Raw genomic sequence first — 72089 nt, forward strand, 5'->3', positions numbered from 1 at the left:
CCAGAGCCTACACACGTCCAAACACATACCCTCCCCCTCCCCACAGCCTTGATGACCTCACATGCAGGAGAGCCTAAACATACAGTCGTCAGTGCCCAATCAGCATAACTGTCAGACCAGTATGGAGGGACCAGCACACCGACAGTCCTACCGGTTAAACTGGAGTCAGGAGTCTTTCTGTCTGACACTGGTCTGGTGGATTACATTCCTTTTCCTCACTTGAGTAGCCAGGCATGATAATTAGGATTCATCCATCTTCTCTGTGTCACTGTTAACACATTTCGGTTCACCCAAGCTCACTCTCCCTTTCTTTCTTTCTCCTCCAACTCTTTTCTCTATCTATACTGAACAAAAATATAAACACAACATGTAAAGTGTTGGTCCCATGTTTCATGAGCTGAAATAAAAGATCCCAGAAATGTTCCATACGCACAAAAAGCGTATTTCTCTCAAATGTGCGCAAATTTGTTTACATCCCTGTTAGTGAGCATTTCTTGGCAAGATAATCCATCCACCTGACAGGTGTGGCATTTCAAGAAGCTGATGAAACACCATGATCATTACACAGGTGCACCTGGTGCTGGGGACAATAAAAGGCCACTCTAAAATGTACAGTTTTGTCACACAACACAATGCCACAGATGTCTCAAGTTTTGAGAGAGCGTGCAATTGGCATGCTGACTGCAGGAATGTCTACCAGAGTTGTTGCCAGAGAATTGAATGTTAATTTCTCTACCATAAGCAGCCTCCAATGTCATTTTAGAGAATTTGGCAGTATGTCCAACCGGACTAAATACCGCAGACCACGTGTAACCACGCCAGCCCAGGACCTCCACATCCGGCTTCTTCACCTGTGGGATCGTCTGAGACCAGCCACCCGGACAGCTGATGAAACTGAGGAGTATTTATGTATGTAATAAAGCCCTCTTTGTGGGGAAAAACTCATTCTGATTGGCTGGGCCTGACTCCCCAGTGGGTGGGCCTGGCTTCCAAGTGTGTGGGCATATGCCCTCCCAGGCCCACCCACGGCTGTGCCACTGCCCAGTCATGTGAAATCCATAGATTAGGGCCTAATGAATTTATTTAAATTGACTGATTTCCTTATATGAACTGTAACTCAGTAAAATCTTGAAATTGTTGCGATTATATTTTTGTTCAGTATATATGGATTTCTCTCTACCCCTCTATTCTCTACTTCTATCTCCATCTCTCTTTCACCCACCAGCTAACGGCTAGACTAAATTCAGTCACAACTAAAGAGACACACATCATACCTTGAAGGTCAACATACAATATTTATTTAGGAACACAAAAAATGATAAGTTAATTATCAGGTAGTCCACAAATATTGTGGAAATGGTATATCAATACAGTCATACAGGGGGAAACATACATGAGAAACCATTCAGGGACAGGCCATCCCGAGACGCCTGGATTCAAACAAAATGGTGGAAAAGGGATGAACTGAAACATTATTTTAGTCAAATTAATGATGGTTTACTCATTATCATTATTATCATTATATTGTCAAAGAAAGATAAACTAACATTCAAAAATATTTCTAGCTAGGTTTTATTTTATATTCTTTATTCAATTTAAATAACCCAACGACAACAAAACTGAATGGGGCCGACCTTGCATGTGAATATTGCCTTGAATCAATGCCTTTCATTGCCTACTATAGGCAGCATCACAGTACACGTGATAATAACCAGTTGTATAATGCTGCTATTCAAATTATATATCAGAGGGGACGGATAAAACCATGTAGTATCCCCTGTCCCCACAGCCAGAAACACGTCTCGGTTTCATGTATGTTTGCTACAAAAGACAGTATACATTATGAGCACATCATGCAGTGGCAAGTTCTGCTTTACAAATAGTATAGTAGTCTGGTTTTTCTGTAGATAAATGTTTTTGCCTCACCAATCGGCTCTTCCCAAACACAACCTAAACAAATCCCGCCCACTCTCAAATCCTCCCAAACCCTGCCCCCTCCCTACCACCAAGAAAAAAACATATTAAACAATAATATATCAAACCAATATATCAAACCATTTTTATATAATACCCAAATCTGCAGAAACCTTGCAGTGGACAGTTCTATCTTCCAGACCAGGTTAATAGTAAAGCATCACCCCTCGTTGGAAAGAAAAGCTATAGCAATGAACAATATCATCGTCATCATGAGCAAATACCAGAGCTGAAAAATCACAATCGGTTTAAAAAAATGTCCTGCGTTGTCAAACAGTTGAGAATCCCTGATAGGCTGAAAGAAGTCAGGTGACGACTAGGTGAGGTAAGAGTCCCACCTTGCGATGGGTAATGAAAACTAGGTCGCTGTTTCTTCTGCTCTGCTGTGCGTGTGTGATGGTTACACACTGCACACAAACACATTTGTGATGAGTAGAGTATAAACACTGCACTGCCAGATCCTCTCTCTCCATGCAGCACACACACACTCTTTATAACAGGTTCCCAGTGGAGGAAAAACACTTGATGGACAGATGAAAAGAAACAGTTGCTGCCTTTAAGTCCTTGTCTCAGAAAACATCATAAGTATAATCCTTAGACTTGAATATTTTTTGTTCCATACATTTCTCTTATCTATGCATTTACTGAGAGAGAATATTTTTTAATAAACAAAGATTTCAGTTGGACTCTTCCTTATTACTAAGTGTGTGCACTTAAAAAAAAAGAAGAAGTTTACTTTTGATTTCTTATTTGCATTGTTTCCACTTCTTAAATTGTCCACGTTTAGTACTTGCTTGGTTTGTCTTGGTTTGTGTAGCTGTCTCTATCTCCACCCTCTCATCCTCAATTGGAAGGAGACACACCTTCACCTTTCCTTTCCTTTCCTTTCCTCTCCTCCTCACTCATCCCTCTCCCCTCCCTCCCCCCAGGGCCATCCAGTCCTGGCCCCTCATCTCTCGGCCTCCATGGCCACACTCGCCTTCTGTTCGGTGGCTGGGTGTTGGTGGGCGTGGGGGTTAACGGTGACCCCCGTGGGCCAGGCTGCGGGGTTGGAGGAGGGCTGCCCCTGAGTCCAGAGTCCCTGACCCTGTGGGCCGCTCATGGGCATGGGGGGCGGGGGCACGCCCCAGCAACCGTGTGGAGGAGGGGGTGAGGTGGCCATGGAGGCCATGGGGCTGCTGGTGGTGAAGCTCTCTGAGGCCTTGAGCCGGGAGAACATGGTGAGGGCATCAGGGAAGTTGGGCGGGGTGGCTGGTGTGTTGGCTGGGGTGCACATCTGGAGGAGAGAGACAGAGAGAGAGATGTTAGGGGAAGAGAAGCGGTATGGAGGAGCACATCCATATACATTTTTTTTTTTTTTTTTTTTTATACACAATGTGTATAAAAAAATTTTTTTTTACACACAATGTGATATCATAACTATCATTATCACACTTATCACTATACGTTTCACACGATCACTGCAGTGCATCCAGTTTGTTTCACACCATCACTACATCCAGGATGAGGATGTCTGTATACCTAAGCCTGTATAAGGTCAGTCCAAAACAGAGAGGGGAATGTAGGGTGATCCCGTCCTCTCGCTCCCTGATGACATTTCTCCCCTCCTCTCTGTTCCTCCTCTCTGTTCTGTTCCTAACAATGTTTTTTTTTGTTGTACAAATTACAAATATCAGGCACAAATATTCATTATACAAATTATCAGCAATCAACAACTTACATCACTAAATAAACACGTCTAACACAAAACAAAACACACAGGTAAAAACAAGAGACTTTAAAAACATACAAGAAATAAAGAAAACAAGTGCAATTGTATTCACTCAGCCAAAACCTCATTACAATGATTCAAGAAGATATCATTATTTTTGTTGTTAAGTAGGGATAATGTCTTAACTAGATTATTTAAATTCTATCAGAAATATTTGTAATTTGGTATAGAATTCTGGAATGTTTGATTGTGTATAAAGTATTTGGCAACAAGAATAAAATAAAAAAATTACAATAATTTCAATGGTCTTGTCATCATTGCAATAGCAGCATAGTATAACCTTCAACTGAGAAACATGGGTTGTTTTCAAAAAGCTTCATTTTCCCCAGAAATCTATCACAGACATACATTCATAGAACCTAGTGTCAGATTTTCACGTTCTTTTTAGCAGAAAACACATTTGGACAACATGGAATTACATGGATATATCTTATGTAGAATCTTAAAAGTGCACTTCCTTAAGTTTGTTTGGTATACAGTATTTGTAAGGCATCAACCAACATGTTCCAAATTTTTTTTTTTTATACCTCTAGGCATAAATTGGTTCCTTGAATGGAAATGTGTCTTTATGTGTTTGTTACAACAAGATTTCTCAAGTAAGCACACGCCTTCCAAGCCGAGTTCTGGATAAGCTCTTTGATCATCATCAAAGCTAAGATTATTTTTCATTAGTGTTGTTAGACCACTGGGAATGGCTTTGATCACGGAAATCAACTCTCTGAAAGGTATTGGAAACTCATTCAGTGTTATATGTTCCTATTAACAAGGTGTGTTTGGGTTCAGACTTTCCACGACCTCACATCCTGTAAGCAGATCACCTGATTGTCACGGTCCAATCTCTGGTAGTAGCTCCTTCAGTGACGATGGTGGTGGTGTGGGTGAGGACAACAATGTCATAAAGAACTCCCCCATATACAGTACAACCCCCTATCCAGCCAAAAACAACATCGACCAGCCAACCAGCACCTCCCTGCAGGTCAGAAGCCAGGGCAGGCAGACGTAAACACTCTTTTCAGAACACACACCTCAGAGTGTTGTAGCAAAAACACAAAGCATCTCACTCCCAGAGGCCTGGTTGGTCCAGGGCCAGTTTCCTTTACTCCACATAGATAGGCCTATTATTATAGACCTACTGTCTATTGCTGACCTCAACAACAAGACGTTACACAGGCAGCCCCATAGACCTACTGTCTATTTCTGAAGGAGGGCTCAAAACTGCAACCAAAACACTTGCATTTGCAACCCTTTGACTTTTTTTTATTGGTCGTTAGGGTGCAAGAGAAAACATTTTTGGTTCACAATTTCTTTTTTGATGATCCAGATTTATTCAAACAGAAATGGGTACGCAACAATGGGCATGCTGACCAGGTATTCAAAAAGTTTGGTCCAAAGTCTTTGCGATGCTCAATTCAGTCATCATGCACTGTTTGAATGAAAATGTCTAAAATACTTTCCCAATTACAGTAAATATTGACCACAAAGTAGGCCTATCTACCTGGCAGACTGATATCATGATGATTTGTATCAATCACGGGGCATTTGTTTTGCTAACTCTGCCATTACATGTAGCCTATATTGTACAGTACAAAAACACTGCTAGCCAGACACAAGGTCTCTTGCTAAGCGCACAATTGAATTAAAGTGCAACTACACACTCCACATTTTTTGGGTAATGTTTCCAGACCTCAAAAGTGGTCTCCTGATGTGGTTTAAACATTATTGTGATTTTGAGACTGGAAACCTGGAAAAATGCAACCCGGAAAAACGTAATTTATGAAAAGATCAAACATATTTTTATAGGGCCCTACAACTGTAGAGTGACTGTTCAAAAACGCTAACAATAACACCCTTTTTGAGATTGTGCAATCAATGTCAATATGATATTGTCAAGTTAAAATGTAATTATTTGTGTATGGAGGGTAGGACATTATAGGCTATAGGCTACTTGCTCAGCACTCAGATTAAAGATACAATTTAAATTATCCGCGCATCATCCGCTTTCCCGGGCAAGTATTATTTTCATTTGGTCCAGTAGCTTTCAGATGGAACTGGCCCGGTGTGCCACTAGCAAATTTACCTGAATGTCAAGCCCTGCAAGGGCATGCTAATTTAAAAGATGGCTAGTCATTATTAGCCTGGTTCTGTATGGAATGCAGGTACATTATGAGACACAGTTATTATCGGCGAGCAGCGGTGAAAAATTGGTGCGACCAAATCATGTGCTGGTGCCATCAACTGAAAAAGTTTGTCTAAAGAACTGGAACTACAACAAGCCATTATTACACAGCCTTCAACTCCCATCGGCAGGTAAACAAGGTCTGAAGAACAAAACGAGTGTAAGAAAAGCCCAACTCGTGACGATGAATGCTAATTTTGAGAATGGGTCAATCATGAGTACTGCTTCTACACAATACCATTAGCCTATAACAGAATATGTGTCACATATGCACTTGGACATTCAGATTTAGCCCTGCTGAGCGGCATGATGTGAAGGGTGAGCATGTCTCTGTTGCCCTCTAACAGGAAGTGCTGTGTCATGTCTCTGGCCTATTTCCTGTCCTGTGTGTAAAGAGACACCCTGCAGCGAGAGGAAACTTCCTGTCCTTCATGGTTACCCCCTCTACTTCCTCCCTATTTACTCTACTCAGGTATGTAACACCGCCATCGCTAAACAGACCACCCCAGATTGTCTTACTGCTGAGCTCACATATGCCCTTTTCACTCACTCACATACACTCACCAACCTCATACACACACAAACGCTAGAGATGGGACGATGAACCGAAAAATTATCAACACTGACCATACCGATGACTTATCACAGGCATTTTGCTGATATCGTTCATTACAATAAGTAGCCTATACTAAAGAAATGTGAAGTTTGAAATAAAATATGTTTGTTAATGATTGTTAATGGGACAATTGATGGCTACAACAATCAAATTAGTAGAACAAAAACTGTGGTGCACATTAATGTTATAATTTATTGTTCTATATGTCGTTATCGCATCAATTCAGACAATTTATCGCGATATGGATTTATGTCCATATCACCCAGCTCTAAAGCTCACACACACACAGCAGGGCAGACAGTGATTATGTATTGCTCCATAGGGAAAAGGATCTGTTCTCAGTGTAGAGACAGCACACTCCTTGTCTGTAGAGGTCTAGTCTCTGTGTCCTCAACCTAGCAGTCATAGTCTAGGTGCTGCTGCTGTTTATCCGAAGAAAAAAGAAGCAAGCCTAGAAGTTTTCGGTGCAGTCCTTAACAATGCCAATAGAGCCTAAGAGGAGGAACATGCTCAGAGAAATACTATATGTACAGTTTATTCCCACATATCAGTCGTAGCCAGGCAGCACACACAGGCTAGGGCTGTGCAGACTGCAGCATTAGGGCCTGTGTAAAGCCATAGTAGCTTGATCAGGCTGGCAGCAGATTAAAATTAGGAGCTGTCTGTCTGTGAAGGTCACAGCCAGGTAATACTGAAAAGGCTGCTGGGACAGTGCGTGCGGGCAAAGCATCAAATCCGATTGGCTGAGGCGACTGGGGGCATATGCATTTGAAATGAAAAAGGCGCATACATGCATGCATGCAAATAAGGGGAAGGGAAAGGGAATACCTAGTCAGCTGCATAACTGAATGCATTCAATGGAAATGTCTCTTCTACTTTTAACCCAACCCCTCAGAAGCCTGTTTTTTCAGTAAGGGGAATCGGGGAAATGGATGTTACCTAAACTAAGAGAAATGCATGTTACCAACCACAGCATCCATTATTTAGAGAACTGGTGAATATTTGTTCTAGAAGGAGTGTGTTCTAAACACGGCAAACACTGAGGCGTTGCCATGGGGACGGTCCGTTGTTATGAGGAAGACAGACCTGGTGGTGATGGATAGGACTAGAGCAAGCTTAGACACATCTGTCATTAACTTTCTACAGATCTGTTTACTGACTGCAGTTTACTGTGGACTCCAATCTGAAGTTTCACCCTGCACCGCTCTTGACCAACCAGCCCTCCACTGCGGTGAAGCTTAAGCCCCAGTCGCTCACTCCTCACTGCTCTCTCTGTGTTTCTCCATGCAAGACTGATGAGCAGTCATTTCCAGTCTGACCGACGACATTCCTAAGTAAAACCCTGTTTACAGGGAGCAATTGTGTTGAATTTGTAAGGAGAAGCAGATATTCCTCCCTATAACTATCCAGCCTGCATTCACAGACTGGAGAGGTTCAAACGTTACCCCACTGCCTTGAAACGTGACATGAATGCTGTAGCCCTGCATATTATTCAACCACATGTTACAAAGGTCTCGGTCTCTCCTTCTGGTGGCTGTTTCATGTCACCACTTGCACCACTTGCAGACAGACCCATTAGAGTTTAACTCGATAACCACGAAGCTCTGGGTAGAAGTTGCCCTTAGGCACAGACCTAGGATCAGCTTACCCTCCCCGAATCCTAACGCTAATCATAGGGGGGAAAACATCAAACTGACCTTAGATCAGTGTCTAGGGGTAACTTCCTCTTTCACCATCATTATCTTTCCCTCCACCCACATTCCCTCTAATGCCGCGTTCACGTGCTAGTCAGAACTAGGAAACTATGACATTTCCAACTTGCTAACTGGTTGTAGTTATACACGTGCCACGTTCAGTCAGTTATCAAGTCGGACATTTCAGAGTTTCCTAGTTCCAAATAGCACTGGAACACGGCATGAATCCTTGTCCAATGACGTCCCTCGCTCAATAAACAAGTAAACAAATATTTACATTTTTTGCGAGAGCCTTGTAATAAGCGCTCCTGTCTTTACCGGTGGAATGTACAGCAGCACAATGGAGAATGGTGCAGGATTGTTTTCAAATTCCATTCTGTCTAATAAGGAGTTCTGTTCCAAAGTCATTGCCCTGTGTTGTGACAGAGAGATTGACTGAAGCAGGATGGTCTGTTTGAGTGGGTGATGCATCTTCTCAATAGACTAGCTTCTGCTCCTTGTCTCCTCTCCTTCATCAGCACTGATTCCACCTGTCCAGTCCTTTCAGGTCAGTGCAAATACAGGAAAGGAGATAAGCAATATAATTAACTTTAAGACCCATATTGGGATGCTTCCTCTGACTATCAGGGACCCTTAGGGCTAGGTGACTAGGATGTCCTGTAGTTCATATAATATTATGGTAGTTAATATAATTATATGGTAGATAATGGAATAACTGATGATTCTCTATGTTCCACTGTAAAATGACAGACAACCTGATAAGACACATGATGATGCACAGACTGGCAACGGTGTCTGAACAGACGGAAAGAGAGAGAGAGAGAGAGAGAGAGAGAGGGGACAGACAGAAAGACATGAGATAGAGAACGGTATAGAGAGGAGGGGGCAGGCTGTGCGCATACAGTGCATTCGGAATGTATTCAGACCCCTTGGCTTTTCCCACATTTTGTTACGTTACAACCTTATGCTAAAATGGATTAAAAAATAATAATAATCCTCATCAATCTACACACAATACCCCATAATGAAAAAGCAAAAACAGGTTTTTAGAAATGTTAGCAAATATCACATTTACATAAGTATTCAGACCCTTTACTCAGTACTTTGTTGAAGCACCTTCGGCAGCGATTACAGCCTCTGGTCTTCTTGGGTATGACGCTACAGGCTTGGCACACCTGTATTTGGGGAGTTTCTTCCATTCTTCTCTGCAGATCCTCTGAAGCTCTATCAGGTTGGCTGGGGAGCGTCGCTGTACAGCTATTTTCAGGTCTCTCCAGAGATGTTCGATCGGGTTCAAGTCCGGGCTCTGGCTGGGCCACTCAAGGACATTCAGAGACTTGTCCCAAAGCCACTCCTGCGTTGTCTTGGCTGTATGCTTAGGGTCGTTGTCCTGTTGAAAGGTGAACCTTCGCCGCAGTCTGAGGTCCTGAGCGCTCTGGAGCAGGTTTTCATCAAGGATCTCTCTATACTTTGCTCCGTTCATCTTTCCCTCTATCCTGACTAGTCTCCCAGTCCCTGCCGCTGAAAAACATCCCCAAAGCATGATGCTGCCACCACCATGCTTCACAGTAGGGATGGTGCCAGGTTTCCTCCAGACGTGACACTTGGCATTCAGGCCAAAGAGTTCCATCTTGGTTTCAACAGACCAGAGAATCTTGCTTGGCAAACTCCAAGTGGCCTGTCATGTGCCTTTTACTGAGGAGTGGCGTCCGTCTGTCCACTCTATCATAAAGGCCAGATTGGTTGAGTGCTGCAGAGATGGTTGTCCTTCTGGAAGGTTCTCCCATCTTCACAGAGGAACTCTGGAGCTCTGTCAGAGTGACCATCGGGTTCTTGGTCACCTCCCTGACCAAGGCCCTTCTCCCCTGATTACTCAGTTAGGCCGGGCAGCCAGCTCTAGGAAGAGTCTTGGTGGTTCTAAACTTCTTCCACTTAAGAATGATGGAGGCCACTGTGTTCTTGGGGACCTTCAATGCTGCAGATATTTTTTAGTACCCTTCCCCAGATCTGTGCCTCGACACAATCCTGTCTCGGAGATCTATGGACAATTCCTTTTTGCTCTGACATGCACTGTCAACTGTGGGACCTTATATAGACTGGTGTGTGCCTTTCCAAATCATGTCCAATCAATTTGAATTTGCCACAGGTGGACTCCAATCAAGTTGTAGAAACCTCTCAAGGATGATCAATGGAAACAGGATGCACCTGAGCTCAATTTCAAGTCTCATAGCAAAGGGTCTGAACACTTATGTAAATAAGATATGTTTATTTGTAATCAATTTGCAAACATTTCTAAAAACTGGTTTTTCTTTTGTCATTATGGGGTATTGTGTGTAGATTAATGAGGGAAACAATTATTTAATCAATTTTAGAATAAGGCTGTAACATAACAAAATGTGGAAAAACGGAAGAGGTCCGAATGCACTGTATGTCTTGGTAATCTGTATCTCGCAATGTCTTGCCTTGTATGCCTCACAAATTCACCAAAGTAGCCTACAGTTTGCCTCATACTCTGTTTTTTATTTTATTTTAATTACACAACATTCCTCAGGCCTTTATAGCCTATCGTCTAGTTAGGCTATAATACAGCAAAGAAGATGTTTTGTGATAAATGCATTGTGATTTTAATTTTGTTGGGGGGAAAAACAAAAAAAACTGTATTTTTCGGTTAGGGATTTTTTCTTAATGTTAATGGTCCCAATATCGTTTAAATGGTTTAACGTTTAAACCAGTGTTTCCCAAACTCGGTCCTCAGGACCCCAAGGGGTGCACGTTTAGGTTTTTGTCCTAGCACTACACAGCTGATTCAAATAATCAACTAATCATCAAGCTTTTTTGAACCAGCTGTGTAGTGTTTGGGAAAAAACAAAACGTGCACCCCTTGGGGTTCCGAGGACCTAGTTTGGAAAACGCTGGTTTAAACGTTCACACCCCTAATGAGAACCTGATTCAATGTGAGAAATGGCCTATAGATTCATTGCTAGTTAGCCTAAATCCCCTGGTAAGTCTGTCAGTCAGTCAGGCCTGTAGAACTGATATTCAGCCACACAGTCTGGGATTACCTATGATCCTTCACAGACACAGTCAGCTGACCCAATGGACACTCACACATACGTGCGAGACAACACTCACAGTTACAGGTTGGGAAAAGTAGAGTGTTTGTGTGTGTGTGTGTGTGTGTGTGTGTGTGAAACCAAAGCGAACACCACTGCTCATAACCACATCTGCTCCTCGCACTCCCCCACGTATCCTCACTCGCTGTGTCGCCTGAGCCAGCCAGTGTGTGTGTGTGCCTGTAGGTGTGGTTAGCCAGGCCCCAGTGTTCTCGGAAGCGGTGCTCGTGGAAACACGCAGGGCAGCATGCTGGAACATGTTGAGCTCAGGCCAAGCCTCTTCTGCTGTGGCTGACTTCCTGCCACTGTGACACACACACACACGGCATGGCACAGGGAAATACTATACACACTGCGTGGCCTGAATCACAAGATGGCACTGTGTGTGTGTGTGTTTGTGTGTGTAGGTAATAAAGTTTCTTGCATTATTACCTACAGCCGAAAATAAATTTTGGATATCAGATCGCCGGTCACTCACCAGCATTTCAACCAGAAATGTGACTTTCCACAATTGGATCCTATGATCGTACCCCCCTCCCCCGAGGCATTTCCACTCATCCCAGATGCTACTTCAAGATGCCGCCGACGGAGAAGAGGAATATGGAGTGGGCTTTTAGTCTGACTCAGGAGGCGTGCATACCATCCACAGCTTCCAAAATTATTACTTGTGAATGTTCAGTCCCTGGACGAGCTCAAGGCGAGGATCTCCTTCCAGAGAGACATCAGGGACTGTAACATACTCTGTTTCACGGAATCATGGCTCTCCGGGATATATTGTCCCCGTTCATACAGCCAGCAGGGTTTTCCGTACATCGCACGGACAGGAAGAAAGAACTCTTCGGGAAAAAGAAAGGTGGAGGTGTATGTTTCATGATTAACAACTCATGGTGTGATTGTGGTAACATACAGGAACCCAAGTCCCTTTGTTCTCCCGATCTGGAATACCTCACTATCAAATGCCGACCGCATGACCTCCCGAGAGAATTCTCTTCGGTCATCGTCATGGCTGTGTATATTTCCCCTCAAGCCTACACCGAGATGGCTCTCAAGGAACTACACTGGACTTTGTGAAAACTGGAAACCGCATATCCTGAGGCCGCATTTATTGTAGATGGGGACTTTAATAAAGCAAATCTGAGGAAAATGCTACCAAAGTTTTATCAACACATTGCATGCACTACTCGTTCATCAAGAATTCTTGACCATTGCTACCGTCCCTTCTGGAATGGCTACAAGGCCCTCCTCCGCCCTCCCTTCGGCAAATCAGATCACGCCTCCATTCTGCTCCCTTCCTATAGGCAGAAACTTAAACAAGTACCCGTGGTAAGAACTGTTCAACGTTGGTTTGACCAATCGGAATCTATGCTTCAAGATTGTTATGATCACGCAGACTGGGATATGTTCCGGGTTGCCTCTGAGAATAAAATTTATGTATACACCGACTCGGTGACTGAGTTCATCAGGAAGTGCATAGAGTATGTTGTTCCTACTGTGACGAATAGAACTGATCCAAACCAAAAAACGTGGATAGATGGCAGCATTCACGCAAAACTGAAAGTGCAAACCACTGAAAGGTTACTGGGAACATGGATGAGTACAAACAGTCCAGCTATGCCCTCCGTAAGGCAATCAAACAGGCAAAATGTCAGTACAGAGACAAAGTGGAGTTGGAATTCAACGGCTCAGACACAAGACGTATGTGGCAGGGACTCCAGACAATCACGGATTATAAAGGGAAAACCAGACACGTCGCAGACACCGACGCCTTACTCCCGGATAAGCTAAACACCTTCTTCACCTGCTTTGAGGAAAACATAGTGCCCCAGATGCAGGCCACCGCCACTCACGAGGACTGTGAGCTCTCGTTCTCCGTGGCCGATGTGAGTAACACATTTAAGGGTGTTAACCCCCGCAAGGCTGCCGGCCCAGACGGCATCCCTAGCCGCATCCTCAGAGCATGTGCAGAACAGCTGGCTGGAGTGTTTACGGACATATTCTATCTCCCCATATCCCAGTCTGTTGTCCCTACTTGCTTCAAGATGTCCACCATTGTTCCTGTACCCAAGAACGCGAAGGTAACTGAAATAAATGACTATGGCCCTGTAGCACTCACTTCTGTCATCATGAAGTGCTTTGAGGCTAGTTAAGGATCATATCACCTACACCTTACCAACACCTTAGACCCACTACAATTTGCATACCACAACAACAGATCCACGGATGACGCAATTGCCATCGCACTGCAAACTGCCCTATCCCATCTGGACAAGAGGAATACGTATCTAAGAATGCTGTTCATCGACTACAGCTCAGCCTTCAACACCATAGTGCCCTCCAAGCTCATCACTAAGTTCTGGGCCCTGGGTCTGAACCCTGCCCTGTGCAACTGGGTCCTGGACTTCCTGATGGCCGACCCCAGGTGGTGAAGGTAGGCAACAACACCTCCACTACGTTGATCCTCAACACAGGGGCCGCACATTGGTGTGTGCTCAGCCCCCTCCTGTACTCCCTGTTCACCAATGACTGCGTGGCCACGCACGTCTTCATCATCATTTTTGCAGACAACACAACAGTGGTAGGCCTGATTACCAATAATGACGAGACAGCCTAGAGGGAGGAGGTGAGGGCCCTGGCGGAGTGGTGCCAGGTAAATAACCTCTCCCTCAACGTCAACAAAATGAAGGAGCTGATCGTGGACTTCAGGAGACAGCAGAGGGAGCACGACCCCATCCACATCAACGGGGCAGCTGTGGAGAGGGTGAAAAGCTTCAAAGTTTCTCAGCATGCACATCACTGACAACCTGAAATGGTCCATCCACACAGACAGTGTGGTGAAGAAGGAGCAACAGCGCCTCTTTACCCTCAGGAGGCTGAAGAAATTTGGCTCGGCCCCTAAAGAACTTCTACAGATGCACCATAGAGAGCATCCTGTCGGGCTGAATCACCACCTGGTACAGCAATTGCACCATCTGCAACTGCAGGGGTCTCCAGTGGGTGGTGCAGTCAGCCCAACGCATCACCTGGGGCACACTGCCTGCCCTCCAGGACATCTCCAGCACCCGGTGTCACAGGAAGGCCAAGAAGATCATCAAGGACCTCAGCCAACCGAGTCATGGCCTGTTCACCATCTAGAAGGTGGAGACAGTAGAGGTGCATCAAAACTGGGACAGAGAAAACAGCTTCTATCTCCAGGCCATCAGACTTTTAAACAGTCACCACTGGTCGGCCTCCACCCAGTACCTTGCCCTGAGCTTTTGTTGCTGTTACTAGCCGGCTACCAGCCGGTACTCTACCCTGCACCTTAGAGACTGCTGCCCTATGTACATAGTCATTGAACACTGGTCACTTTAATAATGTTTACATACCGTTTTACCCACTTCATATGTATATTCTGTATTCTAGTTAAGGCTCATCCTATATAGCTAATGTTGTATACACCTTTTCTATTCATATACTGTCCATAGTGTCTATACACACCATAATATACATATACACTGAGTCTATAAATTATTTGGAACACCTTCCTAATATTGAGTTGCACCCCCTTTTGGCCTCAGAACAGCCTCAATCTGTTGGGGCATGGACTACAAGGTGTCAAAAGTGTTCCAGAGGGATGCTGGCACATGTTGACTCCAATACTTCCCAGTGGTTGTGTCAAGATGTATGGATGCCCGTTGGGTGGTGGATCATTCTTGATATGTACAGGAAACAGTTGAGCATGGGGTGGGATTTGCATGTATTGTAAGGTATTACGGCACTGTTGGAGCTAGGAACACCCGCGATAACATCTGAAAAATATGTGTACGCAACCAACAACATTTTATTTGATTTAAACAGATGTAGGCCTAGACTGTAAACTCTGGCTTTGGAACTATGAGCAAGAACACACACAGAGATACACACAGTCATACACGCACACAAACGTACACACACGTGCACATTCTCAATACGTAAAAAATTAATTGGATTTCAGTTAATTCCAATGACAAAGTGTAACTTGTTTCACCAGCCAGACAGACTGTCATAGACACAAAGCTGATCTGTGTTACCAACTGAAAAGAATGATCTCTCTTCTCCAAATAATTCATCATCATTACCCTGTTATTACCCTATTCTACTCTGCTAGAAAACGAAGTGCTCCGACCTTCTCTTCCCACTTTTCTCCCTTCCCACTGTTGCTACCTCACTTCTCTCCTCCCTTCTATCATCCCTTCCATCTCTTGACTTGCTACCTCACTTCTCTCCTCTCTTTTCTCTTCCTTCTTCCCTCCTGCCCTGGTGATAAACTGATCATGGTCCAGGGCCAGGCAGACAGAAAGGGATAGGACAATTTCTCTCTCTGCGGCCATTGCAACAGTACAGTCAGCCATGTTGTGATTGTGCATCTCTTACCATCTGACACACAATCAGTTATTGCGTAATGGAGACTTCAAAATACAGGTATGTGTGTGCAATTTTGTTATTCTATCCTCGTGGGGACCTAAAATCCCCAAAAGTCCCCACAACAGGGTTTCCGTGGCACAGGACATTTGATTGGCAGCATTTTAATTTACCGGACATTTTAGAAATTTACCGGACCCATATGCATTGGGTGTGTAACCTGATTAGGGCGTCCACCCACAGTGCTCAGAATGACAGAAATCACATTTAGATTATAGTAATTCATATTAACAGAACATGCAAGTCGAGGATGCAACGATGTGTGGTCCTTCTTACCTAATTCTGATGCGCAATTTGATGTTAAAATAACTGTCCACATTTACTTTTCCTCAGCCAACAAGACGAGTAACGAACAGCAAAATCACTAGCATATGCCAATCTACTATCCCCCATGTAGAAAAGTGTACCTATTCTATTGGTCAACTTGTCAAGAAAGAAATAGCCTATTCCAAACAGATTTTGGGACAGTTGTGAGACAATAGATCCTAAATACATACAACCAGTAGGCCTAGGCTACATTAAAAAAAACTTTAAAAGCAATGAGTCTGATGCAACAGATCAGAACGTTTAGCTTAAAATGTTGATCAACTATTATTTCTTCACATTATAAGCGCAGCAATACACACAAGGCAGTACGCTACGTGCGACTGTTCGTTCCATAATGCAATTAGCGGGAAAACACTTGTCAAAAGCACATGTGAGCGGTTTCATGTGACAGAGATGAAAATATGAGATCAAATATGCAACAACTAGCATGGGTTGCTAATATGACTAGGATTGTGCTTTTGGCTACTGGACAATGCAAAATAATTGCCTCCACGGATATGGTCTGATTTTGGCTAGGCTACTTTGAAGCAAGGTAAGACATGCCTCATAATATGTAGTAAAACATTCAGGTTTCAAATAATTAAGTATATGTTTTCAAAATGCATACTGCCCCCAGCTCATTGCAAAGTGGTGTGTGACGCGCTGATGAAGGCTGCCTTCCGTTGCCTATGCATTTGCTGTTTGAGATGCTGTAGCAGCAGCGCTCGTGCTGTCTGATAGATTTTCCACTCAAAGGCTCTGTATCTGTACGCTGTACATGTGTGATAAGATACATAACGAATATACTGTACACGCACCAATTTAATACCACTAAATGCGAATAAACCTATAGTCCAATAAGCATGACCAGTCAAATGTATTTACATCGACTATTATTGACATTAATTCATATGCTAAAAAGCATTATTTTGCAATGGGATTTTTTCTTCTTCTCCGGACAATTGGCCGGCGCCAATTTTATTTATCGGCTTCTCAAAAATAAAATATTGGCCAAAAGCCTGCAATTACCGGCTAACGGAAATCCTGCCCCACAAGGATAGTAAAACATGGAACATTTCCCACGTCCCTGCGAGGACAAAGGCTATTTCAAGATTAGGGTTTAGGTTTAGGGTTACATTTGAGGTTAGGGTTAGAATTACGGTTAGGGTATTTTAGTATTTTTTGTATTTTATTAGGGTCTCCGATTAGCCGCTGCCAAGGCAGCTACTACTCTTCCTGGGGTCCAAACAGGAAACAAAACAAAACAAATAAAATACATAATATACAGTGGGGAGAACAAGTATTTCATACACTGCCGATTTTGCAGGTTTTCCTACTTACAAAGCATGTAGAGGTCTGTAATTTTTTATCATAGGTACACTTCAATTGTGAGAGACGGAATCTAAAACAAAAATCCAGAAAATCACATTGTATGATTTTTAAGTAATTCATTTGCATTTTATTGCATGACATAAGTATTTGATCACCTACGAACCAGTAAGAATTCCGTCTCTCACAGACCTGTTAGTTTTTCTTTAAGAAGCCCTCCTGTTCTCCACTCATTACCTGTATTAACTGCACCTGTTTGAACTCGTTACCTGTATAAAAGACACCTGTCCACACACTCAATCAAACAGACTCCAACCTCTCCAAAATGGCCAAGACCAGAGAGCTGTGTAAGGACATCAGGGATAAAATTGTAGACCTGCACAAGGCTGGGATGGGCTACAGGACAATAGGCAAGCAGCTTGGTGAGAAGGCAACAACTGTTGGCGCAATTATTAGAAAATGGAAGAAGTTCAAGATGACGGTCAATCACCCTCGGTCTGGGGCTCCATGCAAGATCTCACCTCGTGGGGCATCAATGATCATGAGGAAGGTGAGGGATCAGCCCAGAACTACACGACAGGACCTGGTCAATGACCTGAAGAGAGCTGGGACCACAGTCTCAAAGAAAACCATTAGTAACACACTACGCCGTCATGGATTAAAATCCTGCAGTGCACGCAAGGTCCCCCTGCTCAAGCCAGCGCATGTCCAGGCCCGTCTGAAGTTTGCCAATGACCATCTGGATGATCCAGAGGAGGAATGGGAGAAGGTCATGTGGTCTGATGAGACAAAAATAGAGCTTTTTGGTCTAAACTCCACTCGCCGTGTTTGGAGGAAGAAGAAGGATGAGTACAACCCCAAGAACACCATCCCAACCGTGAAGCATGGAGGTGGAAACATCATTCTTTGGGGATGCTTTTCTGCAAAGGGGACAGGACGACTGCACCGTATTGAGGGGAGGATGGATTGGGCCATGTATCGCGAGATCTTGGCCAACAACATCTTGGCTGGGTCTTCCAGCATGACAACGACCCGAAACACACAGCCAGGGCAACTAAGGAGTGGCTCCATAAGAAGCATCTCAAGGTTCTGGAGTGGCCTAGCCAGTCTCCAGACCTGAACCCAATAGAAAATCTTTGGAGGGAGCTGAAAGTCTGTATTGCCCAGCGACAGCCCCGAAACCTGAAGGATCTGGAGAAGGTCTGTATGGAGGAGTGGGCCAAAATCCCTGCTGCAGTGTGTGCAAACCTGGTCAAGACCTACAGGAAACGTATGATCTCTGTAATTGCAAACAAAGGTTTCTGTACCAAATATTAAGTTCTGCTTTTCTGATGTATCAAATACTTATGTCATGCAATAAAATGCAAATTAATTACTTAAAAATCATACAATGTGATTTTCTGTATTTGAAGTGTACCTATGATAAAAATTACAGACCTCTACATGCTTTGTAAGTAGGAAAACCTGCAAAATCGGCAGTGTATCAAATACTTGTTCTCCCCACTGTACATAACACTACATAATACAATACATAATACAATGCAAAATATATATATAAAAATGTCTGTGTCTCTTCACAGTCCCTGTTGTGCCGTAAGGCGTTCTTTTATCTGTTTTTTTAATCTGCTTTTATTGCTAGTTTGAGTTACCTGGGGTGGCAGAGAGTTCCATGTACTCATGGTTCTATTTAATACTGTGCGTTTCCCAGCCTCTGTTCTGGAGCTGGGGACTGTGAAGAGACCTCTGGCTGCCTGTCTTGTGTGGTACTGATGAGTGTCCAAACTGTGTGCCAACTGCTTGAACAGACAGTTCGGTACTTTTAACCCATCAACATCTCGCACAAAAAACAATAGTGATGCAGTCAATCTCTCCTCAACTTTGAGCCAGGAGAGATTGACATGCATACCACTTACATTCGCCCTCCGTGTACATCTAAGTGCAATACGTGCTGCTCTGTTCTGGACCAACTGCAAATTTCCTATGTCCTTCTTTGCCGCACATGACCACACAACTGGGCAGTAGTCCAGGTGTGACAAAACTAGCGTCTGTAGGACCTGCCTGGTTGATTTCGATGTCAAGAAAGCAGAGCAACACCTTATCATGGACAGACTTCTTCCCATTTTAGCAACCATTGAGTCTATATGTTTTGACCATGACAGCTTGCTATCTAGGGTTACACCCAGCAGTTTAGTCTCCTCAACTTGCTCAATCGCCAAATTATTCAGTAATAGTCAGTTATTTATTTTACTGTCATTGCTGACGTGTATACGGTTGAGTCGGCAGCGTACATAGACACACAGGCTTTAGTCAAGGTCAGTGGAAGGTCATTAGTAAAAACAGAAAATAATAATGGCTCAAGCCGGCTGCCCTGCGGTACACCACACTCAACCAAATTTGCATTAGAGAGGTTTCCTATAAAGAAAACCCTCTGTGTTCTACTATTCTCAATCCATGATAAGGTAGAGGATGTAAATCCATAACCCCTACATTTTTTTTCAGCAATAGGTTATGATCAATTATATCAAAAGCTGCACTGAAATCTAACAAAACAGCTCCCACAATCTTATTATTATCAATGTCTTTCAGCCAATCATCAGTCATTTGTGTCAGTCCCAAGCATGTTGAGTGCCCTTCCCTATAAGCATGCTGAAAGTCTGTTGTTAATTCGTTTTCTGTAAAATAACATTGTATTTGCTAAGCACCGGTAACAGGCTGATTGGTTGGCTGTTTGAACCATTAAAGGGTGCTTGCTATTCTTGGGCAGAATAATTACCTTTGCCTCCCTCCAGGCCTGAGGGCACACACACCATCTTCTAGGCTTATATTGAAGATGTGGCAAACAGGAGTCGCAATTTATTCTGCTACCAACTTTAGCAATTTACCATCCAGGTTGTTGGTACCAGGCGGCTTGTCCTTATTTATAGATAGCAAAAAAAAATGCACCTCTTCCATACCAACTTTGCGGAACTCAAAACTACAGTGCTTGTCTTTTATTATTTGGTCCATGCATGAATATGAAGGCTCAGCGTTTGTTGTTTGCATGTCATGCCTAAGTGTGCTAATCTTGTGAATAAAATAGTTAAAGTGGTTGCCAATATTAAAGGGTATTGTTATGATAAAGCCATATGCCTCAATGAAGAATGGAGTTGAGTTCGCTTTTTTGCCTAGAATTTCATTTAAGTTACTCCAGAGTTTTGAACTATCATTATTTATATAATTTATCTTTGTTTGGGGTTAGGGTTATGAGTTAAGGTTAGGGTAAGGGTTAGGGAAAATAGGATTTTGAATGGAAATCAATTTTAGGTCCCTACAAAGATAGAAAAACAAGTGTGTGTGTGTTAGTTATTGACTGTCTGCTTTGCTGGAGAGTGGTACTGAAAGCATGTGCCTGATCACTAACCTAGACAACCAGCTACACTAACAACCATGAAATAGAGTTTATAAAGCCTAGACTTATACTAATACAATATAAGCCTGTGGATTTGACTACCCGGGGAAATGACTCAATCAAACACAAATATACAGTGTACAGATATGGATGTCATTGTTCATTCATGTCTGGTGTGATATTGTAGGTCTAGGGCAGGTCTAGATGATCAATGAACAAACCAATAGGCTCCATGTGTCATTTTTAGGTCAAATGAACCACTCTTTACAATGCTGTCATCACAATCGCTGGCTAACTGTCGTCTGGATACAGACGTAGTCAAGAAAGGATTGGACAGCAGAGCATGTTAAGAGTAGTTGAAAGGTTCTTTCCTGGTACTATGAATACTCTGAGGTTGTGAGGGAGGGGGTGGGAGAGAGGGATGGAGGAATAGGGAGTAGTTTCTGGTAACTATATGCATGTGATTTTGTTTCTTGGTGTGGCTAAAAATAGTGTTTGCTCTTACTAGCAGACACACACACATTAACATGCACGCACATACGCACACACACACTTCACTGAGTCAGTGGTTTCACCACCTCCCATTCAGAAAGTCTACCAGCTCAAACCCTCAGAGAGCGGCACTATGGACTCTGTCGAGGCTCTACCAAAACACAGCCAGATAGTTAGCTCTGTGTCCGCAGCCTAACTGGCCCCTGCTGTTCTGAAAGAGTCAATTTTGGGGAAGCCGGAGCCTGGCTTCCTGTTGGAATGTGTTGCGGTGGCACTGTTTGTATGGGCAGAGAGTGTGTGGAGAGGGAAACTGCTGAGGGGAGAGCCGAGGAGACACAACAAAGAGGCAAATCTAAACATGGCCGAGCACAGGCCTGGGTCAAAAGGGGCAGGGAGGGGCGGTGGCAGTGTTAATTTTGGCAGCTATTTTAGATGTAGTTTTAATCTTAAAATACCTTTTTAGTTTTAGTCACATTTGTCATTTCATCCTTCTTTAGTTTTAGCTATTTGACTAAAACTCTGGACAATTTTAGTCTAGTTTTAGTCACAGCCATTTTAGCCACATAATAGTAAGTGCATTTTTTTTCTATTAAATCATGAATATTTAGGCTACCTCTAACTTCTATCATGTGCACATTCAGATAGCCTTGTTCAACTAGGCCTACTATCCCCTCATATACCTAAGCTGGCAACATTGATATTGTGGCAGATTGTAACTAATGCTAGCCATAATTAACCATATAGGCTATAAAGCCTTGGCTACAGGTTAAACGATTTACAGCTCAGATTTTAAAAAAATGCCAGAAGTATTCCTGTTCTGTACTGTAGTGAAGTATTACTGTACTGTACTGAAGTATTGTTGTACTGTACTGTACTGAAGTATTACTGTACTGAAGTATTATTGTACTGTACTGTAGTATTACTGTACTGTACTGTAGTATTACTGTACTGTATTGAAGTATTACTGTATTCCTAATATTCAACAAATAGCATTAGTTTTTCCCATAGGAAAAAAACAACCGCAACTCGCATTTGCGGACAGCGCACATGGGAAAATAGAGCTTCTGATGTGATCAAAGCAAAAATAGCCTACATGAAAGTAAGAGAGAGTAAACATTGTTTCTAGTTGAGGTTAGTTACAGTGGGGGAAGAAAGTATTTAGTCAGCCACCAATTGTGCAAGTTCTCCCACTTAAAAAGATGAGAGAGGCCTGTAATTTTCATCATGGGTACACGTCAACTATGACAGACAAATTGAGAAAGAAAAATCCAGAAAATCACATTGTAGGATTTTTTATGAATTTATTTGCAAATTATGGTGGAAAATAAGTATTTGGTCACCTACAAACAAGCAAGATTTCTGGCTCTCACAGACCTGTAACTTCTTCTTTAAGAGGCTCCTCTGTCCTCCACTTGTTACCTGTATTAATGGCACCTGTTTGAACTTGTTATCAGTATAAAAGACACCTGTCCACAACCTCAAACAGTCACACTCCAAACTCCACTATGGCCAAGACCAAAGAGCTGTCAAAGGACACCAGAAACAAAATTGTAGACCTGCACCAGGCTGGGAAGACTGAATCTGCAATAGGTAAGCAGCTTGGTTTGAAGAAATCAACTGTGGGAGCAATTATTAGGAAATGGAAGACATACAAGACCACTGATAATCTCCCTCGATCTGGGGCTCCACGCAAGATCTCACCCCGTGGGGTCAAAATGATCACAAGAACGGTGAGCAAAAATCCCAGAACCACACGGGGGGACCTAGTGAATGACCTGCAGAGAGCTGTGACCAAAGTAACAAAGCCTACCATCAGTAACACACTATGCCGCCAGGGACTCAAATCCTGCAGTGCCAGACGTGTCCCCCTGCTTAAGCCAGTACATGTCCAGGCCCGTCTGAAGTTTGCTAGAGTGCATTTGGATGATCCAGAAGAGGATTGGGAGAATGTCATATGGTCAGATGAAACCAAAATAGAACTTTTTGGTAAAAACTCAACTCGTCGTGTTTGGAGGACAAAGAATGCTGAGTTGCATCCAAAGAACACCATACCTACTGTGAAGCATGGGGGTGGAAACATCATGCTTTGGGGCTGTTTTTCTGCAAAGGGACCAGGACGACTGATCCGTGTAAAGGAAAGAATGAATGGGGCCATGTATCGTGAGATTTTGAGTGAAAACATCCTTCCATCAGCAAGGGCATTGAAGATGAAACGTGGCTGGGTCTTTCAGCATGACAATGATCCCAAACACACCGCCCGGGCAACGAAGGAGTGGCTTCGTAAGAAGCATTTCAAGGTCTAGTTATTGTTTTTTTTCAGGGCATCTCGTCTCGTTATCGTCATATTTTTAGTCAGGAAAAATAGGTCATTGACGAGTATTTTTCATCATAATTATTGTTGATGAAATTAACACTGGGCCGGGGGGGGAAGAGAGAGCCAAGGTGAGGCAGGGGGGAGCAGGGTGGAGGGTAGGGAGGGCAGCGTGGAGGGCAGCGTGGAGGGTAGGGAGGGCAGCGTGGAGGGCAGCGTGGAGGGTAGGGAGGGCAGCGTGGAGGACAGGGAGGGCAGCGTGAAGGGTAGGGAGGGCAGCGTGGAGGGTAGGGAGGGCAGCGTGGAGGGCAGGGAGGGCAGCGTGGAGGGTAGGGAGGGCAGCGTGGAGGGCAGGGAGGGCAGCGTGGAGGGTAGGGAGGGCAGCGTGGAGGGTAGGGAGGGCAGCGTGTAGGGTAGAGAGGGCAGCGCGGAGGGCAGGGAGGGCAGTGTGGAGGGTAGGGAGGGCAGCGTGGAGGGCAGGGGGGCTACCCAGGCAGACGGCAAGAGTATGGCAAGTTTAGGAGTAAGTTTCCCCTCGCCACTGATCTGGAAGGTCTGTAGTCCTCCTAATGGTTAAGGTTAGGATTTAGGGAGGGAAAGCTAATCCTTGATCTGTACCATAAAGGCTACTTAGGCCCTTTACTCAGGCAAGCTCCTCACTGAGTAGTTGGCTCCTAACTCCACCATGGCTAGGCTAACTCTCACTTTAATAATAGGCACAATCTTGTTCCTAGGCCCTTTACATCAATATGAACAGGCTCAGAGAAGAGAAAGTCCACATTAAAGGGTCTGCTTCACAGCCTTTAGTCTTTGTGTTGTCAATTGAAGATGCTTCATTAGTATTCTACCCATAGCCACATGACTCAAATGAAGCCTGTCATGCTCTCTGAAAAAAGATTGTGTACAAACACAAGCACACATACTCCCATATACCAGCGCTTCCCCTCTCTCACACACACACCTCAAATACGTGTCTGTGCAAAGATTAAAGTTTGTTTATGTTGTGCCTGAGAATGGGCACAGTACTCCTCCGGCTTTGCAGTAGTTTTCTTTTGTGTTTTTTTTTGCTAGGCTAAATCTACCACCTTTCACAACATTATGCAAGAAGAAAGGGGAGGGAGCTACATTCTGCTACTGGAGCTGGTTGATATTTAATTGGTCATCTCTGGCTGAAAAAATTCATAGGTAGAACGTGTTGATGCTAGGGTAAATCATAATACGATTTAACTTAGTAAGGAGAATATTATATAGTATAGTCTGGAACAGTTATCATCTCATCATACTGAGGATTAACATTTTATGGGAATTCATAGCATAGACTAAAGAAATGTATGGCGCTGAGCTTTTCCTGCATCCATCAGGTCTGTCAATCACAATCAACTGTGCCAGTCGGAGGAAATACTGGAGCAAAGTGGATTAAGTTTCTATAGCCAAAATACGCTGATAAGCTCCAGGGAGTTGGCATTGGCAATGGCTACAGCCTGCCATGAAGTAGACTAACACACACACACTGGGATTTTTCTGCCATTGGAATCCTTGGGCAGTGTTTTTTCAGGTCACCTAAATCCAAACAGTGAAATTCATTTTTGGGATGGAAAAATGCGTTCAGTGTAAACTTAAATGACAAAAACCAGATTAAAAGTATGTAGAAATTGACCTATATATATTTTTTATTATATAATCTTTGAGAACTAACAATTGTAAATTCCAAAACAATGAATTTAGTAGTATATCTAGAACACAGCAATTAGCCATGGCTAAATGCAAGGAATTGCAGAAAATTAGCTTTAAAACTGCAACATTTTCTCTCAGCTGTATGGCATAATGTGTACAATTGCAGGAAATTGGCTTAAAAATGCAAAAATGTCTCTACACTGCCAAGATGGGGACCTCTAAAATGTTCTCTAAAATTCAGCCGCACCTGTGGGCCGACCGCGCACCTTGCCATGCCCACCACCTAAGCCCCTTTTCGATCCAGAAAAAACCCTGCACACACAAATCAAATTGTATTTGTCACATGCTTCGTAAACAACAGGTGTAGACTAACAGTGAAATGCTTACTTACGGGTCCTTTTCCAACAATGCAGAGTTAAAGATGAAAAATATACAGTACCAGTCAAAAGTTTGGACACACCTACTCATGCCAGGGTTTTTCTTTACTTATTTTTTACTATTTTCTACATGGTAAAATACTAGTGAAGACATCAAAACTATGAAATAACACATATGGAATCATGTAGTAACCAAGAAAGTGTTCAACAAATCAAAATATATTTTATATTTGAGATTCTTCAAATAGCCACCCTTTGCCTTGATGACAGCTTTGCACACTCTTGGCATTCTCTCAACCAGCTTCACCTAGAATGCTTTTCCAACAGTCTTGAAGGAGTTCCCACATATGCTGAGCACTTAATGGCTGCTTTTCCTTCACTCTGCGGTCCGACTCATCCCAAACCATCTCAATTGGGTTGAGGTCGGGGGATTGTGGAGGCCAGGTCATCTGATGCAGCACTCCATCACTCTCCTTCTTGGTCAAATAGCCCTTACAAAGCCTGGAGGTGTGTTGGGTCATTGTCCTGTTGAAAATCAAAATGATAGTCCCACTAAGCCCAAACCAGATGGGATGGCGTATCGCTGTAGAACGCTGTGGTAGCCATGCTGGTTAAGTGTGCCTTGAATAAAATAAAATAAAAAATCACAGACAGTGTCACCAGCAAAACACCCCCACACCATAACACCTCCTCCTCCATGCTTTACGGTGGGAACTACACATACGGAGAGCATCTGTTCACCCACACCACGTCTCACAAAGACACTGCGGTTGGAATAAAAAATCTCCAATTTGGACTCCAGACCAAAGGACAAAGGTCCATTGCTCGTGTTTCTTGGCCCAAGCCAGTCTCTTCTTCTTATTGGTGTCCTTTAGTAGTGGTTTCTTTGTAGCAATTCGACCATGAAGGCCTGATTCACACTGTCTCCTCTGAACAGTTGATATTGAGATGTGTCTGTGACTTGAACTCTGTGAAGCATTTATTTGGGCTGCAATTTCTGAGGCTGGTAACTCTAATGAACTTATCCTCTGCAGCAGAGGTAACTCTGGGTCTTCCATTCCTGTGGCGGTCCTCATGAGAGCCAGTTTCATCATTCCGCTTGATGGTTTTTGCGACTGCACTTGAATAAACTTTCAAAGTTCTTGAAATGTTTTGTATTGACTGACCATCATGTCTTAAAGTAATAATGGACTGCCATTTCTCTTTGCTTATTTGAGCTGTTCTTGCCATAATATGGACTTGGTGTTTTACCAAATAGGGCTATCTTCTGTATACCCCCCCTACCTTGTCACAACACAACTGATTGGCTCAAACGCATTAAGGAAAGAAATTCCACAAATTAACTTTTAAGAAGGCACACCTGTTAATTGAAATGCATTCCAGGTGACTACCTCATGAAGCTGGTTGAGAGAATGCCAAGAGTGTGCAAAGCTGTCATCAAGGCAAAGGGTAGCTATTTCAAGAATCTCAAATATAAAATATATTTTGATTTGTTTAACACTTTTTTGGTTACTACATGATTCCATATGTGTTATTTCATAGTTTTGATGTCTTCGCTATTATTCTACAATGTAAAAAATAGTACAAATAAAGAAAAACCCTTGAATGAGTAGGTGTGTCCAAACTTTTGACTGGTAGTGTGTGTATATATATATATAAATAGTGACACGAGAATATAATACACAGTGAAAAACGAATAACAATAATGAGTCAAAATAACATGGCTATATAAAGGGAGTATCAGTACCGGGGTATGAGGTAATTGAGGTAGCTATGAACATATAGGTAGGGGTAAAGTGACGACTAGGCAACACGATAGATAATCGACAGAAGCAGCAGCCTGTGAGTGTGTGGCATCAGTATGCATGTGTGTGCATGTTATGTGTGTGTGGGCTAGTGCTGTGCAATAAACCAAAATGTCATTTAAAAAAAATAACATTCCATTTAGTTCAGTTTTTTGTGAGGTCAATGTACCGTTTCTCTAGAGAGAAATCAAATAATTCACAAGAGAAAGTCAAGAACTATGTGGGACGCTGGGCTGAAGGGATTTGTCATTTTTACTAAGCAAATGTTTACTTCTTTTTTAGTCATTTTAGCAGACGCTCTTATCCAGAGCGACTTACAGTTAGTGAGTGCATACATTTTTAATACTGGCCCCCCGTGGGAAACGAACCCACAACCCTGGCGTTGCAAGCGCCATGCTCTACCAACTGAGCTACAGGGGACCTAGTTTAGCGCAGAAACGTGGTACCACAATGACCATAATCCATTGCGCCTGTTCTTTTCGGCTCTGACAGAAATGGATACACTTTTACGCCAACTACATTAGGTTAGATACACACAGACCGCATAGACCACATAAGAGAGGAATGTACACAACACATCATGAGAGAGGAATAGAGACAGTTCGTGAAAGTATGCCTCGTCTACTTTGAAGAACTAGTAAAATGATTTTGTCAGACAGCTCTGCAGCATACTTAGGCAGGTTAGCCTCACATGCTGACCACACCGCTCGCTTCACGTACGCTTCGCCTTGCAAAATAAATGTACACATACATGTTATTCAATCATTGCACCCACACTGCTCGTCAACGAGAGTCTGCGTAGCCAGGCGCTAAAATAGAACCTGCAAGTCCCGCCTCTCCCATCTCCTCATTGGTTTTTAGGAGGATATACCCACGTGGGTGATTGAAAGATTAACTGAGGTCCACACTCCAGTCCAGTTGGTGGTGGTAATGCACCTTAAAGTTGGTTGCCAACCGCCATTTAAAGTCCAAAGAAGAAGCCTGAAGGAGGAGAGATTACTAGAAACGAACTCGGTTTACCCTTTTAACTGTGAATTAATTGTCGGAGTAGAGGACCTTGTGCATTTCAGGTAAAATAACAACCCAATGTTTATATCCCAGGACAAATTGGCTAGCAACAGCAAGCTAGCTAGCTAAATTGACATAAATGTTTAATGCTTTTCGACCTGTCCCCAAATTAATATAGTTGGTTCAGAGTTCGTTTTGATATTTCAACCTGCCTGTCCTGATCGCGTCTGGTGTGGGTGAACAAAATCAACATGCGCGCGATGGCGCACGCGTGCGAGCGGTCTGGTCAGCATGTAAGACTACAGTATGGGGAGCACAGAGATAATGCTGTCTGGCTGGCTGCTACTGCCTTAGCAGAGATGAGATGATGACTTTAAGGAATTAAAAATAATCAAGTAAAAATTAAGTAATATACACAACTGAAATATTGTATTATTTCATAGTTATTTCCTATTTTTCTATTGACGTCTACCCAATGTGGACCTGACAGACACAATATAATATTTTCAATGTTTTGGCAATTGAATGCTCACTATTTTTGACTTCAACATTTCCATAAAAAATCTAAAAAAATCATTTAAAGTCATTATTTTATTATGCATTTAATGTTTAAATAAATATTTGAAACTATGATTATTATTTTTTTATAATCGAACCGAAACCAGACCGACCCCAAAAAGCATGGATCGCTCAGCACTTGTGTATGTGTGTGTTGGGGTGTCAGTGTAAGTATGTGTGAGTGTGTGGGTTGAGTCCAGTGTGTGTGCAGAGTCAGTGCAAGAGAGTTAGTGCAAAAAAAGGGTCAATGCAGGATGTCCGGGTAGCCATTTAATTAGCTATTTAGTAGTCTTGTTTAGCAGTCTTACACAGGCCTACATAGGGAAACAGAGACAGAGAGCAGGCTGTTTTGTATTGAGAAGTTCATTATTCTGTCTCTATGGATATGAAAACCCTCTACTGATATGATACAGGCTACTGTACACAAAGATGTGTGTACAACCCAGGTTCACCCATATCTGAGCCTATGTTGACTTACTAAATTAAAGTAATTTCAGGTGACACACATATAGGCTAAATAAAGGTTGTAGGGTAGACCTATTGTTTCTGGAATCTGGACAGACACAGGAATGGGCTTCCACTCGGCTCCAAACTGATCAACATTTCCCCAAATCCCCATCTATGGTATGTTCCAGAATACAGCTGTTGCCAGATGCTGCCATGCCATGCAGCTCAACACAAAGGTTTATGTGCCACTGAGTAGGCAGTGCAGTGCTTGCAAGTGTTCTATAATATTCAGCCACTGTTGACAGACTGACTGACTGCCAATTTTATGCTTGAGATTTTGTTTACACTATTCCTAAAACATTGCAGCTGCACTAAATTATTTATGAAGCATTTGCTTTATACATGTAATAATACAGTTATAACAACTCATAATGATGTAATAAAAAAGGCAGACAAATGGAATACAGCAGCAGCAGGGACTGGTTATCACAACACCAGCCTTCCTTTAACAGCAAATATACATTTCCCCCAGAAACATAAGGACACGGTGTTTGTGGCACAGAGAATGTGGAATCCGTTCACGTGTATCCACCATATCCACATATAACTGACATCTTCTTCGAATCCATCTTCAAATTCCCTCTTTCCATTCCATAATCACCAACATTCTGATCTAACGCAGGCTGTGCTGGCTGAACAGAACGTGGCTGCTGCTGCTGCTAAACGCATGCCTCATGTGTTTATTTATGGTAACCCCGACTCTGCAACATGGCCGACATGTGCTTTGTTATTGTTGCTACAACATCATAATTATGGGTCTATATGCATCGTTTTCTAAGTAATTAATGAACTAAGAGAAGGCTAATAACACCATCATATTAAAAAATATTAGGGTGAAGAGTTGACTGCATTCAAATAGGGAGCCCATACTCACCATTTGATGATGGTGACCGTATGGAATATTCGTTTCTTGAAAAAAGGCACTGAGGGCAGTCTAAAACAACAACAACAAAAAATATCATTTGATCAATTATATTTAGCCTTTACTACATAGAACACAGAAAATGTATTTTAAAAATAATTATATATAAATACAAGTTGTGTAGAGAATTGTCATAGATGTGTAGCCTACAACAGTTTTTGTGTTTACAAAACATTCAGCACATAAACAATGGAGCTGAATCAAATTTGATGTGAAAAATATATTCCACTGTTATGTGCAGACTAAACAATCACGTGCAGTCAATACAAACGAACGGTTATCTTCATTGCATAATAGCATTTTCTAGCCTCGCCTAGCCGCTGCATGGGAACAGGATTAGCTATAGCTAGTATATTTAATCTCTAGAGTAAATTCTAAAGGGTAAACTTTTCCCAGTCCAGCCTTACTTAATGGATATTTATAACGTACATAAATACAACAGAACAATTCTATAAAATACAAATAAATAGACGCTAGAAGTTTAGTTTAAAAGTGTTGATACTGATCTCTCTTTTCTAATGTTCTTATGCAACATCAAATGTCGACCATGATAATAATGAACATCGCAGCCCAGTCAAAACTAAATGTACTGTCTGTCACATACGCAGTCAGACATAAACATTAGCTAGCCATCTCGCTACTGATCGTAACCCCCTTACCTCAAATTGCCAATGTGCTGCTTGCAAAAGCTGCTTCGCCTGATCTGCCGCACAACCCGCTGTCAAGACGAACTGGTTTATCATTACTTGGTGTTTGAGTTCCTCCATTTTGCGCCGAGGCTTTATTCCTACTCGCGGCTCGTAGTGTTGTGTCTGGACTTCGATATTCGTGGTTTTATTCCTCTCTTTTCGGTCTCAGTCGTCCACCATTACAGCCGATTGGGCAAACACAAATATTTACTGTAGGAGCGCTGATCAGTAGTGTAAGTAGCGCCCCCTTGAGTGACACCAGCCAGCAGCCAATGAAGAGAGAGCAGTGCAAATGGGATATGTATGCCACAAAAGTCCTGCCATAACACCAGCGCCGCTGATGAAATTAGTCCATGCTCTCGAATCACAAGACAAGATGGTCAGTACCGTGCAAAAACAATATGGAAAAGCTTAGAATTTAGACACTTCACATGTTAATGAAAATATAATATAGAATAATTAGGTTAAGTAATGTCAAATATGAGAGGACTACCATGTGCCCCAAAATAAGGACGTCTTCTTTTTGTTTGTTTTGGACTACAAGTCCCGTGAGCCAACGCTTTGTTTGTAAAGTTCTAGCACATACAGTGGTTCTAGGGGACTGAATTTTGTGAATGACGGCCACTCCTGTCCAATTCCCATGCACGCTGTGTCGCTATCTTGCCAAATATGGTAAACAAATCTTCCACCACCAATTACATTTCACGGAGTTAGATTAGCGAAAGTCTACTGGCGGGTGTATTTAAAGTACATTCAGAAGCGTCATGTCTGCGCAGTGAGGTCAATATTGCAGTCAAAACCACGCAGCACAACCTATTTTACCAATATAAATTCACTAAATAATTTATGGCATGTTTATAAACTATGTGTTTAATATCATGCTGTCATTTGAAAATTATCTCTCAGTGTTTTGTGTTATGAATCATTTCTAATATGTTTATAACATGTTTATATGTTTCCACTGGCCTACTGTTTTTCTCTCTCTCTCTGTCCATTCACCATGCAACTCTATGCATTGAGCCTCTAGTTGGCTGACCCCTTTAGCTCTCATAAGAATACCCAGTAACAACAGGCCCCGTTGCCTTTACTTAAAATTGCATTGAAGGGGATGCAGGGTGAAAGGAAAATAGCACTGCAGCCACAGGCAGTAGACTGTGTGTAAAACAAACCCTCAATACCATCAATAAACTGCCAAGGATTGTGGTAAACTGGATACTGTAAACATCCTGTTACTGGCCGAGTGCTTATGGGCAGTCTCTCTGTGAGAACTTTAAAACAGAAGTGTGTGTGCGTGTGCGTGCGTGCGTTAGGCTTTGGAAATGGAGACACCTGCTGGTGAAATGGTCCTTTTGAGCAGTGCATTAGATCAGAGCACAAAATAAAATACATTTCCTATTACTGTATAGCCATCCTCAGAGCACAGCCAAACCCCATATGAATATGGTAAATGATGCCACTTTAGTACTGTAATTCCCTCTTTGTTTGATCTGCTTACCTTTATGAACACCCTTTGAGGACATCATAATTAGACCAAATACCCTGGCCTGATTTCAGTGTCCTCAAAGAAAGTGGGCTAGACGTCATGCAGGACAGGTGCCTAATGATAGAATATAAGACATCCCCTATTACAATAGACCCCTGTCTGTACACTGTACACGTACTGTATGCCATTGGCCTCTCTTGAGAAACACTGCTGCTGCCTCTCACAACAATAAGAACAGCTGGTCAAACATTTACCCTGTTTCACCAGGGCCCTTTGTGATTGAACCGAAACGAACCTGGAAGCATTTTGAAACCATGTGGTGCCTCCTACCTTCCGTGACAGACAGCAGCATGCGACAGTTGGATTGGCTTATCTCAGTTTTTACATGCAGTGATTTGTGCTCCACTCTCCTAAAACGACCCACTTCTCCTTTGTCCCAGTATTCAGAGCTCTATTTTGCCCCAGATCTGTACAGGCAGCTAGGCCTATTGATTGTGAATCCGCTCTACTATCCAGTCTTATACAGTCCTGGATGGCGCATGGACCAAAGGCTCCTTAGTACATGTATGTCCACTACTAATAGTGTAATGATTAAGAGACTGTAGTATTATCCCACCACTGCCACCAGTGTAACAAATGAAGGGGAACAGCCAGCTCGGGGTTCCAACCACCAACCCCTTATTCTGTCATATGGTCCATACTTCTTGGGAGAGGCATTAGTATAGGATTCTAAGGCCAACGTACAGAGATTCAGAGAAACTACAACAGAGGCTAAATTAGGTCTGTGAAAGTGCAAAGATATAATTTTTTATTTAACCTCTACGGGATCGGTGTCCCGTATATGGGACGGTTGAGCTAACGTGCGCTAATGTGATTAGCATGACTTGTTGTAAGTAACAGCAAACTTTCCAGGACATAGACATGTCTTATATGGGCAGAAAGTGTACATTCTTGTTAATCTAACTGCACTGTCCAATTTACAGTAGCTATTACAGTGAAAAAATACCATGCTATTGTTTGAGGAGAGTGCACAACAACAAAAAACTTATCACGGCAACTGGTTTGATACATTCACCTCTGAAGGTAAATAATGTACTTACATTCAGTAATCTTGCTCTGATTTGTCATCCTGAGGGTCCCAGAGATAAAATGTAGCATAGTTTTGTTTGATAAAATCAATTTTTATATTCAAATGTAGGAACTGGGTTGCAGGAAATGTAAAACTTGAAGTGTGTTTGAGGTTTAAAAAGGCTTGAAGTTTGTAATTTCCACTTGTAGGGCTTGATACGAAAAATGTATCAAGCCCTACAAAAATTTCCATTAATTATAATCCACATAATAATTCACATTTCCTGTAGCAAACTGGCTCAAATTAAGATAATCTGTAGGTACAGTCGTATGAAAAAGTTTGGGCACCCCTGACAATTTCCATGATTTCCATTTATAAATAATTGGGTGTTTGGATCAGCAATTTCACTTTGATCTATTAAATAACTGTTGGCACAGTAATATTTCAGTAGTGAAATTAGGTTTATTGGATTAACAGAAAATGTGCAATATGCGTCAAAACAAAACTAGACAGGTGCATACATTTGGGCACCCCAACAGAAAAATCACATCAATATTTTGTAGAGCCTTCTTTTGCTAAAATAACAGCCTCTAGACGCTTCCTATAGCCTCTAATGAGTGTCTGGATTCTGGATGAAGGTATTTTGGACCATTCCTCCTTACAAAACATCTCCAGTTCAGTTAGGTTTGATGGTTGCCGAGCATGGACAGCCCACTTCAAATCATCCCACAGATTCTCAATGATATTCAGGTCTGGGGACTGTGATGGCCATTCCAGAACATTGTACTTGTTCCTCTGCATAAATGCCCGGGTAGATTTTGAGCAGTGTTTTGGGTCGTTGTCTTGTTGAAATATCCAGCCCCGGCGTAACTTCAACTTTGTGACTGATTCTTCAACACTATTCCCAAGAATCTGCTGATATTGAGTGGAATCCATGCAACCCTCAACTTTAACAAGATTCTCAGTACCGGCACTGGCCACACAGTCCCACAGCATGATGGAACCCCCACCAAATTTTATTGTGGGTAGCAAGTGTTTTTCTTGGAACGCTGTGTTCTTTTGCCGCCATGCATAACGCCCCTTGTTATGACCAAAAAACTCAATCTTTGTTTCATCAGTCCACAGCACCTTATTCCAAAATGAAGCTGGCTTGTCCAAATGTGCGTTTGCATACCTCAAGCGGCTCTGTTTGTGGCGTGTGTGCAGAAAAGGCTTCTTCCGCATCACTCTCCCGTACAGCTTCTCCTTGTGCAAAGTGCGCTGAATTGTTGAACAATGCACAGTGACACCATCTGCAGCAAGATGATGTTGTAGGTCTTTGGAGGTGGTCTGTGGGCTTTTTTTGACTGTTCTCACGATCCTTTGCCTTTGCCTCTCCGATATGTTACTTGGCCTGCCACTTCTGGCCTTAACAAGAACTGTGCCTGTGGTCTTCCATTTCCTCACTATGTTCCTCACAGTGGACACTGACAGCTTACATCTCTGCGATAGCATTTTGTAGCCTTCCCCTATACCATAATGTTGAACAATCTTTGTTTTCAGGTCATTTGAGAGTTGTTTTGAGGCCCCCATGTTGCCACTCTTCAGAGGAGAGTCAAAGAGAACAACAACTTGCAATTGGCCACCTTACATACATTTTCTCATGATTGGATGCACTTGTCTATGAAGTTCAAGGCTTAATGAGCTCACTAAACCAATTGTGTGTTCCAATTAATCAGTGCTAAGTAGTTACAGGTATTCAAATCAACAGAATGACAAGGGTGCCCAAATTTTTGCATAGACTATTTTTCACATCTGATTTAATTTCATGCAACTTAATATTGCTACACTAAAAATCTTTGTCTGGACAATACCCCAGTACTCAGCTTTTATTAGAAAATGAATGGCATGCCACAGTGATCCTTTTCTGTGATGACAGAGTCAATTATTATGCAGCCTCAGAGGGGTGGCCAAACTTTTTCATACGACTTGTAGGCCTACTGGAAGTGAGTCTCAGCTGCAGTACACTTTAATTCCACAAAGTGGCAGTGCATCCCTATGAGAGGAGCTGAGATAGTTTTTTTGCTCCGTTTTTTTGTTATTTGTAAATTGTGGATCATAGTGAAGTGAAAAACTGGATGTCCATAGGGATTTTTAAAAATAGTTTTTTTTTTCTTGCCACACAACAGATAGGTGCAGTGAAATGTGTTGTTTTACAGGGCACACCTGGAGCAAATTAGGGTTTTAAGTGCATTTCTCAAGGGTATATCGACAGATCTTTCACCTTGTCAATTATACAAGCTCCCTCAAAATTGCAATAACTTGTTGGAGCACCTTGTTAGGTCATCCCCTTATATTACTTCACTAGATCCTGGACTTCCTGACTGGCCGCCCCCAGGTGGTGAGAATAGGCAACAACACATCCGCCACACTGACCCTCAACACGTGGGTGCATGCTTAGTGTCCTCCTGTACTCCTTGTTCACCCATGACTGCATGACCGTGTACGACTCCAACACTCCAACACCATCATGATCACCGACGATGATAAGACAGCATATAGGGAGGAGGTCAGTAACCTGGCAGTGTGGTGCCAGGACAACAACCTCTCCCTCAATGTCAGCAAGACAAAGGAGCTGATCATGGACTACAGGAAAAGGAGGGCCGAGCATGCCCCCATCCACATCGACAGGGCTGTAGTGTAGCAGGTTGAGAGCTTCAAGTTCCTCGGTGTCCACATCACTAAGGGATTATCATGGTCCACACACACCAACACAGTCGTGAAGAAGGCACGACAACACCTCTTCCCCCTCAGGAGGCTAAAAAGATTTGGCATTGGCCCTCAGATCCTCAAAAAGCTCTACAGCTGCATCATTGACAGCATCTTAGCTGGCTGCATCACCGCTTGGTATGGCAACTGCTTGGCATTCGAGCACAAGGCACTACAGAGGGTAGTGCGTACGGCCCAGTACATCACTGGGGCTGAGCCCTGTGCCATCCAGGACCTCTATACCAGGTGGTGTCAAAGGAAGACCCTAAAAATTGTCAAAAACTCCAGCCACCCAACTCATTGAATGTTCTCTCTGCTACCGCACGGCAAACGGTAACATGCACCAAGACTGGAACCAACAGGACCCTGAACAGCTTCTATCCCTACGCCATAAGACTGCTAAATAGTTAGTTAAATAGTTAACCAAATAGCTACCCTGACTATCTGCATTGACCCTTTTTGCACTAACTATATTGACTCACCACATACACTGCTGCTACTGCTTATTATCTATCCTGTCGCCTATGCACATATCTACCTCAATTACCCAGTACCCCTGCACATGGACTCGGTACTGGTACCCCGTGTATATAGCCAAGTTATCGTTACTCATTGTGTATTTATTCCTCATGTTATTATTGTCCCCCGAGATTAAATCGGGAGGGGACTGTGGATCAGTCTCTGTCTGTCCGTTAGTACATTAGTCACACACGATATCTCAGACAGCACTGGCCCGATTTTGACGGAACTTGGGTAAATGATGCGTCTTGCCATAGAGATTCGGCATTTACAAAATTACACTGATTGGCCCAAGGTGAGAGCTATAGTAAATAACTGAATTTTGTAAGTCACACCAGAGAGGAAGACACGAAGCAAGAGGGATAACTGGGCCCAAAATATGTATTCTCCAGCAGGTGGTGTTGTTTCGTTTTTTCGCTCACAACCAATTTTTTTTTTTTATGAAGGTCAATGAGTGCATAATTTGGTAAACAAATGGAATGGCTTATTTGCTACGTGTGGCTTATTTGATGGAATAGAAGTTTCGTAGTGCTTAGGTTGTATGTGTGTACTGATACTGATAGGTAGCTCACTGGCTAGAATGGTCCCACCTGATCTCGCCTCCTCCTGACTACCTTCTAGTCTGAGTACCAGTTCTTTAGCTAACATTCCACTCCTTGCCCCTCCTTGTCATTGCCAGAGACTGGCCTTTCCGCAATCTCTAGGGTGTTCACCCATAACATTATTAATTAATTCAAGGTTTATACAAATATGTCAATTCAATAGTCCAAACCCCATGTCTCTACCATATATGGTTCAAAAGTTACCGACGATTTACTCTGAGAATTTAGCATGTTTAGAGTGAATGGAATGTCATCACATGATCAAAAAGTGGTCACTGCTCAATAGAACTCTGTGGCGCTGCTCCACGGCAGAACGGTGCTAACTTCGAACGTCAACTGACACGCTAACTAGTGGCTGCAGGTTCGTGAGTGAAAACATGGGCTTTCTCTAAATGAAATCCGCTGAATACAAAACTAAAAAGGACTAAATATATATTTATTTACAAAGCTAACAGACTGAATTTCACTATCCACGAAGACGATCTGTTCATGTTTTCATTGTGTATTTCAGAGTCTTTCCCTTTCCCTCTCAAAGTAGATTGATCATGGTTATATAGGCAATGAAAGACAAGGATCTGGAGGTGAAAATGACGACGGTATCAAGTTTATTTTGATTGGTTCAACCAGCGGAAAAACCTCCAAATGGTACCACCAAATATGGAAGAGATACAACCAAGATCGGTGCAGTCTAAACTAGCAACGGTCACAGCAAATTAACGTTATTATTTCATCAACACTGTCAATGTCACGACTTCGTCCGAAGCTTCCTCCCCTCCTTGTTCGGGCAGACTTCGGCGTTCGTCGTCACCGGCCTTCTAGCCACTGCCGCTCCATATCTCATCATTCCATTTGTCTTGTCTTGTCAATTACACACACCTGGTTCATATTCCCCTCATTAGTACGTGTTTAAGTGTTCCCTCTGCCCCCTTGTCCTTGTGGGTGATTGTTCATTGTGAGGATTAGTAGCTCGGTTGAGCTCAGTATTTTGTATTGCCAGGGTATTTTCCTGTGTGCATGTTTGTTCCAGTGCGCCTGTTCTGCGCACTGGACTGGTTACGCTGGATTAAGGAATAAACTCTGTAGCTATACTTTGATTTACCCTCCTGCGCCTGACTCCTTCAAATCACGCATCACAGTCAAGTACAATTATATTAAGGTTATAATATTGTAGAGAACAATGTAATGATTAATTCTATGTCATTTATAATGACATATGGAAAAGAAAACAACGTTTTGACATTAATTTCGTAGCAACCTCTTGAATTGCCCCATTTTCCTCTACATTGATGTTCAGCAGTGAGTGAACGCCCTAGCTACAATCTCAACGTTTCAATATGCGCTGGATTTACCGTGGAGTTGCACATTGGTTGGAAATAACCTCGAAAATAGAATTAGAATTTATAACAAAGTTTAGCTGTTAACTAGGCAAGTTGTGGTATTTTGAGTCTTCAAAACTTACATTTTGCGGTTGGAATTGCAGTATTTAGTTTGAGAATTTAGACTTGCACTAGAAACTTTTGACAGAATGGTTCTGTCTGGACAAACAAAAACGGTTGCTTAGCAACTGGATACCAATGCCTTCTGTGGATATTTCCTGTTCCAGCAGCATGTAGTGAACACACGCGTCAGGTGTCTTCTCCTAACAAACATATGATTTTCATTTTAAATGTAAGAAGAAAAGCGAAATCTCGCCATTTATTTTGTACAAAGTTGCAGCAAATAATGTATCTATCAAAAAGCATGACCGCAAACTCACCCAAGCTGGGAGAGCTATAGAGACATCAGCAACAGATTGCTTCTGCCGGCTTTTAGAGCTGGATAAACTGAAATCAAAGCAGAGAACATGTCATTAAAGGAGAAATTACAACAAATCGAGGATCATAGTCGAAAATTCAACATCCATGTGCTGGGCATTCACGACCGAATTGAAAAAATCAACTCTAATTCATTCATGAACTCGTTTCTCTGCGAGGTGTTTGGCTCCAACAAACTTGGACACCTACCACTCGTCAACATTGCTCACCGCACATCCAATTCAAGGTGTATGAGCGCAAGGCTGTTTAGCCTGGAGACGAAGCGGACCATTGTGCGGCTGGCAATCTGAAGCACCAGGGCCAGAGTGCACATCTACCAGGATCTCTCTGCTGAGCTGATGAAAAAGCGGCCATCATTCAACGAAGTGCGTACCCACCTGCGGAATGCAAAAGTGAGATATGGGCAGCTATTTCCCTATTCTATTATTATTATTTCTATTATTGTGTCACATATCAGTTTGCAAACAATGTAAAAAAATATATATATATTGAGTTAATAAAGCCGCATACAAACATGGTCTGTTTTTTGCTTTCTTGAGTAAGACAGCTCCAAAATGCTCAGTGCTTTCTGTGGTGGAGGGGCAGCCAGCGGAAAATACAGAGCGTAGGGGTTGGTAATCTTCTCTAGTTGCGCCGTGATTGGCTCAGTGTTCTGTCACTCATGGGGACACTACGTCACCGCAAAATCTACAGGGAGAGCTAGAATGTTCAAGCCCCCTTGGGTGCTGCCATAGATTTACATTAGAAGTGCCCATCCAAGAAGGCTCAAGGTCATTGGCCACAGATAAAATGATGTCAAAGCATGTTATATCTACTGTAGCTTTGATTGGACTGTTCATGTCAACATCATACTTTCAAAATCTTAGCTAGCAAGCTAGACAATGTCACGGTTTCGGCCGAGGCTGCCTCTCTTCCTTGCTCGGGCAGGCTTCGGCGTTCGTCGTCTCCGGAATACTAGCTGCCACCGTTGCATGTTTCTATGGTCGTTTGCTTTTGTCTGATTGTTTTTGTCTGACATTAAAATGGATTAAGGTCAGGCAATAAGAATCCTTTTCATTTTTGCTAATTCGACGTTATACAAATGGGGTGGGAATGAACTGGGAAAGTAAATTGACAATTTTCCCTTGCTGAAAAATGTTTGATATTTAATTAAGCCATGCAGGCGCCCCTCATTGGGACGCTTCGTAAGAACGCTGACATGAATGAACATGTCAAGCAGGCAGCCTAAGATCAGCATTTATTCATAATGTTTTTGTAATCGCTAATAATATAGCCCTTAAATGGAATTGAAATACTGAAATGATAGCATTTTCGTCTTCTCTTTTAATTTAGGAAGGAACTTATAACTCTAGGGTGTTCTTTATAATTTTGACTGCTGTATTGTGCATTATTCAAGATTTAGACCGCTAATCTCTTTACTCATTTATGTTTTACATTAGGAGACGGTTGCTAAGCACCTTATTATGCCACAACCCTGCATCTGTACAAGGGGGACATTCTTAGGGAGCATCAATAGGGAGTGGGGGGGGGACACAATTTTTTCCCCTCATGTCTTGCTTGTTATATGTGCTTATTGTGTTATGTTTTGTTTGTCTTTCCTGTGTTTATTATGTCACTCCTAAGATGATTATGAATTTGAAAATGAAATGGTCAAATACAACTTTGTGAGCCACAATGTGAATAGTTTGGGAAGCACTTTGAAAAATTAATAAAGATTGTCTTATTTGAATAAAAAGAGAGTAGACATAGCTTTTCTACAAGAGACTCATCTCTTAACAACTGCTCACGAGCAACTTCGATCCAGATGGGTTGACAAAGTGTTCTATTCCTCTTTTACATCCAACACTAGAGGGGGGGGGGGGGGGGATTTCAATTGTATTTTGGATGCCAATTTTGATAAATCATCGACTAATGTCCAGTCATTGTCCAATATGTCTATAGGACTTGTCCATAACACTCAAGATTTGGGACTTCAAGAAGTATGGAACACAACACATCCTAATGAAAGGGTATTTTTTTATTCTCATGTACACAAATCCTATTCAACAATAAAAAATTTATTTGTTCCATAAAACATTTTTATCCAAGATTTCAAATTGTGTTTATTATCCTAGAATGCTATCTGACCACTCTGCCCTGTTTTTTGCGGGACCTCCTGTGACACTATGTCACGACTTCCTCCGAGGCTGCCTCCTCTCCTTGTTCGGGCAGGCTTCGGTGTTCGTCGTCACCGGCCTTCTAGCCACTACCGCTCCTCATCTCATCATTCCATTTGTTTTGTCTTGTTTATTACACACACCTGCTTCATATCCCCTCATCAGTACCTGCATAAGTGTTTCCTCTGCCCCCTTGTCTTTGTGTGTGATTGTATATTGTGAGATTAGTGAAGCTCGGTGGAGCTCCTTGTATTTTGTATCACCAGGTTATTTTTCCCGTGGGCCTTCTTGGTTTCAGTGCGCCTGTTTTACGCACTGGACTGTTTTGACGCTTTATTGCGTAACTCTGTATTCCGGAATAAATCCTGTTATTCTGTGATTTACCCTCCTGCGCCTGACTCCTTCAAATAACCACATCACAGAATCACACACCCACCATGGAGTCAGCAGCAGAGGAACACATGCCTGGAGTCGTGGCACGGGTCCGGGAGCATTTGACGATGCTATCCAGCTTGGGAGAAGCGATGGATCGGGTTCTCCAGGTCGTCCAACGCCTGGAGAGGAGAGGTCCTGATCTGTCGGGACCATCTGGGCGACCGGATCTAGCCACACCCACCCAGAGGGATCCATATCTCCCGACCACGGGATTTCGACAGGGCAGCTGCTCTCTGCCAGGGATTCCTCCTACAACTGGAGCTATATTATTCAAACATCAGCCCAGCTCCATTGGAGCGGGAGAAGGTGTCCGCCCTCATCTCCTGTCTCTCGGGGAAAGCCCTGGAGTGGGCCAACGCGGTTTGGAGTGAAGGAGTAGCCGCGTTGGACAACTACGGGGAGTTCGCTCGCCTCTTCCGGGCAGTCTTCGACCACCAGCACGCAGGACTTCGTCCTGGAGTTTCGGACTCTAGTAGCTGGGTCCGGGTGGAACGAGCGGGTCCTCATCGACCACTTCCAGTGCCATCTGCGAGAGGACATCCGAAGGGAGCTAGCCTGCCGGGACACCATGTTGTCCTTCAACCTACTGGTGGACATGGCCATCCGGTTGGACAACCTGCTGGCTGCTAGAGGACTTCCTGGAAGGGGCCTGCCCATTCCACCCCTCCCCCCCCCCAACCCGGATCACGAGATGATGGAGATGGGTGGAGCGGCGATCCTGGACAGCAGAGGACGACAGCGCCAGTGTCACACTCGTGGCGCGAGAGGACATTCTCCTTCACAATGTCTTCAGCGTTCTTTTGGGTCTGGAGGCGGCAGGCAGGGCACTCTCGCGACACCCCAGGTATCGAACACCCTCACTCGTTCAGAGCCCTCTGCTGCGCACTGTACCCTACTCATCCACTTTCCTGATTACATTGTAGTTCCCCAGTGTAAGGCGCTGTTCGATTCAGGCGCAGCTGGGAACTTTATGGACAGGTCATTTTCACATAGTCTAGGCATTACATTGGTTCCCCTATCCATTCCACTCCCCATTAGAGCACTTGACAGTTGACCATTAGGGTCCGGGTTCGTTAAGGAAGTTACAGCACCAGTCACTATGGTTACGCACGAGACTCATCGAGAGCAAGTCACTTTTTTTTTATTATTGCGTCTCCTGATTTCCCTGTTGTGTTAGGTCTTCCCTGGTTAGCACTACACAACCCCACCTTTTCATGGCCGCAGAGGGTTCTCACGGGGTGGTCGCGAGAGTGTCAGGGTAGGTGTCTAGGTGTTTCCGTTGGTGCAACCATGGTGGAAAGTCCAGACAGTACCGCCACCATGCGCATTCCCCCCGAATACCTCGATTTAGCGCACGCGTTTTCCAAAACGCAGGCGACCAAATTACCACCTCATCGGGTGGGGGATTGCACGATAAACCTACGGGTAGACGCTGTGCCTCCCAGGAGTCATGTGTATCCCCGGTCGCAGGCTGAAACTGAGGCTATGGAGACATATGTCTTCGAGTCCCCGCGCCAGGGGTTCATACATCCCTCCACTTCACCCGCCTCCTGAAGTTATTTTTTTGTAAAGAAGAAAGACGGAGGTCTGCGCCCTTGCATTGATTTCCGAGCACTGAACAAGGGGACAATACGTTATAGTTGTTCTCTACCCCTCATTCCATCTGTGATCGAGTCAATGCATGGTGCGCGCTTCTTCACAAAATTAGATCTCCGGAGTGCGTACAACCTGGTGCGTGTCCGAGAGGGGGACGAGTGGAAGACAGCATTCAGCACAACCACGGGGCATTACGACTACCTGGTGATGTCTTACAGTTTGATGAATGCTCCATCTGTCTTCCAGTCCTTTGTGAACAAGGTGTTTCGGGACATGCTTGGTCGCGGTGTAGTAGTCTACATCTATGAAATCCTGGTGTATTCCGCTACGTGCGCCGAGCATGTGTCCCTGGTTCTCAAAGTGCTGGCCCAACTGTTGGAACATGACCTTTATGCCAAGGCAGAAAAGTGTCTGTTTTTCCAACAGTCCGTCTCCTTCCTCGGATACCGCATTACCACCTCAGGTGTGGAGATGGAGGGATATCGCATTTCAGCCGTGCGTAACTGGCCGACTCCAACCATGGTGAAGGAGGTGCAGCGCTTTATTGACTTTGCCAACTACTATCGGAGGTTTATCCGGGGCTTTGGCAAGATCGCAGCTCCCATCACATCACTGTTGAAGGGTGGGCCGTCCCGGCTCCGCTGGTCTGCTGAGGCTGACAAGGCCTTCAGTAACCTGAGGGTTCTGTTCACCTCAGCCCCGGTACTGGCCCATCCCAATCCATCACTACCGTTCGTAGTGGAGGTGGATGCGTCCAAGGTAGGGATAGGCGCTGTCCTATCTCAACACTCGGGCACGCCACCCAAGTTCCGCCCCTGTGCCTTCTTCTCCAAGCAGCTCAGCCCGGCAGAGCAGAACTACGACGTTGGTGATCGGGAGCTGTTGGCTGTTGTCCGAGCCCTGACCGTGTGGAGGCACATGCTCGAGGGGGTGAAACACCCTTTCCTGGTCTGGACAGACCACCGTAACCTGTAGTACATCCGGGCAGCGAGGAGGCTGAACCCTCGCCAGGCCAGGTGGGCCCTATTCTTCACCCAGTTTGACTTTACACTATCTTACATTGTATATTGTGAGATTAGTGAAGCTCGGTGGAGCTCCTTGTAATTTGCATCACCGGGTTATTTTCCCCCTGTGCCTTCTTGGTTTCAGTGCGCCTGTTTTGCGCACTGGATTGTTTTGACGCTTTATTGCGTAACTCTGTATTCCGGAATAAATCCTGTTATTCTTTGATTTACCCTCCTGCGCCTGACTCCTTCAAATCACCACATCACACACCAAAGTCTTGGCGATTCAACATATCACTACTAGCAAATCATGAATTTATTGATTAGATTAATTTGAAGTGCATGGGAACACAGCAGTAGGCCCTTTAAAGGTCTGGGATACCCTGAAAGCCTACTTTAGAGGGAACATCATATAATTTGCTTCTTCTCTAAAAAGGACCCTTGAATACCTTGAATACTCACTCTATAGAACGATCTATTTTAAAAACAAAACAAAGATATGTAGAACAAGGTGAAATGGCTGGCAAGTTACTGGCTTGGCAAATAAATAAAGAAACCGAAGAAAGAGCCATCTTGAAAAAAATAACAGATGGCAGTGTTAAAGTCAACAGTAGATCCACTTCAAATTAATGAAACGTTTAGATGATTCTATGAAGACTTGTACTCATCTAGTTTGCAATGTAACTCAGAGACTCTAATGCCTTCCTGAAAGATATCAATCTACCAACTTTATCAGAAGAAGCAAAGCTAAATTTAGATCAAGACATTACTACTGGGGAGCTATCAGATGCTATGGGTTCTGTCACACCCTGGCTCTGGGACTCTATATGTTGAGCCAGGGTGTGTGCATTCTATGTGTTCATTTTCTATGTGGGTTGTTCTAGGTTGTCTATGTCTATGGTTGCATGTGTGACTCCCAATCAGAGGCAACGAGTGTCAGCTGTCGGCTGGTTGTCTCTGATTGGGAGCCATATTTAAACTGTGTGTTTTCTCTTGGGGGTTGTGGGTTTTTGTTCCTTTACGGTCAGTGTTAACCGTTGGACTTCACGAGTCGTGTTTTGTTTGGTTTGTTAGTACTTTAATATAATACAGTCATGTTTCTTTCACACGCTGCGCCTTGGTCTACTTCGCTACTAGACGATCGTGACAGAAAAACCCACCATACAAGGACCAAGCAGCGTGTCCAGGAGCAGGCAGCCTGGTCATGGGAGGAAGCGCCAGGAAAGGAGATGGAGAGGCTGGCGATGGCCCAGGTGGGCAAAGTGTGGTCCTGGGAGGACATGCTCGGGGGCAAGGGACCTTGGCGTAGGATCAAGGCCCTGGCGAGAGAGGAGCAGCGGCGTCAGCAGTGCCATCGTCGGACGGACGAGAGGCACCCCCAAGAATTTTTTAGGGGGGGGCACACGGCATGGGCGACTGGGCAGCAGGAGGCTGCCACAGGGCGAAGTGGGAGAAGAGGAGAGAAGGCCACCGGGTTACGGGAGCCATTGGCGAGAGGAGGGAAGGAAGTCGTAGAGGCACGGCGAGAGGGACTGAGGTGTATTGCCAGTCCGGTCCGGCCCGTTCCTGATCCCCGTTTAAAGCCAGTGGTGTGTGTTCCCAGTACGGTCCGGCCTGTCCCTGCTCCACGCATCAAACCTACGGTGTGCGTCGCCAGCCCTGCCCGGCCTGTCCCTGCTCCACGCACCAAGCCTACGGGGTGCGTCGCCAGCCCAGCCCGGCCTGTCCCTGCTCCACGCACCAAACCTACGGTGTGCGTCGCCAGCCCAGCCCGGCCTGTCCCTGCTCCACGCACCAAACCTACGGTGTGCGTCGCCAGCCCAGCCCGGCCTGTCCCTGCTCCACGCACCAAACCTACGGTGTGCGTCGCCAGCCCAGCCCGGCCTGTCCCTGCTCCACGCACCAAACCTACGGTGTGCGTCGCCAGCCCAGCCCGGCCTGTCCCTGCTCCACGCATCAAACCTACGGTGTGCGTCGCCAGCCCTGCCCGGCCTGTCCCTGCTCCACGCACCAAACCTACGGTGTGCGTCGCCAGCCCAGCCCGGCCTGTCCCTGCTCCACGCACCAAGCCTACGGTGTGCGTCGACAGTCCTATCCGGCCTGTCCCTGCTCCACGCACCAAGCCTACGGTGTGCGTCGACAGCCCAGCCCGGCCTGTCCCTGCTCCACGCACCAAGCCTACGGTGTGCGTCGTCAGCCTGGTCCAGCCCGTTCCTGCCACTCGCACCAAGCCAGGGGTGCGAGTCGTCAGCCTGGTCCAGCCCGTTCCTGCCACTCGCACCAAGCCAGGGGTGCGAGTCGTCAGCCTGGTTCAGCCCGTTCCTGCTACTCGCACCAAGCCCGGGGTGCGAGTCGTCAGCCTGGTAAGACCGGTCAGCTGCTCCACAACGGAGCGTAAGCAATCCGCTCCGTCAATGTCCAGTCCAGATCCAGCCAGCGGGGTCAGACCGGACCAGGGGCGCTACGGGGGTATTATGGAGGGGTGGTGGTCAAGGCCGGAGCCGGAGCCGCCTCCGAGGAGGAATGCCCACCCAGCCCTCCCCTGTTTGGGGTTTTGTTGAGGCGCGGTCGCAGTCCGCGCCTTTAGGGGGGGGTACTGTCACACCCTGGCTCTGGGACTCTATATGTTGAGCCAGGGTGTGTGCATTCTATGTGTTCATTTTCTATGTGGGTTGTTCTAGGTTGTCTATGTCTATGGTTGCATGTGTGACTCCCAATCAGAGGCAACGAGTGTCAGCTGTCGGCTGGTTGTCTCTGATTGGGAGCCATATTTAAACTGTGTGTTTTCTCTTGGGGGTTGTGGGTTTTTGTTCCTTTACGGTCAGTGTTAACTGTTGGACTTCACGAGTCGTGTTTTGTTTGGTTTGTTAGTACTTTAATATAATACAGTCATGTTTCTTTCACACGCTGCGCCTTGGTCTACTTCGCTACTAGACGATCGTGACAGGTTCCTTCCAAAATGGAAAGGCACCAGGATTAGATTGGTTTCCTATAGAATTCTATAGACAATTCTCTGAGTGGTTGATGCCTCTTTTTCTCCATATGATCAAGGCCTGTCTGGAGAAAAAACAGCTTCCTCATACTTTACGTCTTGCAGCTATTACTTTACTAAAAAAGAAAGATAAAGATCACACGTTGTGCTCCTCCCATAGACCAGTCACTTTTAAATGTTGATTATAAATTGATTGCTAAAATATTAACTCTGCGCCTACAGTCTCATCCACACAGACCAAACTGGTTTTCTGCAGGGTCGTCTCTCCTCTGATAATTTACGTCGATATTTTGACTTTTCATACTAATGATCTTAAGACCCCAAATGTTGTAGTGTCCCTTGATGCTGAAAAAGCATTCGACAGAGTGGAATGGAACGACCTTATGTCTGTATTGTCAAGGTTTAATTTTTGTCCAATATTTATCTCATGGATTCAAATTCTTTATAATTCACCAATGGCAGTAGTTCAAACCAACACCCAATACTCAACCCCCTTCCTGTTGTCTCGAAGGACAAGGCAAGGCTGTCCGGCCAGTGCAGGACTTTTTGCTTTGGTCATAGAACCCCTTGCCGCCATGATTAGAGCACATTACCAAATTAAAGGAATTTAAAATTGAAAATAATACCATATTATATCATTATATGCGGATGATGTCTTGCTCTATCTCCAAGACCCCTCATACTCAATTCCATTCCTCCTGTCATTGCTTGAAGAGTTTGGTAAACTATCTGATTACAAAGTCAATTGGTCCAAGACAGATATTATGCCTATATCTACCTTCAACCCCAAACCTTTACTAGACCAATTCAAATGGAAATGGTCCTTGATGTATACCCATATACTGTCTGATATACAGTTGAAGTCGGAAGTTTACATACACTTAGGTTGGAGTCATTAAAACTCGTTTTTCAACCACTCCATACATTTCTTGTTAACAAACTATAGTTTTGGCAAGTTGGTTAGGACATCTACTTTGTGCATGACACAAGTAACCTTTCCAACAATTGTTTACAGACAGATTATTTCACTTATAATTCACTGTATCACAATTCCAGTGGGTCAGAAGTTTACATACACAAGTTGACTGTGCCTTTAAACAGCTTGGAAAATTCCAGAAAATGATGTCATGGCTTTAGAAGCTTCTGATTGGCTAATTGACATAATTTGATTCAATTGGAGGTGTACCTGTGGATGTAATTCAAGGCCTACCTTCAAACTCAGTGCGTCTTTGCTTGACATCATGGGAAAATCAAAAGAAATCAGCCAAGACCTCAGAAAACAAATGTGTAGACCTTCACAAGTCTGGTTCATCCTTGGGAGCAATTTCCAAACGCCTGAAGGTACCACGTTCATCTGTACAAACAATAGTACGCAAGTATAAACACCATGGGACCACGCAGCCGTCATACCGCTCAGGAAGAAGACGCGTTCCGTCTCCTAGAGATGAACGTACTTTGGTGCAAAAAGTGCAAATCAATCCCAGAACAACAGCAAAGGACCTTGTGAAGATGCTGGAGGAAACAGGTACAAAAGTATCTATATCCACAGTAAAACAAGTCCTATATCGATATATAACCTGAAAGGCCGCTCAGCAAGGAAGAAGCCACTGCTTCAAAACCGCCATAAAAAAGACAGACTACAGTTTGCAACTGCACATGGGGACAAAGATCGTACTTTTTGGAGAAATGTCCTCTTGTCTGATGAAACAAAAATAGAACTGTTTGGCCATAATGACCATCGTTATGTTTGGAGGAAAAGGGGAACGCTTGCAAGCCGAAGAACACCATCCCAACCATGAAGTACGGGGGTGGCAGCATCATGCTGTGGGGATGTTTTGCTGCAGGAAGGACTGGTACACTTCTTAAAATAGATGGCATCATGAGGAAGGAAAATTATGTGGATATATTGAAGCAACATCTCAAGACATCAGTCAGGAAGTTAAAGCTTGGTCGCAAATGGGTCTTCCAAATGGACAATGACCCCAAGCATACTTCCAAAGTTGTGGCAAAATGGCTTAAGGACAACAAAGTCAAGGTATTGGAGTGGCCATCACAAAGCCCTGACCTCAATCCTATAGAACATTTGTGGGCAGAACTGAAAAAGCGTGCGCGAGCAAGGAGGCCTACAAACCTGACTCAGTTACACCAGCTCTGTCAGGAGGAATGGGCCAAAATTCACCCAACTTATTGTGGGAAGCTTGTGGAAGGCTACCCGAAACGTTTGTCCCAAGTGAAACAATTTAAAGGCAATGCTAACAAATACTAATTGAGTGTATGTAAACTTCTGACCCACTGGGAATGTGATGAAAGAAATAAAAGCTGAAATAAATAATTCTCTCTACTATTAATCTGACTTTTCACATTCTTAAAATAAAGTGGTGATCCTAACTCACCAAAGACAGGGATTTTTTTCTAGGATTAAATGTCAGGAATTGTGAAAAACTGAGTTTCAATGTATTTGGCTAAGGCGTATGTAAACTTCCGACTTCAACTGTACCACAGCTTTCAGTCAATCAGCATTCAGGGCTCGAACCACCCAGTTTATAATTGTTCGAGCCCTGAATGCTGATTGGCTGACAGCCATGGTATATCGGACCATATACCATGCGTATGACAAAACATTTATTTGTACTGCTCTAATTATGTTGGTAACCAGTTTATAATGGCAATAAGGCACCTCGTGGTTTGTGGTATATAGCCAATATATCACATCTAAGGGCTGTATCCAGGCACTCCGCATTGCGTCGTGCATAAGAACAGCCCTTGGCAGTGGTATAATGGTCATATACCACACCCCCTCTAGCTTTATTACTTAATCAAATACTCTGTTCTCATCGAGTTCATTAATGAAGATGTTCATATTTGAAGATGGCAAAAAGGCCAGTCTCTTTGGCACATGACATGGAGTACAGGGAGTGGATTAGCTAAAAAGACTGGTACCCAGGCTAACTGCCTTCCATTTTTGAAGACATTTCCTTTCATTGTTAGAGAGGCCACATGAGTATCTGGTCAATGTCAAGGATAATCAGTCCCGTGTAGCTCAGTTGGTAGAGCATGGCGTTTGCGATCCCACGGGGGGCCAGTATGAAAAATGTATGCACTCACTAACTGTAAATCGCTCTGGATATGAGCGTCTGCTAAATGACTAAAATGTAATAATCTGTGGTCACACACGATAACTGAAAGGTGTTAGTCACACTATCTCAATTGGCCCAATGGGGGGCGCTGCATCATTAGTGGGGGATGACATGTTTACTGTTGCCTTGTTTTTCTATTATTTATCTTTCTTTCTCTCTGCAATGTTGGGAAGGGCCGTAAGTAGGCTAAGCATTTCCCTTTAGTTTACCTGTTTTTTTACAAAGCATGTGACAAATCAAATTTGATTTAATTTGTACAACTTGAGTCATTTTGTATTTGATTTCAAAACCATTATGTTGGTTGTAGACTAATATACATGACATGTAAATTAAACTAAACTAAAACAATTCAGATTCCTATACTTTATTATAGTATGATGCTCTTGTGTAGGAATTCCTTCTCATATTTCCCTCTGCAGTTGAATGGAGCTATTTGATAGCCTACTGTAAATAAGGGGTTAGTATGGAATGCTGAGGGTAAAGTGCAACACAAGCGCGGGACGTGTGGCGCGACTTTTCTGCGCTCCATGGGAGGACTGGGGCGTCATATCGCTCCATGGGAGGACTGTGGTGTCATATCGCTCCATGGGAGGACTGGGGCGTCATATCGCTCCATGGGAGGACTGTGGCGCCATATCGCTCCATGGGAGGACTGGGGCGCCATATCGCTCCATGGGAGGACTGTGGCGCCATATCGCTCCATGGGAGGACTGGGGCGCCATATCGCTCCATGGGAGGACTGTGGCGCCATATCGCTCCATGGGAGGACTGTGGCGCCATATCGCTCCATGGGAGGACTGGGGCGCCATATCGCTCCATGGGAGGACTGTGGCGCCATATCGCTCCATGGGAGGACTGTGGCGCCATATCGCTCCATGGGAGGACTGGGGCGCCATATCGCTCCATGGGAGGACTGTGGCGCCATATCGCTCCATGGGAGGACTGTGGCGCCATATCGCTCCATGGGAGGACTGTGGCGCCATATCGCTCCATGGGAGGACTGTGGCGCCATATCGCTCCATGGGAGGACTGTGGCGCCATATCGCTCCATGGGAGGACTGTGGCGCCATATCGCTCCATGGGAGGACTGTGGCGCCATATCGCTCCATGGGAGGACTGTGGCGCCATATCGCTCTCAACAGGTCATGGATTACGTTTGGGGTCGGGACAACAATGGCCTTTAGGAAAGAAAAACAAGATGCCACGTGTTGTTAGTTGATTTTGTGGTTATTTTTGTATTCCGCAATTTAACCTTAAAGGGGCAATAAGCAGTTTAAATCACAAGAAAGCGTGGTCCTCGCCCCTGTTTTGGTAAAAAGCTGTGGCTGAGAAATGTAAGCACTCTCAAATTCATAGACAGAGCTATGGATGCAAGGACTGACCATCCATGATATCACAATTAGTTTTAACCATGTTTTGAGGCTATATAGTGATTGTTTACATTTACTTTGTTTACCAACATTGGAGTAAAACAAGCTTACATTTTGGGTTCTGAGGGGCTACTACAGTTGAACTAAGCTCATGAGGCATGTATAATTTATATTATTTAAGAATCCATGGCTATAATTATACGTATGCTACATTAATTCCGAGGTTGAATATGCAGTTCAGCGCGCTCCTCATATCCCCATGAACGTCAGCCGTGTCTGACAAGCCAAGTGAAACCTGGAGAGAAGGGAACCAACCAATCAGAGACTTCCAAGACGTGTAACGTGCTCGTGTGCAGTCTCTCCACCTTTATTATGAGCATCCAAGAACCTTCCAGCACTCAGACTTTTTCATGTATCATTCCGTAAAGCAACTGGCCGGGAATTAAATAATTAGGATTATGCAAAAACGACTGAAATGGATGAAATAATCTGATGGATTTCTATATGAACTGCTGCATCCTACTTTGGTGAGCCCTCCCCCTCTGCACTTCTTGCGCAGAGGATAGTGCTTCGCTGGAGTCCTTTTAGAATAGAGCGCAGTGACTGATCGACAGAGGGTTGCAACAGGTGCAAACTGTTCCAGAGCATCATCGCTGACCTGTCATTGAGGTAAGGATATAGGCTATCTGCTGTATTATGATCATTTTTGTTTAATTTTCGGATCATGTTTTGACACGTTGGCATGTTGAGACGAATAGTCAATTTTTTATGGTGTGTTTTTAATACTGTAATGGGGTAGTGGCTCAAATTCGAATTAGTATGTTTTTTAATATTTGTTTTGTGCAGGAAATCTAATTGAACAGTCCTACAAAATTTCTACATCTTTGTGGGTGACGTCTTGTGCGTCACGCTCTGAATGCCTGTCCTGATGAGTCCGGAGATCGCCTCCAGGTTTAAGGATAAATGGCTGAAACTACAGCCGGAGAACCCGGACACCGCAGCCGGGTCAGTGCACCTGGACGACAGCCTGACCAGTCTCCACTGGCTTCAGAACTTCTCCATCCTCAGCACTAACTCGGAAAGACCCACCGGCACCGGCTCCGGTTGCCCCGCACAGCACCTGCTCTCCTACCACCAGCGCCTGTACCCCCGGGGCACCGACTCCCCGTCTAGCCCTCCAGCCGGGGACACGGCCGCTACCGGGATGCCGCTCTGCCTCGGGAGCCCCGTTACCTCTGGCAGTAACTCCACCGACGCGCGTTTGGTGAATTACCCACACCACCAAACCACAACCTACCCTCACCACAACCACCAAATCACGACGCAGATCATCCCACCTGAGGAGATTGACTTTAAAACGAACCCCAAAGTCAAACCGCCTTATTCCTACGCCTCTCTCATCTGTATGGCCATGCAGGCCAGCAAGAAGCCCAAGGTGACTCTTTCCACCATCTATAACTGGATCACAGACAACTTCTGCTACTACAGACATGCTGAGCCCAGCTGGCAGGTAAATGACCTGGCTCTCCTCTGTTGGTCTATTATTGATTAGCTAAATGGGACAGGGAGAGACGAGATAGGGAGAAGGGGGGGGGGGGGGGGCGGGGGGGGGGGGGGGGGGGGGGGGGGCAGAAGGGTTGCCACATGCATACTAAACCTGTTGTTTTGTTGTAAGAATATTAATACACTTATAGAAAATACACTTAAAACACATTTATCCTATTATTTATCATAATCTTCCAGTCTAACAGTAACTTATAATGTATTCTATTAGGTATGACACAGCTTGACTAGCCTAGTCATATTCATTTTGATTTACATTTCTAATCACTGAACATGTCTGCAATTTCTACCCTCCAAGAGATCTCTGTCAGGCTTCTTTCTCAGGGGGTCAGGCACAAGTGCTCTACTGCTCCAGGGAGGGGTGTGCAGCGAGGGGTGTGTGTGTGTGTGTGTTAATGAGGATCGCTGTGAGAGCTCCCTTGGCAGCCAAGCACGGCTGATCATGTTTAAAATGCACAGAATTCTACACTAGAAAGCCTCATTAGGTGCATTTGATTTCCTACGCAAACAACAACAATACCTCCTCCCCCTTAAATGCCTTTCTCTCTCTCTCTTTCTCTCTCTCTCTATTTGACACACACAAACACACACCATTCATACATTATATTAAATTAGAACACATTCAACATGGATTTAACATATTTGTTTCTTCTCCGCTCGTCCTCACAGAACTCTATCCGCCATAACCTCTCGCTCAACAAGTGCTTCATGAAGGTGCCGCGGCAGAAAGATGAACCAGGGAAAGGAGGCTTCTGGCAGATCGACCCTCAGTACGCTGACATGTTCGTCAACGGAGTCTTCAAGAGAAGGAGAATGTCCTCCAACCACTACAACACCCACAGGCAGAGCAAGCTCCTACACAACCAGGAAACTGGCTACCACAGAGCCACTCAGCGGAGGCAAGATGGCTACCACTACCAAGGAGCTGGAGCCGGCAACAAGCGTAAACAACCTTCTCCAAGGCAAAACAGCAAGATGGCGCGGACACCCAAATCTCCGCTGTTAGCCACGGAGGCCCACAGCGCAGATGTAGTTCTGAGGGGAGACTTTGACCTGGCGTCTGTGTTTGACGACGTCCTCAGTGGAAACTGCAGTACATTCGAAGACCTGGACATCAACACTGCTCTGAGCTCCCTGGGCTGCGAGGTGGACCTGACCCTGCAGGAAAGGCACTCTGCTGGGTTGGGGAGGTGGTGTGGAGAGGGGGACAACCAGACCCAGACCCCGAACCAGACCCACCACTCTTACGGCTACATGGAGCTGAGTGGCTCAGTGGGATGTAACAGTAGTAACATAGGGGACCTTTACGTTCAACAGCAGCAGCTGAACCAGGATCAGTTGTTACAGACTCACCTGCACCAGTTTGAGGAGGTGACTCTGTTCCCAGAGCAGCAGGAGGTGCACCCCTGGGAGGAGATGAAGGAGGAAGCGCAGGCCACCCCTCAGACTCTGGATCAGGGCTTTGGGCTGTGTGAAGGATTCTTCTCAGAGATACAACCCTGGGAGAGGGCTGAGGCCTACCTGTGACAGACCAACCACTGTTGAACCGATGCTGATGCCAGCCCTTAACCAAGGGATTCAGGCCCTAGCCACAGCTTCCTTACATTAATTTCTGGGACAGGGGTTTCAGGAGACCACTGGTCATTCATGGCCTGTCCATGCAGTTCCTTCAGACTATGGCTAAAGACTGGGTTGTTGTGGTTTGAAGGAACATGTTGTATTTGTTTCACAACACAATGAAACACCATTGGTCTTACCTTCTGCTATGTGCCCCACACTCCAAACAAATATGCACTCTATTGGCTGGTGGGGCAGACCTACATACAGACTACTATTTTTCTACATTAGCATCATGAAATCTTATACACATCAAATGTATTTTTTTCTTGTTTGGTTTTGCATTATGTTTTTGAGAGATCTATGCTGTATGTTTATGACTTCATGAATATCTATGTTTCTGGTTTGATCACGGGCTAGAGAAGTCAATTAAGTCAAATGCAGTACTTAGTGTTGGGTCGTAGTCAGATTTCAATATGTTTTTCAAGTAATCAATTTAATATATATATATCGATTAGAGTCTATGATAAGAGTCTAGATGGCCATGTGTCTTGAGTCATAGGCTATGGCAAAGCAGAAAGAGGGACAGAAATGAACTGAAATGCCTCAATCAGAATACCCAAGCATATGCACTTTGAGTGACAACAGGTATGTTTGAGGATAGAAAATATATCAATTATCATGTTCTGCTGTGCATCAGAATGCTATTTTCCCTTGTTCCATAAAACATGCAATGACACAGATTCAGCGTGCACACACAATCGTTTGACAGCAATACCACAGTCTTAGTAGGCACTGATGTTTTTTTTCAAGTTTTCCATTATTCTGCCAATCTTGCATTTGATTGAACTCTGTTGATGAGTCAGTCTGTTCAGGATATACTGAGGAAATCTGAATTCTGTCACTGGGTGATCGGCTTCCTTTTTGTGATAATGATTACTGATTTGATTGATTACGTCAAACTACTATAATTTTGTATATTTAACAACAATGGACTGTTTTTGAAAAGATGATTCATTTAAAACGGTATGTTGTTTGGGAAAACTGATGAACCAATGAAAAGGCTTGTACTCTAGAAAGGTTAGATTTTCTTGAGTCAATTGTGAAGTTCAGATCAACCTTTATACAATGTCTTTAATGTCATTCTGTTGTTTTTATTTGTACTCTTATAAGTTGTTCAAAATGCAATCATGCCTCAATGCAATAAATGTTGTCAATTTAGATGTTTTATCTCATTCATTTGCCATATTGCATGTGAAAGTCAAAGATGCAATCCATTGGTCAATAAGGGTCAAGAACAGCTGGTTCATAGATGAGAAGATACAGTATATCGCACTCTTGGTCAGGCACAGACTAGCCTGGTCTCTCAGAATTGCAACATCACATTGAACAAATACCTATAACTCTGCTGGGTCTCTGCCAGAATCTTAGGTCGATGTGATCTGGCCAGGGTCAGTGCTAGGCTAGGTTATGAGGTGGTGGAATAGAGGTTGTTGTACAGGAGCATATGTACAGGTGAAAAGTTTATGGAATATAATGTGAAAAGAAACCTTGCTCTTTCAGTTCAGATGCACAACAAATAAATATCTTGCAGTTGGAGCATGAAGAACTGCATATAGGTTATTTTCTATTTCCAGTTGTCAAATTTTGCTGGCTTCTTTCATTTGAAAGATTAATGTCTCAGCATTTATGTTGATCAAGTCTCTATCCAGAGAACATTCTCTCAAACCAGGTTGGTTTGAACTAAGAGCAACAGTTTTCAAGGAATTACGTCTGTGCCATGCACACAAACATGGTTTCTCCCTTCAAATCTCTTTTTAATTGAAAAAGCCAGAAAAGGGGATAAAAAAGTGGATTATCCAATCCCATTGGTTCTCCTTCTCTGAGGTTGGAGGTCAGGAGTAAAGATCTTTTGGGATCAGCCAAATAACTCAGATTCCTAGAAACAGCAGGGACTGTGCAAAGAGACAGAATTGTGAGGTTACTTGATTCTACAATTTTCCTGAGAGCTGATGATAACTATGGTATATATCAGTTATATACCAGCCTGTACCTGTTGTTATGTTCCAGTCTCCCTGGAGTCCTGCTTATTCTAATGATGATGATGGTGGTGGTGGTGATGGTGTGTGTGTGCATGCGTGTGTGTGCCTGCATGTGTGTGTGTGTGTGTGTGTGTTTGTAAATGTGTGTGTGTGTGTGTGTGTGTGTTTGAGGTTTAAATATTGGCCCCCATGGTTGAATAGATAACATTATCTCTATGGAGGCAGGATTCTGCAGCTCTATTCACCATGGCTCTGAGACCAGCGCTGGCAAGCACGCGGACGCTGTGACTGCAGGACCAGGAACAAGACTAGCCTGTCACAGTGGGCTAATGCTACGCTACTTTATAGCTCCTCTGGCACCGTGTGTGTGTGTGTTTTATAGCCCCCCTGGCACCCCATGGACAAACCCTGATTAGCGGGGTGCATACAGACCCCCCTAACACATACTGGACAGGAGGAGGGAATTCGAGGAGTGGAGGGGAGTGGCTAAGATAGGAAATACACCTCAATGATTTTGTTAATAGGTTGATGTTTATGTATGACATGTAAATTAGGTTCCATTTGTTGCATTTGACAATCTTTGCTCTTTTCATCCATGTGCTTTGCTATGTTCCTGTGATGCGTGTGGTAGAAGGAGTCAGGCGCAGGAGAGTAATACGCATCCAAAGTGTTTATTCCGTCGATAAACAGTTGCGCAAGCATGCGACAACAAAACTCAGGCACAGGGGAAATATCTACCCTGGCAAACAACAAGGTAAGGGTAGCTCAACCAAGCTACACACAGCTCACAACAAACAATCACCCACACAGACAAAGAAGCAGAGGGAACACTTATACAATGACTAATTGGGGTTAAGAACCAGGGGTGTGTGATTAATTAGACAAGACAAGTGGAGTGATGATAAATGGATCGGCAGCAGCTAGTAAGTGACGACGAACGCCGAAACCTGCCCGAACAAGGAGGGGAGGCAGCCTCGGCGGAAGTCGTGACAGTTCCAGTGATACAGTGGTTGACATTATGAAAGACTGTGAACTTACAAGGTCATTGTGTCCTAAATTGTAGTCAGAGTGTATGTTTGTGTTTGTGCGTGTGTGTGTGTGTGTGTGTGTGTGTGTCTACAAGTCTACGTGTGTCCATGTGTCTGTCTGTCCAGAACACTTTACATGTAAAAGCTCTCAGCAGCCTGTGTTGAATGGGGTTTAGTGATGTTATTGTTAAGCTAAACCCAGAAGATTTCCTGAAGCAATTAACAATTCTGTCTATGTGACTATGATTAACAAGGGCTGTGTCTTATAACTTCTTCTTCGATCAAAGACAACGACCACGAATCCTAAATCGACCCCTAGCTATTCAAGGCACCTGAACTATGGGATATGAGATGGAAGCAATATGGTGAAAAAAACTCAAAATAGTATAATAGAGGTCCAGGTGAAACTATGAAGATATTATTAATATACCTATCAAATATTTGTAGGTCTACTCAAGTGCCTAGGAGTTAGGGACTGGGGGTCGATTTGGAATCAGGTACCACCATTGAACCAATGTTCAATGTAGTTGTGGGGTGAGCTATATGCTGCAGAACAGAGAGCTTGAAATAGGAATCAAAGACATGCCATTTTCTTTTCATGAATCTCATGAATAGCTTATAGCGCTTGCTCACTGTAGAAGATCCTCTCTGTCTATCAAATTGTGTTAAGTATCAGTCCAGTCAGGCCTCATAACTGATGGGGCAGTGTTAGCAGTGCAATGGACAGTGGTGTATGATGGAGTTGGTATGTGCCATAGTGATGTGTAGTGTTGGTTTATGTTGGTGGTGTGTGTTGTTGGAGTGTGAGAACTGGCGTTCACTCAGTAAAAATTGCCTCTGTTTTCCAGGGAGTCCCCTGGACTGTTTTCCAGAGGGTATTGGTGTGTGTTGGCATTGCTACTACTGCTACTGCCCATGTCAGTGAAAGGCATTCCTCTCTGCTCCCTGTGGTCACTATGATCTTTGGGTACTATGGGACTAAACTGGCTGCTCAGGGGAGAGAAGACAGGGGAGCCAATGGGACTACAGGCTGCAGGCTTTAGAGAGGAGGCCAGCCAGAGGCCAGCATGTCTGGGGTGGGTAAACTGGGCACAGACGAGGGGGACAAGAGGGACCAGAGGAACCCAGTCCTCCTGGACCTCTGCCACACACACTGCCCCATGCCAAACACACACTGCCCCATGCCAAACACACACACTGCCCCATGCCAAACATCAGAGCAGAGAACAAGTCTGTGCCCAGACTGTCCACCTCCCGCATTATGTCTGTTGTATAGTTTCTTCTTTCTCCACTCCGGAGACAGAAATCTCCTGGGAGGTTTTCTCTCATTTGGTAGTTTTGGAGTGCACTCCAAAACTACCAAAGCAACCAACATTCTAAATGAATGAATAACATAATACTAAACAAGTACATCATGAGAACTGATGTAGATGGGCTTTAACTGACTGGAGAGTGTAGCAGTAGCAGACTGGTAAAATCTCCTCCTTTCTTGAGACACATATTTTGGCTTTTCACAGAGATACATTGTCAATCATGGTGGAGATTGTCATGATGGAGATCATCATGGTGGAGATTGTCATAGTGGAGATTGTCATAGTGAAGACTGTCATGGTGGATATTATGAAGACAATGAAATTATTGCTTATATAATAGTTCTTCAAACTCTTGCAAAAATTATTTTTCAGTAGAGTATGTGTGTGTGTGTGCCTGTATTTCTATACACCCACACCAACTGTCTTATCCTCTTGAAGGCCCTACACTGAGCCTCTCTCTCCCCTGGCGTCCACACACACACTGCATTCTCTCTCTCAGACTACACAGACACTGCTCAGGGCTCTTATTTGATTAGCTGGGCTTTGCTTTGTCAAACCTGGGATCTGGCACACCAGGAGAGCTATGGTACACCTTACACTGGGCTCTGCCTATACACACACACACACACACACACATCACTAGCACACACACACACGCAAGCACGTAACACACATACATACACAATCCAACACCACCACCATCAGTAGCATAAGCAGTACTCCTAACAAAAAACAGTCCCGTCTAAATCATTTACATCTCTCTGACCCTGATCATGATCTCTATGACCTCACTCCATTGTTGGGAAAGCACCTCTGATTACATAAGGGTGACTGTGTGGTGTGTAACTCTATCTGTCAGGCCTTAGTTAAACTAATCACCTGCTGGTTAAATATGCATGAACTGACTGGTCACCTGTGTGGGGTGTGAATAGTCCATATGCCAAACATCAGGTGTCTTCCCTCAGCTTGCCTTACAGTGACCGCATCAACATGGTCATGGTTTTTGCAGAGCTGGTTTGCAGGAATCTGGTTGCATGATGACAAACCTTGCTGAGCTGAATTAGATGAGTAAGCTATGACAGGTAGAGCCTACCTGAGAGAGCACACAGACACACATACACACACACACACACACACACACACACACACACACACACACACACACACACACACACACACACTTACCACAAGGGGTTAATTAAAACTGATTGGGTCTTGTGGGACCAAACCTACCCCTGACAGGTAAGGTATCAGTCTCCCATGTACTATTCTGTGTGTGTGTGTGTGTGTGTACATATGTGTAAGCTAAGCAGTGCCTCCCCCTCCCCAAGTGCAGTGCCTCTCAGTGAGACAGGCGTGAAGCTGCAGGCAAGCAGGAATTGGTTCCGGAGTGTTCCAGTTTTCCAGAGTGTTCCAGTGCTCCAGAGTGTAGGCCTAATCAGCAGCCGAGCATGAGCATTCTGAAGTGACTCTGAAGAGCATGACGCACCTCTCTGGATCCTTCTGGGACCGCTGGGGGTAAAGAAACAGAGCCTAGAGCCCATGAGCACTACATTAGGCCTATCACTCTGCATAAACGCAGAGAGAAAGATGTACAGAAACACACACACACATGCACACACACACAAAGACAGACATAAGATGCGGACACGCGTACCCACACATACACAATGAGCTAAATCCATACAGTCAAGCAATTCAGAGCATTGTCTTTTACTGTCTGTGCCAAGATAATGGTGTGTTCATATTAGCATGTTATGTTCTGTTCTGTCAAAGGCTGGTTAGAGCTACGTGCTGTTTGTTCATGTCATCTAAGCAAAGCAATGTTCTATAGCAGCAGCATGGCAGGGCCAGGGGACAGCCCCTAACAATACACACCTCCCTCTGCTCTGCCAGCAGGCTAGAACAGCCAAATTGGCCCCTGGAGAACAGACAGCCATGGTAGAGATCTCCACTGGGGCTGGATGGGAACGCAAGAGAGAGGAGAGCGAGAGAAACAGGAGGGGAGAGAGAGGGGGTGAGGAGCCATGAGATCTTGTTCGAGGAGCTGGCGGAGAGGGATGGAAGAAGAGAGAGCGGAGAGGAGAGAGAGGGAGGAGAGAGATGGGGAAGGAGAGGAGATAATGAGATAGGGGAGAAGAGAAAATCATATATATGTTTTGTTGTCACATACACCGGATAGGTGCAGTGAAATGTGTTGTTTTACAGGATCAGCTATAATTGTACAGCACCCCCTGTAGCAAATTAGGATTAAGTGCCCTGCTCAAGGGCACATCGACAGATTTTTCACCTTGTCGGCTTGGGTATTCGAACCAGAGACCTTTAGGTTACTGGCCCAATGCTCTAACTGTGTTGACATGCAGCTTATACCTCCCAGTGCCCTGTCATAATGTCATAACACACAGAGCATCAGGAAGACAATGCTCATGTCCTCCTCCACACTTCTTTCTATTGGTCTGTAATTCTAGTCTGTACCTCCGGTCAATTGTCTAAAGCTGAAACAGCCTTGGCTACCAGGCTAGCCATGTTCACAGTCACTAGCATCATGGTAATGTCTGGTTCCAATAAAGTGTTTTGAAAGCGGCCAAGTCACCGTTGAGGGTCAGTGTCTGAATGTGGAGCAGTGTTTCTGTGATCAGAATGGCTCTTTAGAATTACACTCACACTGTCATAGTCATCTATGCAGTGGTTCCAAAACTGTGGGGCACGAGGGGTCGGTGGGGGGGGGGGGGACTCAGTCCGGCTTTAAAGGAACTCAGTCCGGCTTTACTTACACTTGAAAGTTGTAATAGTAGAATGCACAAGGTGCAATTTCGAAATACGGTAGTGCATTATCAATTCCCCTTGTCATGTTAGTCATTGCATACCTTAGAAAGCTATTTATAACTTGTCAGAAATGTTCAGATGAAATAGCCCATGTCAGCTCTTTTTATTTAGTTTTTTTAGGCCATAGATATTGTTGTAAATTTTTTGTCACTTAAATATCACATGAATACACATTAGACATGGCAAAATGTATAGAACTGCAAGAAAATGTGCTTTAAAACAGCAAACTGTTGTCACACCCTGGCTCTGGGGACTCTTATATGTTGAGCCAGGGTGTGTAGGGTCTATGTTTTGTGTTCTATGTTTCAGTTTCTAGTTCATGTGTTTTCTAGGTTGGCCGGGGTGGTTCTCAATCAGAGGCAACGAGAATCAGCTGTTGCTTGTTGTCTCTGATTGGGAACCATACTTAGGCAGCCTGTTGTGCACTTGTGTTTTGTGGGATCTTGTTCCGTGTAGGTTTGTGTTTGTTAACCGAGGACTTCACGTTTCGTGTTGTTGTTGTTGTTGTTGTTGTTGTTGTTGTTGTTGTTGTTGTTGTTGTTGTTGTTGTTGTTGTTGTTGTTTGTAGTACACTATTAAAAGTATGTACTCATATCACGCTGCGCATTGGTCCGCTCATTATGACGATCGTGACAACTGTTCTTTGCACCCCATGACAAAATGTGTAGAATTGCAGGAAATAAGCTTTAAACCTGCAAAATTCTCTCCACCAATAAGAAGGGTGTACTTGTGTCCATGGAAATAGACGTGGCGCGTGCGCGAGCGCAGGGGGGATTTTCCCCAATACTGGAAAGGGGGCCCCGAGTGAAAAAGAACCCTTGATCTATAGGACTCCAAAAGGACACAGTTCTTCATTCTGATTCAGCATCAAATCATTCTGTGGTGTGGTGTGGTGTGGTGTGGTGTGGTGTGTCTTTCTTTCTTCTCTCTCTCTCTCTCTCTCTCTCTCTCTCTCTCTCTCTCTCTCTCTCTCTCTCTCTCTCTCTCTCTCTCTCTCTCGCTCTCTCTCTTCTTAGTCCCACTCTTGTATCTCTCTGCCATTTGGATTCACACATTCTCCCATTCAGGCACTAAAAGAAGAGAAGAGAAGAAAGAGAAAGGAGATAAAAAGAGAAGAGAGACAAGCGTTTTCTCCCTGATGCCAGACCTGGGCCAGACCCTGGCCAACTCTGCTGTCATAGTGAGCTTATTATGCTAGACCACAGACACCCTGGGTGACACTGCCAACCAACCCAGACACACAGAGGAGATGAGGGAGAGAAGGAGGTAAGGCATGTATTTGTTAAGTTCATGTAGTCTGTGGCTGTGTGGGGAATGTTAACTCTGTTCATCAATGCTACCTTACTGGAGTGTGTGACAGGACCCTGCTGAGCAGGCGTGCCTGCGTTTGTGTGTGTGTCCAGTCTGCCCAGTAGAGACGATGAGAGACAGAGGTTTTCAGTGCAGACATGTACCATAGTTTGCCAGAGATCTGTCCGGAGAGATGTAAACTCCAGAGGAAAGATGAACTAGCTCTAAACCTTGAAGTGGCTTCATTCTAATCATTCCATCTTTATTCTCTGAAACTAACAAATAAACGTGCTATCCAAAATCAGAAGGACACCTGTTTCGGCAGTGGCACCTATTCCTCCACATCCCCCTCTCTGTGTATCATTGATTTGGTCCCTCTCTGTGTATTATTGATTTGGTCCCTCTCTCTGTATCATTGATTTGGTCCCTCTCTGTGTATCATTGATTTGGTCCCTCTCTGTGTATCATTGATTTGGTCCCTCTCTGTGTATCAATGATTTGGTCCCTCTCTGTGTATCATTGATTTGGTCCCTCTCTGTGTATCATTGATTTGGTCCCTCTCTGTGTATCATTGATTTGGTCCCTCTCTGTGTATCAGTGATTAAGTCCCTCTCTGTGCAGCATTGATTTGGTCCCTCTCTGTGTATCAGTGATTTAGTCCAGTGCACGTTGGGGTGAGGGTTGTGAATTCATTAGCGGTGGTAATTACAGGATCCCTCTCTACAGTAATCATGTGTCATTAAACCCCCTCAGCCTCACACATTGCCAATTAAGATCAGAGGGGGATAGGTTACACCCACCCACAACCTACAAACTGTGTGTATTCATGCATGTGTGTGTGGTGTGTGTGTGTGTGTGTATGTGTGTGGGTGTGTGTGTGTGTGTCAGTGAAGGCTCCACAGAGGAGCCAATCCTCCTCAGTGAATTTCATTAATTTTTTATAGTGAAACATTAAAAAAGTTATCCTTTTTAGATCAAACTATACTAAGTATATTCACGTCACCAAATAATTGATTAAAACAAACTTCCTCAACAGCACTCTGTAGGGTAGCACCATGGTGTAGCCGGAGGACAGCTAGTTTCTGTCCTCCTCTGGGTACATTGACTTCAATACAAAACCTAGGAGGCTCGTGGTTCTCACCCCCTTCCATAGACTTACACAACTTCCAGAGGACGTCCTCCAACCTATCAGAGCTCTTGCAGCATGAACTGACATGTTGTCCACCCAATCAGAGAATGAATCTAGTACTGAAAGCATAAGCTACAGCTAACCAGCACTGCAGCACATAAAATATGGTGAGTAGTTGACTCAAAGAGAGAGAAAGACAATAGTTGAACAGTTTTGAACAAATTAATTTATTCAAAAATGAGGGAGAAGCAAGAGAGAGAGAGATATTTTGTTGTAATTTTTTTCATTTTCTCTTAGCCTACTTAACTAGTGAATGCAGCTAGCTAGTTTAGCTTAGTCAAACACTGGACTCAAACAGAGAGGGATGCTATGTTAGCTAGCTGGCTATGGCTATTCAAAACTGGAAGTCTTCCAAGTCAAGGTAAGCTTTTGGTTTTATTAATTTATTTATACCGGGGCCCGCCGGAATAACTGCTAAACTGCTTGCTGCTGACTGTACACTCTACTGCATGATTGTAGCGGGTTTACTAATGCGTTAGTTCTAGTAGCTATGTTGACTATGAAGTTAATATGGTGACAACGATGTAGGCTGTGTGTAGTGGTTAGCGGTTATGATATGAAGGTTTGGCTCTGAAAGTTTTTTTCACCTGGTCACAGAAAGCTGATGTGTTGTGTACTGAAGTCCACAAGCAAAGGAAAAAGGTGAGAGGAGAGCTCATAGATGTGAGAAGGAATAGAACAATCAAAGGGATCATGCTTTTTGTATGTGGCTGCTATGAAAGTGAACTGTGTTTGCGTGTGATCAGGGGTATACTAATTCTGTTTTAAAACTTTTCTTAAACGGAACCAAACGGGGATAAACATACCTGAATTTGTCCAATAGAAACTTTAGTTTGCAAATGTTGGACTAATGATTACACCCTGGATCAGCTAGATGCAGGCAAGAGAGTTCAAGGCGGTATTGAATGTGTCAATGTCTGTTACTTTGATTACTCAAATGTCTCTCAACCTGTGCACCTACGTTGTAAACTTTCATTTATAGGCTAGGTTGTAGCAACCTCATGATGGGTATAGGGAATATTTGAGTATCATGTAGTAGCCTAAACCTATCGATGTTACTTTGACCTTGGTGAATGGAATATGAATGACTGTCATCCAATATGCTGTAATAGAAATAAGGCCATGCTCATTATAAAATTCATCTTCATCCCTCATCTTGAACGTCACCGACCGCCACTGGTGTTTTTTTTTTTTTTTTCACCTTTATTTAACCAGGTAAGCCAGTTGAGAACAAGGTCCTTTCCTGGCCAAGATAAAGCAAAGCAGTGCAATAAAAACAACAACACAGAGTTACATATGGGATAAACATAACAAAGTCAAAAATACAACAGAAAATATATATACAGTGTGTGCGAATGTAGTAAATTATGGAGGTAAGGCAATAAATAGGCCATAGTGCAAAATAGTTACAATTTCGTATTAAAACTGGAATGATAGATGTGCAAAAGATGATGTGCAAATAGATATACTGGGGTGCAAATTAGCAAAATAAACAACAATATGGGGATGAGGTAGTTGGGTGGGCTAATTTCAGAATGGCTGTGTACAGGTGCAGTGATCGGTAAGCTGCTCTACATTTAACTTTGGATTGGAGATGCTTAATGTGAGTCTGGAAGGAGAGTTTACGGTCTAACCAGACACCTAGGTATTTGTAGTTGTCCACATATTCTAAGTTAGACCCGCCGAGAGTAGTGATTCTAGTCGGGCGGGCGGGTGCAAGCAGCGTTCGATTGAAGAGCATGCATTTAGTTTTACTAGCGTTTAAGAGCAGTTGGAGGCCACAGAAGGAGTGTTGTATGGCATTGAAGCTCGTTTGGAGGTTTGTTAACACAGTGTCCAATGAAGGGCCAGATGTATACAAAATGGTGTCGTCTGTGTAGAGGTGGATCTGAGAGTCACCAGCAGCAAGAGCGACATCATTGATATACACAGAGAATAGAGTCGGCCCGAGAATTGAACCCTGTGGCACCACCATAGAGACTGCCAGAGGTCCAGACAACAGGCCCTCCGATTTGACACATTGAACTCTATCTGAGAAGTAGTTGGTGAACCAGGCGAGGCAGTCATTTGAGAAACCAAGGCTATTTAGTCTGCCAATAAGAATGCAGTGGTTGACAGAGTCGAAAGCCTTAGCCAGGTCGATGAAGACGGCTGCGCAGTATTGTCTTTTATCGATCGCGGTTATAATATCGTTTAGGACCTTGAGCGTGGCTGAGGTGCACCCATGACCAGCTCGGAAACGGGATTGCATAGCGGAGAAGGTACGGGGGGGGGGGGGGGGGGGGGCATGGGCACGTTGCAGCGGAGGGTGCAGAGCTGGTAGCCGGGGTAGTGGTAGCCAGGTGGAAAGCATGGCCAGCCGTAGCAAAATGCTTGTTGTAGCTCAGTTGGTAGAGCATGGCGCTTGCAATGCCAGGGTTGTGGGTTTGATTCCCACGGGGGGCCAGTATGAGAAATGTATGCACTTGCTAACTGTAAGTCGTTCTGGATAAGAGCATCTGCTAAATGACTAAAAATGTAAAATGTTATCAGTGGTGACAGTGTTTCCTAGCCTCAGTGCAGTTGGGAGGAGGTGCTCTTATTCTCCATGGACTTTACTGTGTCCCAAAACTTTGTGGAGTTAGTGCTACAGGATGCGCATTTCTGTTTGAAAAGGCTAGCCTTTGCTTTCCTAACTGATTGTGTATATTGGTTCCTGACTTCCCTGAAAAGTTGCATATCGCGGGGGCTGTTTGATGCTAATGCAGTACGCCACAGGATGTATATATCTGTTCTTAGTTCTGAATTTTTTGAATGGGGCATGCTTATTTAAGATTGAGAAGAAAGCTCTTTTGAAGAACAACCAGGCATCCTCTACTGAGGGAATGAGGTCAATATCCATCCAGGATACCCGGGCCAGGTCAATTAGAAATGCTTGCTCGCTAAAGTGTTTTAGTGAGCGTTTGACAGTGATGAGGGGTGGTCGTTTGACCGCTGACCCATTACGGACGCAGGCAATAAGGCAGTGATCGCTGAGATCCTGGTTGAAGACAGCGGAGGTGTATGTAGAGGGTACATTTGTCAAGATTATATCTATGAGGGTGCCCATGTTTACAGATTTAGGGTTGTACCTGGTAGGTTCGTTGATAATTTGTGTGAGATTGAGGGCATCTAGTTTAGATTGTAGGTTGGCCGGGGTGTTAAGCATATCCCAGTTTAGGTCACCAAGCAGTACGAACTCTGAGGATAGATGGGGGGGCAATCAGTTCACATATGGTGTCCAGGGCACAGCTCGGGGCTGAGGGGGGTCTGTAGCAAGCGGCAACAGTGAGAGACTTATTTCTGGAAAGGTGGATTTTTAGAAGTAGAAGCTCAAACTGTTTGGGCTCAGACCTGGATAGTATGATAGAGCTCTGCAGGCTATCTCTACATTAGATTGCAACCCCACCCCCTTTGGCAGTTCTATCTAGATGGAAAATGTTGTAGTTGGGGATGGACATTTCTGAATTTTTGGTGGCCTTCCTAAGCCAGGATTCAGACACTGCTAGAACATCAGAGTTGGCGGAGTGTGCTAACGCAGTGAATAACTCAAACTTAGGGAGGAGGCAAGAAACAAAGGCTTTTACGGTTACAGAAGTCAACAAATGATAACGCCTGGGGAGTAGGAGTGATACTGGGGGCTACAGGGCCTGGGTTAACCTCTACATCACCAGAGGAACAGAGGAGGAGTAGAATAAGGATACGGCTAAAGGCTTTAAAAACTGGTCTTCTAGTGTGTTGGGTACAGAGAATAAAAGGGGCAGATTTCCGGACGTTGTAGAATAGATTCAGGGCATTATGTACAGACAAGGATATGGAAGGATATGAGTACAGTGGAGGTAAACCTAAGCGTTGGGTAATGATGAAAGAGATAGCATCCCTGGAGGCACCGATTGAGTCGGGCTCCGCGTGTATGCGGGGCGCGACAAAGGAGGCTATCTAAGGCAGGTTGAGCTGGACTGGGGGCTCTACAGTGAAATAGTACAATAAGAAATAACCAAAACAGCAATAAGCAAGGCATATTGACATGGGAGAGAGGCATAAAGCAATCACAGGTGTTATTCGAGAGAGCTAAGACAACAGCTGGTAATGGCGACAAAGTTTGGGCTCAGGCTAAACATAAACAGGATGTGGTACCGTATAAAGGAACAGTCCAGCAGGCATCAGCTGTATAGCTGAGTTATCATAAGGTCCAGTGAACAGCAATAGGAGAGTTCAGAGATAGTTCGGGGGCTGCTACAGCACTGGCGAGCAAGAGGCACGGCTTGCGTGTGCTTGCGGGCCGGGGCTAGCAGATGGATCTTCGTGTTCGACGTCGTAACGGGAAGGCTGTTGAAACCACATCAGACGATTTTGTCAGCAGACCAGTCGTGTTGGATTGGCGGGGCTCCGTGTCAACACTAGGAGGTCCCGTCTGGTTGACAGAGAGATAGATACCCGGGAGATGGGCCTGGCTCGAGGCTAGCTCAAGTTTAACTGGTGCTTGCTAAGGGGCAATGGTAATTAGCCAACGACAACAGCCATTCGGTTGCCGCTAGCTAGTTGCGATGATCTGGCATTAGGGTCCAGTGATTCCGGCAGAAAATCCGATATGTTCTGGGTCGATAGCATGCTGTGCAGACTGGCCGACAAATTATCCAGGCTAGAGCTGGCTGGTGGGTAGTGCAGGCCACGGACAATGGTTTAGACCACTAACGGTGGCTAATACCAAGTAGCTAGCTAGCTGGCTACAACAGCCATTCGGTTGCAGCTAGCTAGTTGCGATGATCCGGTGTTACAGGTCCAGTATTTCCGGCAGAAAATCCGATATGCTCTGGGTCGATAGCACGCTGTGCAGACTGGCCGACAAATTGTCCAGGCTAGAGCTAGAGCTGGCTGGTGGGTAGTGCAGGCCACGGACAATGGTGAAGACGCTAACGGTGGCTAATAGCAAGTAGCTAGCTAGCTGGCTACCACAGCCATTCGGTTGCAGCTAGACTAGTTTCAGCTTAAGGTTCTTGATAAAAGTTATAAAGAAATAATATAGAATCCTTTCCACGTTGGGTGAGGTGGGTTGCAGGAAAGTATATTTAGTTAAAGAATGAAAAGTAAAATTGAGAAATATATACAAAATAGACAACAACAAAAAACGGGCTATTTACACGAAGACACGACAGAAAACACAACTGCACTGCTACGCCATCTTGTGTATATGTGTGTGTGTGTGTGTGTTCATGTGTCCCAGCTAGCTAAAATACCGCAAAGTCAGAGTTGTGTTTGAATAGATGTTTGATCTCTCATTTGGGGTTATGTCACAATGACAAATGTCAAGCTGTTATTCGATGAAAAGCTGAAATGAAATAGACTAAAAACTTTTACAAAATTGTCACATTATGATCCATGAGATGCCTATGTGACCTATAGCATTTAAATGATTTATGAGAGGGTTGTGGAGACAAAGAGACTACTGGTGTCATCTGGAAATGTTAATGGTTCATAAAAGTTCACACTTGTGATTTGCGTTTATATCAGTATTTCTTTATTTAACTTTGGATGAATAAACACAGGATAATACATAGCATGAAGGACATCTCCCAGTAGCTACCGCTTTGTCTAGCAAACCGAGCGGATAAGACACAACCTCCTTTTAAATCCACATGATATACACTGAGTGTACAAAACATTGATTTCATGCCAATACTTGACATTGTTGGACATAAAAGTGTGTGTGTGCTTCTGTGCCTTCATGCATGTGAGTGATCAGTGTATGTGTGTGTGACTGCCAGTAAAACAAGAAGAGAAGCCAAACACACAAGGTGGTCTTCCAAAGACCCCTACAGCCCTGAGAGACAAAGAACAAACATGTTTTATTTATTTAACCAGGCAAGTCAGTTAAGAACAAAATCTTATTTACAATAACGGCCTACACCGGCCAAACCCAGACGATGCTGGGCCAATTGTGCGCCGCTCTATGGGACTCCCAATCATGGCCGGTTGTGATACAGCCTGGAATCGAACCAGGGGGTCTGTAGTGACGCCTCAGATGCAGTGCCTTAGACCGCTGCGCCGCTTGGGAGTGCCGAGTGGCAAACAAAGGGATACAAGAGAGGAGAGAAAATAAAGGGTACAGGGATGAAAAGAGAGAACGTTAATGTCAGTGAGCCTTGAATCTGACTTCTGGTAAACATGTCAAATCAAATCAAATGTTATTGGTCGCTTACACATATTTTGCACATGTTGTCGCAGATGCAGCGAATTGCTTATGTTTCTAGCTCCAACAGTGCACTAATGCCTAACAATACAAAACAATACACAAAAATCCCCAAAATTTAAAGAAATAAATTAATATCAGAACAAGCAATGTCAGAGTCCACATGTGTGTGTGCATGTATGTGTGTGTGTTGAAGGTTCGGGTTACCAGATAACCCCACAGTGTGTGCCAGAGGAGAGCAGGACACTGGTGAAAATGTATTTCAAATTGTGTTGAAGTAGTACTGAGAGAAAGGGGGAACAGTTGAGAAAAGGAGGAAAGGAAGAGTCTGTTTCCTCTCTTCCCTCTGTTTGTTGTTGTCTTCCCTCCCTCTCACCCTCTCAGTGCTGTGAGGACACACCAGGGGAGAACGACTGCTCCCTTTCATTCAAGCCTTGGCAGTTCAAGGCTGACCACGGTCCTGCAGGCATTGTTAGCAGAAAACAGGATCCCTCATTATAGTGAATGGAAAAATGGCAATCTTTGTGTAAATAAAAAACATATTTAGAAGACAATCATGGTACCAATAATTGCTTCTAATACATCAGATGTATGTCCTTGAACCGAATATTTTAAAATCGCACACAGAAGAAGTTATAAGGATAATTTAGTTGCTGATGTCAGCTTGCAGTACCCGGTTGGCCTTCAACTTGAGTTACTCAATGAGAGGCGGCTTTCTGGAGTAGCTCAAACTGCGCATGTTATGTCTCCATGAGACGCCATCTTAACTGACTTCATTTGGCTTCAATGCGATATTGAGTCTTCACATAGGAATGAATGGTGTCACGTGATCGATGGCTTTGTCCATACATACATACATAGGTACAATCATTGGTACACACACACACGCCTCCTCCCCCCACCCTCAACCCCACATACACACACACTTGAGTCTTTTACTGATTACCTCACACAAGTCAAGCTTCTCTGAGTGGTTTAAAGTGGGACTGACAGCATGT

At 44.2% G+C, this 72089-nt stretch overlaps 2 protein-coding genes across 3 annotated transcripts; one reads left to right on the forward strand and one right to left on the reverse strand.

Annotated features, from left to right (window-relative positions):
• Window positions 1–1275: 1275 nt before the first annotated feature.
• On the reverse strand, window positions 1276–31349 carry ubald1a (UBA-like domain containing 1a). 2 transcript variants are annotated; one of them, XM_084141799.1, is made up of 4 exons: window positions 31121–31141; window positions 30414–30473; window positions 14293–14472; window positions 1276–3250 (listed from the first exon to the last, which is right to left on the reverse strand). In XM_084141799.1, exons 3-4 carry the CDS (start codon window positions 14392–14394, stop codon window positions 2924–2926), a joined length of 429 nt encoding a protein of 142 aa, XP_083997925.1. In that variant the 5' UTR covers window positions 14395–14472; window positions 30414–30473; window positions 31121–31141; the 3' UTR covers window positions 1276–2923. The 2 variants fall into 2 exon arrangements, with proteins under 2 accessions (XP_083997925.1, XP_083997924.1); XM_084141798.1 differs by lacking the exon at window positions 14293–14472 and having other exon boundaries at window positions 31121–31349.
• A 21642-nt stretch (window positions 31350–52991) lies between these two features.
• Window positions 52992–55313, forward strand: foxj1b (forkhead box J1b; the record flags this gene model as incomplete). Its single annotated transcript, XM_084141574.1, has 2 exons — window positions 52992–53585; window positions 54308–55313. The coding sequence occupies 2 exons, from the start codon at window positions 52992–52994 to the stop codon at window positions 55163–55165; spliced, it is 1452 nt and encodes a 483-aa protein (XP_083997700.1). The 3' UTR covers window positions 55166–55313.
• Between the last annotated feature and the right edge of the window lie 16776 nt (window positions 55314–72089).

The sequence above is a fragment of the Coregonus lavaretus genome (genome assembly GCF_964263955.1).
Source record: "Coregonus lavaretus genome assembly, chromosome: 25".
NCBI classification, from domain to species: Eukaryota; Metazoa; Chordata; class Actinopteri; order Salmoniformes; family Salmonidae; genus Coregonus; species Coregonus lavaretus.

Bases quoted from the DNA above. Each gene is read 5' to 3' on its own strand.
- ubald1a (XM_084141798.1), bottom strand. From the start codon at position 31,228: ATGGAGGAACTCAAACACCAAGTAATGATAAACCAGTTCGTCTTGACA. The intron at 30,474-31,120 runs GTAAGGGGGTTA...TTGTTGTTTTAG, and splicing joins CAGCACATTGGCAATTTGAG to ACTGCCCTCAGTGCCTTTTT. The intron at 3,251-30,413 runs GTGAGTATGGGC...TCTCTCCTCCAG, and splicing joins ACGGTCACCATCATCAAATG to ATGTGCACCCCAGCCAACAC.